This window comes from Sprattus sprattus (genome assembly GCF_963457725.1).
Source record: "Sprattus sprattus genome assembly, chromosome: 5".
NCBI classification, from domain to species: Eukaryota; Metazoa; Chordata; class Actinopteri; order Clupeiformes; family Clupeidae; genus Sprattus; species Sprattus sprattus.
The window spans coordinates 22,286,831-22,358,919 of record NC_137924.1 but is presented as its reverse complement, the minus strand read 5'-3'; the positions used below and the strand labels follow the sequence as shown (position 1 = coordinate 22,358,919).

Genomic DNA, 72,089 nt, shown 5'->3' with positions numbered 1-72,089 from the left:
TAAAGATACTAGAGAACACCCTGCTCACTGGCATAATGGATTCTATGGTAGGTAAATATCCGGAAATGAACCGGCTGCTTCCAGTTCAGCTACCTATGCTTCCATTTGGTTCGGTAGAGAGATAAAGAGATATTTTGTGGGTAAACTCTGAACTGTTAGTTTACTGTAAATAAACACACACACACACACACACACACACACACACACACACACACACACACACACACACACACACACACACACACACACACACACACACACACACAAACAAACAAAGGCCTACACAGCAAGAGATCAAAAGTGCTGATAAAAGTTGAACAGTTGGTTTAAACTCTCTATTTGTCAATTTTATTTTTCAGGCCAGGTCAGGTCCTCTCCATGGATCATAGTAGGAATAATAAGCACAACTGCTTTCGGGGAAAATCATTCTGAAGGAAATCTGGGCTTACAAACATAGTCCAAACCAGTGGTGACATAATTACTGTAATTATATGCAAGAAATGGTTCAGTCCTCTTATCTGCATTTGTAAATCAAAGGATAAAAGCACTAATCACCATGCTTAATAATGCTTATCCTTTTTCATGGGCTTGTTTCCAGTCGCAGATGAGAGGGAGTGAAAACTAGGTAAATGGAGTGTGTTGTTCTTGAAGAATTCAATTAACCCCATCTATCTATCTATCTATCTATCTATCTTTCTACATATATATATCTATGTATGTATCTATCTACTGTATGAGCATGTCAGCACAGTGTGATGTTACTTCATGTGGGTTTATTACAGACACTCCCCACAATCTGTCTGTCTGATTCCAGGCACTCTCTCCCTCTCTCTCCACTTCCACATGCAGACTTTTATCTATAAATATCCCTCCTCAGCTGGGGAAATATCTGGTGTGTGTGTGTGTGTGTGTGTAAGAGAGAGAGTCTGTTCTGTGTGGGCCTATGTCTGGGGGGTGGGGGGCTGTGGGTGGGTGTGAGAGAGACAGAAAGAAAGAGCAAGAAAGAGAATGAGTGGAGTTCTCTTCACACAGGTCAGTTATTTGAAATGAGCATTTATTGCCTAGGCACTTCTTATCCTTCTGATACATCCATGCCTTAATCACACAATCTTTTTGAATGTATACATTGGCTTCAGACATCAATAATTCTAACCTTGAATGCAAATATGGTAGAGCATTGTTATTCGTTTATTTAATTATTGCACGTCACTATGCAATCAAAGAAATTATAAATCAAAGATCAATATGCATCATAAACATAGAACATTTTAACAAAAACCCTAACGGTGAGTTTAAAAACAGATTTGAGGTACCCATTCCAATACTCTTGTCCCAGTTTTTGCCAAAATGAAAAGTTCAAAAGATACCACAAGTTTCATAGGGAAAGAGAGAATTTGCAGCCTTAGGTGCTAAAATATCAAGCAGCATGCTGTTATGACAGGGATATGAGAGTGATGGGCCAGTGGCCCATAGCTAGGATGGTGGGCTCTGTGATAACATTGATGGCAAACCTGAAGACCTCTGTCACGTGGATGTCCCTTATAGATGAGATGAGCTCAAATGACGCTGTAACTGTTCACCACCTGGCAAGGGCAGAGTGGCTGCGAGTGACCATGGCTTTACCATGGGGATGCTATCCACTGTGCTTCGCTAGAGGTTTGGATGCCATGTCAGATTTCCTGTGTCTCCAATGAGTACCAAAGTCTCTGTCAGACTTTGACAGAACACTGACGAATATCCCCCCACGCTTTCCACAGACACGTACACTGACAGACATGCCCTGGTTTATGTCCTAACATCTGTCATCCGTTTGATGGATTTGTCCACAGGCTGTGATCAGAACACCACACAGTGAGGCCTTCAGTGCTACGTTTCAGCTGGAAAAGGACCCAATTGCAGACCAGATGTAGACAAACTTCGGGCTTATTCTCAAGAAACACAGAAGATCAGGGCAAAAACTCAGGATTCCAAAAGCAGGCGGGGACTGAAGACTAACATTAAACTTACGAACTGACACAGGACAGACTGAACTTAAATAACAGAGGGGGAACTAGACAACGAGACACAGGTGAACTAAACAAGGGAAATTATCAAGACACAGGATAAACCAATCAGGGAAACAAACCGGGTGATTAACGAGTTAGGTGTGGTAGGTGATGGGAAAAGCCAAGACGTGTTGGAAGGCAGGTGGGGGCGGAGTTCAAAATTACAACAAAGGAGCACATGGAAATAATAAACAAACACGGGGGAAACACATGGCATAAAACACACACAAGAAGCACATGACAAAATAGACAAAAACAAAACGGACAGAGCAGGATCCTGACATTCAGCCTAATCCCTCTAAACGGATTCAAAGTTTGTGATGCTAGCCCCAGTTTCTGAGAGTAGTGTTTGGACCTGACTCATTTTAGCACGTTTTGGACCACAGATGTGGTTTGATTGCGTTGGAAGTGAGGTGTGAATATTGATTTAGGGTTAGGTTTAGGGCAAGGTGTAAGGGTGAATGCCAAAGGCCAGGGTAAGGTCAATGAGAGGCGAGGGTGAGATGACAGTTTGTTGATAGGAGGATGAAAGTTACGGCTCCTTATAATAATTCGTGTCCCATCCACAGTTTTACCCTTAGCTTGACACATTGCTTGGGAGTTGTGATGGTAATAAATGTGAAACTGTTTCCATAAAATATAATGTCATCCTTGTGGAAGTTTGCTTTTTAGTTTAATTGATTGACCCGTTTTGTTATGATGACTTAAAGGCACAATATGCAACAATTATGCTTCAGGATTAGGGTTAGGATAAGCAGTTTAACCTTAAAATAACAGCTTAAAAAAAATTGGGGCGCTTGACTTTGACTTTTAATATGGAGAATTGCGTCCGTGCCAATGGCATAGCAGGGTCGATAGGCATATAACTGCCTTCTGTAGTTTTGCCTGCCGATGCCTGCCGACCTGACTTTGATTACCTTCTGCCGATCTAGTAAGTAGCTTATTTGCCGTCTTGCTTAGTCTTGTGTTGCACATGATTGATGTTTGACTGTGTAAGGACAGTCGTTGAGTAATTAGTTTGTCATAATGTCAAAGTCAGCACATTTCAAGAGATTTCGTTAGTTTTAGCTGCTAGCATACCTTTAGCGAATAGCTATTAATCCTTAATGCACCTTTAATACAAATACTACGGATAAGGCATTTTTTTTTAAAGAAATGTAGCAACAATAATGAACAGTATTGCAACTGATATGACCGCAATAATGCTCAAACAAATAAGGGACATTGGTGGTTGTTTGGATGGATGGGCTGTTCCATATTTGTCTTTCATAGTACTCCTCCCCCTCACACAGCTGGTGGGCCCACTTATCCTGCTTTAGAACAGGATATCAGGGAGGATGTTTCTGACATCCGGGGGTTGGGTGTCGCATGGTGTCTGATATTGTGTGCTTTCATGTCTGACAGGGAGAGGGCAGACAGCTGGTCTGGCTGGTAGGGAGAAGTTGCTGTCACTGTAAGAGCTCATTTATTCATTTTAGTTCACTTCTTAGTACTGGATGCGGGTTGATGACCCAGCCAAAAGTATTGGACATTCACTCACAGTACTGTGGTCGGTCGTAGTTCACATTGTTAATCCTTTAAGTGAGCCTTGATGCACTTTAATACAAATGTCTGAATGCATTGTTTGCCTCATCATCCCCCGACCCATATGTAGCCAAAAGGGTTCTGATTTTATAAACCTCATGGTTGTCCTACAGGGTTTGGCTTGGGACAACATCTCCGTCCCATCTGACAGTGCAGAGTGATCTCATTTTTGACATATTTCTTAATATTTGTCAAGTGTTACAAAGGCACTTTTAGAGGGTGGAGTTTGTGTGCACTGACCAGTCAAAGCGGATACAGAGCATTTTTTCTGGTGAATTCAAATCATATGTATATAGTTTAACTTAAAGCGCTTTTCAAAGCACTCAGTGGATTACAAATGAGCGGTTAAAGGTCACACTGCGTTAGAACGCCCTAGGATATTATTGAACTGACAGCGTGAAGTTGAAGTTAAAAGACAAATATGGAGGAGATGACCTTCTGAAAGTGAGCAGGGCTGAATAGAGTGAATGTATAGTATATTATATGAGTGAGTGCCGCTTGCCTGAGGATTTTGTTGACTGGATATAGCTTTTGTGGGCACTGATCAAGAGACTGTCTTTGTTTTACCTCTAAAATGCAGCAAAGATGTGTTTGCATGCAATTCAGCCAAGGTATGTTGACAAACTAGAATATTAAGGATCTTATCTCACACTAACTGTTTTCCCAACAGATTAGAAGACGGCATTAACTGACACGCAGACAGGCCTGCATAGCCGTGACTGTAAACACAGGCATAGATGAATGTGGGGATGCGACCTTGATCGGGTTGCGAGGGAGCTTTAACAAGCCCCCGTCCTCAGACTGTGCTGCTGTTATGTACCCATCATCCACTTGGCCAGCTTCCTTTAGCAGCGACAGCCCTTAAGGGTCCATTATGGAACACAAGGGGGGGGGGGGGGGGACGGTCTGACGAGGTAGACTTGAAAGGGAGTGTATGTTCAGAGAGAGAGGGAGAGATAGAGGGAAGGGAGGAGTGTGTGTTCAGAGAGGGAGAGATAGAGAGAGAAGGGAAGAGAGTGTGTGTGTGTGTGTGTGTCTGTGTGTCTGTGATGTATGGGGGTGGGGGGGGGGCATTGCTGCCTCACTGACCCGTCTCTGTTGGAGGTGCTGAAGTGGTACGGTGCCATGAAAAGGGCCGGTGGTCCCTGAGATAACATTTATCTGGCCCTGACACGGCCTCTGCCCACTCAAGCCAGCACTACCCCGCTGAGGGGGGCCGAGTGTATGTGTGTGTGTGTGTGTGTGTGTGGGTGTGTGTGTGTGTGTGTGTGTGTGTGTGTGTGTGCGTGTGCGTGTGCGTGTGCGTGTGCGTGTGCGTGTGTGTGTGTGTGTGTGTGTGTGTGTGTGTGTGTGTGCGTGCGTGTGTGTGTGTGCGTGTGTGTGTGTGTGTGTATGCGCGAGTGTGTGTTTATGCCTGCGTGTGTTTATGCCTGTGTGTGTGTGTGTGTGTGTGTGTGCATGTGGTTGTGTATGCATGTGTGTGTGTGTGTGTCTGTGTGTCTGTGTGCCTGCGTGTGTGTGTGATGCTGGTAGGGAGCAGGGATGCAGGGGCAAATATGGAGAAGGATGAACTGAAGGACAGACTGGAGGAGAGGAGAGATACATTTTTTTTTAAGAGATAAAACAAATTAACTCTCTTAGTGAAGAGGATTCTTGGCAAAGCACTTGACCTTGTTATGACTTCTACATTGACTTTTATTTCCTGCTCCGTGCTGTTAAAAGTGTCTGGTAATTGTGAACCGTTTTTAGTCAATTTTAGCAGTTTTCAGTTTTGCATATTTGTTATTTGCTACTCTCTCTCTCACTCACAAACTCACAAACACATCTCCCTCTCTTCTCTCTTTCTCTTTCTTCTCTTCAGTAATGCTTTTTTGGTGGAAGTAACATGGGAATGCAGTTTCTCTCTCCTTGATGTGTGCTTTGAGGCTGTCAGCCCATCTCATCTGATAGAGTGTGAACCCAAGGGCAAGCAGCACTTCCCTCTTCTATACACTGCAGGAGGCCCTGCATCGTGCTTCTGTGCGGCACACACAACACACAGGTGCACGCAGGCACACACATACTGTACACACATATACACAAACACACAGACATGACAAACATACACACACACACACACACACAGGGAAACAAACACACAAACATACACGCAGAGACATCGCACAACAAACAGCAAAACAAAAAACAAAACAAATAGGCACGGTTTTCATTCTGAGATACCTGCAGAAAAGCACTGAGTAAACAAACACATCACTTTCTCATGGTAATGCACTTAAATGTTTGAGTTTCTCCGGCTGGCAGCTTCGTGGGGGGAAGGAGCCTGAGTGAGGGAGCGCTTTGGAACTAGGCCATTCATTAGAGACGGAAGGACTAGGCAGAGACGCTCATCCCATTTCTCCTCTCCTTTCTACCGCTCAGAGGAGAGCCCGATTAGAGATTGATGAAGATTCTGATTGATGGGTATGCACTATGCAGGAAGTAATATAAAGCCTCCTCACAATGACACAGAGATGCCATTTATAGTGCCAGCTCCTCAGCTGTAATGCTCGCTGTGGGAGAGCGCTGAGACGCTGTGATGGTCCATATAGGCATCCACAGGAGGTCAGCATGGCCTATTCTTGCAGACATTCATGTTAGATGCAGTTAATTTATTGGCTGCCCATGCGTAAACTTTCTTTCTGTCTTTCTCGCTGGTGCTCTCTTTCTTACTCGCTCCTTCTCTCTCTTTCTTTCTCTCTTTCTTTCTCTCTCTCTCTCTCTCTCTCTCTCTCTCTCTCGCTCTCTCTCACGCACACACTTAAATGTTCACAGCCAATGCAGTAATTAGGCACATAGCCCATGCTAAAAAAGAGCTTTCAATGGTTTTACTATTTTGGGTTACCACACTGGAAAAAAAACATAGGAGGAAAGTAGTTTCTGCATTAGAGTTCATATTCTGTAGTGCTTTACAAATGCCAGAATTCAAAAGATCTATTTGCCTGGCAGCATGAAATCATTTGATAGGGAAATCACCTTTAAAAAGGTATGAGGTCGCTCTCACAAACAAGATCATACACACACCTGTGTGTGTGCACATTAACAGAGGCATCGTGAAGTTAATGTTTTCCCAGTGCGGTTGATCGTGTCCTGGGAATATGACACCATGACCGAATAGACCATGAGTCATGAGTAGACACACAGCAGAGTACAACTTCCCCCTCAGACACATCTTTTACACAAACACAAAATTAGGGTTAGGATTAGCAATTTTACCTTAAAATAACAGCTCAAAAAATGTGGGACGCTACAATGACGTTTAATATGGAGAATGGCCTCTGTGCCATTGCCATACCAGAGTCCGTAGGCATATTACTTCACTATGTACGTTTCTGGAAGCCGCCCGAGTACTACTCTCTGCCCAACTAGTAAGTAACTTATTTGCCGTCTTGCCCCCTCACACACACACACACACACACTCTCTCTCTCTCTCTCTCTCTCACACACACTCTCTGTCTCTCTCTCTCTCTCTTTATCTATCTCTGTCTCTCTCTCTCTTTATCTATCTCTGTCTCTCTCTCTGTCTCTCTCTCCGTATCTCTCTCTCTTTATCTCTCGCTCTGTCTCTGTCTCTGTCTCTCACTCTCTATCTTTCTCTGTCACTCTCTCCGTCTCTCTCTCTGTCTCTCTCTCTGTCTCTCTCTCTGTTTCTATCGGAAAACACGCGATGTGATCGGATCACATTGACACATGTATAAGGGGCTCTGTCTCTCACTCTCTCTCTATCTTTCTCTGTCTTTATCTCTCTCTGTCTCTGTCTCTCTCTCTCTCACTCTCTCTCTAGCTCTCTCTCTCCTTCTCCTCGCCTGCTTCTATCCACAGTGGTGAATCTTGTGGATCAGCAGGTTAGAGTTGCTCTGCTGGCATTTGGTGCTGGAGGGTAGAGTCTCATATTTCGTCAGGCTTGCACATATGCCACATAATGTCTATCTCCACAAATGCCAAGCAAGTGATCAACAGATCAAAAAAAGCCTTGCCATTAAAAGAAAACAAATGTAGCCACTGAACAAGCTAAATGTAGTATTTGTCAAAACTGTGCACCGTGGGGTTGGTGTGTGTGTGGGTCAGGGGCATGCAAGGTTGGGCACCCCTGGTCAAAATATCTGTTACTGTAAATAGACAAGTGAGTAAAGGATTACTGATTTCCAAGAGGCAGGAGGTAAAGAATTACACATTTCTTCTTTCTAATATAAATTTTCTTTAAGATCCCTTTTTTATTTCTATCTTTTACAGTTTCAAAGCAACAAAACATGGAAGTTGCGGTGAGCAAATGTTTGGGCATTTGGCATGGTCAGTACAGTATTAACACCCCCTTTGGCCAGTATCTCAGTTTGTGAACACTTTTTTTGCCGGCTAAAAGCCAGTCTTTCAATTCTTGTTTTAGGGTATTTTAACCTATTCTTCTGTGCAAAAGGCTTCTAGTTCTTTTAGATTCCTGGGGCATTTTGCATGTACTTTTGAAGTATATCCACAGAGTTTCAATGTTTAAGTCGGGGGACTGTGAGGGTCATGGCAAAACCTTCAGCTTGCACCTCTTGAGGTTGTCAATTGTGGATTCGAGGTGTGTTTAGGATAATTCTCCTGTTGTATCTTGTTTATCATGTCTACTTCTAGAAGTTGCTGGCATTCAATTGAACGACATCTTTCCCTTTATCAGTGAAATGTTACCCGTGCCACTGACTGCAACACAAGCCCAAAGCATGATCGATCCACCCCTGTGTTGGACACCAGTTGGAGAGGTGTCCTTTTCATGAAATTCGGCACCCTTTTTTCTCTAAACATAACTTCTATTTTAATTTTATCAGACCACAGGACCCGCTTCCAAAAGGCATCGGGCTTTTGCAAACTTCTGATGCTCATTTTTTTTGTGAGGATGAAGGAAATGTTTTGTTCTTATGACTCTTCGGTGCAGGTGTTTCACTGCATAGTAGAACAGTGCACCACCACTCCAGAGTCTGTTAAATATCTTCCTAAAGGTATTTTGCAGTCAAACGGAGGCTTTGATTTGCCTTTCTTGCCTATCTCAAAAAGTTCTCTTTATCAATTTGACCTTCATCATTTCTTTTATTCCTTAATTACCTTACGAAATGAGGAAACGGTTACCTGAAAAACCTTTCCTATCTTCTTATAACTTTCGCTGGATTTGTGGGCATCAATTATTATTTTAATATTTTAATTGCCAGAGAGTTGGGGCTATTGCTTAGAGTAGCCCAAAGCTACTGAAAGTTGGGACAAGGTTTGTGGAGTCAGTGTATTTATAAAGCTTTGAAATGTGTACCTCCAAAGCTCTAACAAGCTCATTAAAATCTGAGACTGCAAGGCAGAATTCACTCTGAGAATGTCCATCTTCTGGATTGAATTATTCACAGTGTTGGGCCAGGGAGTCTAAAGGTACAAGGTAAGGTCCCATCACAGCTTCACATCCCGGACTGGTTTTTTTCACAGCATTGTTTGCTATCAGGCACCCCAGAGCCTGGTCTGCCACATGCTGCATTCCTTCATGATCTGGTTGATAGTTTCAGCCTTAACCCCCATTGTCACAGAGATAACCTCAAGAGGTTTTTGGATTTCCAAGTATGTGCAAATGTATGTGAATGTAACATATTCATGTTTGGTCTTGAATTGATCTTTGTGATGTGGAGAGTAGTCTGACCATGGTTTCCTTGCAATCTGAAACCTGCTTTGTAATTGATGAGCCCATTGTATCCTCTGCCTGGTCATGCCCAGATGACCAGGGGTTGGTGAGGGGAGAATGTTATCTGGCATTTCTGTCTGTCTCTCCCTCACCTTTTCTCTCACTCATTCATTTCAGGTTTGGTTATTAATCTCAGGTCGTGTTGTTTTATATCTCATGCATTCAGGTTTATTTGGTCATTTAAGGGAATGTGGTCATATTGGCATCCAACCTGTGTATTCATTTATAGTTGTATTCATTTGGGTTGTATTCAGTTTGACTGGCACTTTTAGCATTTGAGCTTACCGTTTATTGTATTAATAATCTGTGTATTCATTAACCATTCATACAACTCCGTGTGTGCCATGCCATTACATTAATTACGATCTCACAATTGGCCTTTATTCCTTTTGTTAATATTGTAGTTAATTTAATGTTAAATGATTAATTGTATTTTTCCACAATATTTATCACTCTGATGCTTAAGGTTCGGACATGTAAAAACCCTCCAGCCTGGTGTTTTTTCAGTCTGTAACAATTTGGCTGTCCTTACAAGACCTTTGGAAAGGTTATCTGAGAGCACACCTCTCTTAGGGTGCCCAAGCCTTTACATGGTGCTGCATTCCTTTTTCATTCACTCTAAAATTTTACAAAACAAAGAAAATAATACAATAACCTTGTTTGAAAGAATGATTCATATTTTACTTCTAGGCCTTTTGGAGATCAGTTAATTTTATATGCACTTAACCTTTGACAATAATAGAACTTTAACCAGGGGTACCCAAACTTTTGCATGCTATTGTATGTGCCTAGGTATGCGTAGGTTTGAGTCGTTCGCTAAGCTTATTGTTCACAAGACACTCTGTTGTGCCCTGTTTGTCACAGAAGTAAACAGTGTCTGAGTGTGTTCTGACCAGAATGTTACCGGATTGTTTCTACAGAAGGTCATTGGCATCTGGTTCCAACTTCCCCTTTATAAACACTGCTGCTATGTGCTTGGTTAATGTTGTGTAATTTCCACATTGTACTACTCTACTTTGTTTTGTTCCTTAAGATTCCAAGACTGTGCAGGAAGGTAGGTTTCACTAAACTGTAAATAAAAGTTCACCCTCAATTTGTTGGTTTTAAGAATGTTTTGTTTCTCAAATTTCTACTCACACAAAAAATAAACAAACAATGCGTCAAGGACATTTACCTTCCCTGAAAGATCTAAACACGGCTGGAAAATAACTCCTCACATGAACCTGTGGGGTCAGAGGTGAAAAGGCAAGGGTCGTAAATGAAAACACTGAATGTGGCAGAAGATGACAGACACTCTCGGTCTTTGATGGCAGCTGTGTGCACCTCAGGTCGGAGGTGTTTAGAAAACACTGGGGTTATTTGAGTTGCAAAGAACAAAGTGACAGAAAATAAAACATGGGCCTGAGCAAGTGTTTGTGTGTCTTTCTCTATCTCTCTCTCTCTCTTTCCCAATATCTCTCTCTCTCTGGGTGTGTGTATATGTTTGTATCTCTTTCTCTCTCTCTCTGTCTCTGGGAGAGTGTATGTGTTGGTGTCTGTATCTCTTTCTCTCTCTCTCTCTCTCTCTATCTCTTTCTCTCTCTCTCTATGTGTGTGTGTGTGTGTGCATGTATCTGTCCGATAATGGCCCCTCACCCCAACACCAGAGCCCATATTGGATGCTTTTAAACCCCTGCCAAGAGACACAGGCTGCTGGTAAGAGTATTTTCTGTGTCATCCTCTGAGGTCAATCAATCTGTGGAGCAAAAACACATGAGAGGGAAAAAAAGCCTGAAAAACATCTGGACTCCTGTCACCTCATCATCACGACGAGAGACCGAGCGAGGGAGAAAGTAGGGAGAAGGCTGAGAGGGGAGCGACCCCAATCCAGTGAAATCCAACCCCACACACTAAGCTCTCTGCTCTTAGGCCATGTAATCTCTAACCACAGCACACTCAGGACATCAGGCTCTTAGTGCTATCCTGTCTTCTCTAAACACATGATCACACATGTACTGTGTTAAATATCAGTCAGAAATCAGGCATTGCATTTCATAGGACAAGTTCAGTGATCGCGTCTAACAATGTTTGGCCTTAAGGCCCACTGCCTTTATTCTCTCTCTCTCTCTTTCTCTCTCTCGTTCGTCAAGTTTTTCACTTTTTAAAATCCAAACTCAAGATGTTTCCTTTTGTCACTGTTGTAAGTGTTATACCTCAGACCCTCTCATTTCATTCTCTATCTAACAGTAACACAAGCATAAAATACTCTCAACCATTTGACTGTAGCTTCTGCATGACACTGAGTCTATCAAAACAGTGTTTTCTCTCATTTCCCAGTAACCCTGCCTACACACTGTGTTATGTGTATGGATTTTACATCCATTTAGTAATAACAGTACAAGTGGTATTAGGTAAAATTACTATTGAGTATCTTCATTTTAAGTCATATTTTAATAAAACACCTTTAATCAGCTTACTGGACACTTGTATGGATGCATGGAACCAGGGTAGAAAAATAATAATTTCAGAGGTTCAAATTGGCCGCTGTGTATGTTTTCTTGTCTATTTCCCGAAACAATGCCACAGTGCAAAAATGCAGCAGCACCACACAATGTAGTACCTGCAAAAGCCCCTAACATTCTCAAAATCCTTAGTTTATGTCTCAAAAGTAAATATTTATGAACATGTTTATGCCATCAGCAGTCCTTGTGTCACTGTTTACGAACAAGATATTCACAATACTTTGCCATGCTGTCAATTTAACGATGCACTCTGTAAGTGTTTGATGTAAACTATGGCTAAGGTATTGATTAGAATGAAGGGAAATGCACAAGGTGCAACTTCCCTGTGTGGCATGTATCAATTTCAACAGTACAAAGTTACACATTACTGAATGTGGGAGATTGATTGCAAGTTATTGGACAGAATTCACATTTATGCTTTTACTGTTTGAACTGTAATTTGTTGACAGACCATGTCATTGTGATATAGAAAAAGAAAGGCAACACTGCATGCCACAAAGGAAAAAAAACCTAAATGAGATATGTAAACATAGGAAACAGTCATTAGGCAGAACTTTAAACACAGTGCTGTATAAACTCCCTGGCCTCTTCTGCCCCTTCCTTACTCTTCCTAACTCCTTTCGCTTCCTAACCCTTGCACCAGGCAGCCTTCCTCTTCCTCTTCTTCCTGCCTGTTGACCCTTTTAATGTCTTTGTTGTTTTTCCACTGTCAGAAACGGGAACGCTGTCTTATGCTCTGCATATGTACACTTTCCAATTTTAGAGCTAATTTAAAGAACTTGATCATTGGTTGATTTAACGCTTCACACATTCCCCTTCATGTAAGTCAACTGACAGCAATTCATCAATTGAGGAGGCATTTACCAAAATGGTAAAATAGAATTGTATAAAATGTGTTTGACAGAAAATGACAATTGGTTCAAAACTTTTGCATGTAATGACTTGTATATTATGCAAATAATGGCTTATTGTTTTGGGGGGCTAACACTATTTATAGGAACCATGGTAAATAATAAATGAATACATCTTGATCAACACAACATAAACTATTGATGAGTTGCAGTTGCCCATAACCATTTGCATGAATGTGCCAAAGCATTTGCTATTTGTTCAAAAGAATGAGACATTTCTTTTATGATGTGCACAAGTGACTAGATAATGTGGAGGCTGAACAAGTAGTTTTGAGATTTTCAATTCCGATCTGAGAAATGTACCAAACAAACTGCAATGGTCGGTCAAAAACTGTAATGATCTGTGAGTTTAAAATTGTAATTTCTGTGCATGTGGGTGAACAGGTGCTGTGTGTCTACTTTAATTACATGTGTCTGCGTGTTTGTGTGTGTGTCTTATTCACATGTACAGTATGTGTAAATGCATACATTCAGCTCGAGGCTGCCAGGTGAAACAGTTGCGTTGTTCAGCGTACAGCACAGTGTACAGCACACAGACCACTCTTGTATGCTTTGCATGCCAGGCACACACACCAGGGACCTCTGCTGAGGAACTCACTCTGCAAGTGTGCTTGAACATTCAACGTGTGTGAGTGTGTGTGTGTGTGTGTGTGTGTGTGTGTGTGTGTGTGTGTGTATGTGTGTGTGGTGTGTGTGTGTGTGCGCGTGGTTGTGTGTGTGTGTGTGTGTGTGTGTGTGTGTGTGTGTGTGTGTGTGTGTGTGTGTGTGTGTGTGTGTGTGTGTGTGTGTGTGTGTGTGTGTGTGTGTGTGTGTGTGTGTGTGTGTGTGTGTGTGTGTGTGTGTGTGTGTGTGTGTGTGTGTGTGTGTGTGTGTGTGTGTATTTGCATGTGTGTGAGTCTAGCAGTTGAAGAAATTGAGACAAGTAAGAGAAGAAGTTGGACTTGTTTGACCTGCATGGTCCTCTGTTTGTGTGGTGTGTTTGTGCATAGACATGTGTGTACGGGGTGGGGATGGGGTTGGACTGGACCTTTCCTGTAACTGAGATGTGGGTGCATCTGCCACTAGCTGCTTTGGCCAACCAGTTTCCTCTGTCCCTTTTCTCTTTCACTCTCACTCTCTCTCTCTCTCTCTTGGCCTGTCCACACGGAGCTGGGATGGGTCACCAAATCCAGAACTTTTTAAATCCAGGCTACAGGGGAGATCAGTTGACCAACAACTGCAATGGTCGCTGAGAGCTAGAGCTCCTCACCAACCTCCGTTTTTCAGTGAAACATCAGGTCTACTGTAACAAGCCACTCTCTCGTTATGCGGAAGTGGTTATCATACTTTCTGGATATAGTGATGCTCGAGCTATCCACAGCAAGGGTTAACAAAGCAAAACTCAGAACTGTGGAGATCTGTGGCAGCCCAAATCTCTAACATGCTGACCTCATCAGCACAGGAACTAGATAGTTCCCCAGTAGACAGTGACTAGGCAAGGTGTTTTTAATTTATTTTATTTACTTACTTACCTTTGTTTGCTTGTTTTATATTGATATATAATTTTTTCACCTTTTGTTTATGAGACCGCAGGGGGGTGGGGTGGGATTGTATGTTGTTAATCCTGTGGGCTGTGGGGGGCGGGGGGAAGGGGGGTTCAGTTCATTTAATGTAATTAATGTTCTGATATACTCGTGTCTTGTATGTCGTAACTGCATGAATGTCTTACCTGCATAAATGGTGTCAATACAATATTGATCACAAAAAAGAAAAATCCAGGCTACAGAGTGGATACATTTCGAAGCCAGCTGATCCGTGATCATGTGGATACCCGATCTGCACATTTTCTGACACGATAAAGTCATTACCCCACGTGAACGCCCCACCTTGCAACCTCAGCCTGAACCCTTAACCCTGCTGCGTCACTTCATAACAGCAACAACATAAACTAAATCGATGTGAACAAGCCAGTAGGAAAGGGATGACATTAACAAGCCAAACTTTAATCTATCACTGTTTAATTTATCTGCATCAGACCATTGTACAAAACCGGTTCGTAAAAGTGTCAGCAATAGCCTATATGAGCAAATCTGACATGAAAAGATTTTTATTAAAGACGGAAGTTTCAAAACGGTAACTTAACACAAACGAGAGTTATGGCGAAGTACGCGGTTCTTACTAATCCTGTTAGAGTGCTGTGGTAACAGTGATTCCAGGTGGTAGAGAAGTCGTTCAGCAATTGAAAGATTGCTAGTTGGATCTCGACTTCTGTCTTCTGTCACTTTATGCGCAGGCTCCATGACGTCTTTACAGCAGATTCAACCACTTCACTCCAGCGTTTCCGTGTGGGCGCAGACATTTCTTGACACGGCGTGGTGTGTACACGATTACAAAAAGGAACCGGATCTGAAAAAAAGACCGGATTCATTGAAACTTTGGATTCGTGTGGACGGGGCCTCAATCTCATCCCCTTTCTCTTTCTCTTTCTCTTTCTCACACTCTCACACACGCATGAGTTTGACATGTTATCACTCTTTCAAGTCAGAGAGGAGGAGAAGAAAGGTATGGACAGGAAAAGAAAGACATCAGATGGAGAGAGAGGACAAAGAGCAGAGGAAGCAAAGGGAAGAGAGGACAGGACACATAAGGACAGGGCAGCAAGAGAGGGAACAGATGCACAGAGAAAGAGGAGCAGTGGTGGTTACCTCCCTCTCTATCTCCCTCTCTTCACCTCTCACTCTCACACGCTTTGTCTCTGTATGCCTTTCTCTCCTTTTCTCCCTGAATCCCTTCATCTCTTCTTGACACTGTTCCCTCTCTCTCACAGCAGTAGATGACACACCAAGCCCCCATCGCCTCTCTCGTCTTTCTCAGCCTCTCATCTCTTCCAAACATTTTTGCATAACCATGACCTATTCCCTTTGCAGATGCAGGCAGTGACTGAAAAAAAGGACAGCCGACTGTTTCCCAGCCATGGGATGACTTGGCTTCTATGAAACAAAAAGGAACCATGCTGACACGACATGAATAGGCACTTCACAGCGCTCCCCATGCATGAGTCAGTCACAGATCTCCAAACTGAGTTTGTCAAGTTCAAGTTCACACATTTGCTCTTACCTGAAATGTAAAAAATGCTAATACCTTAATACTATTAATTAAGTTTACTTTAATACAATGAATCACAATTTAGTGAATATCCTGCATTAAGGTTTGTGGTTTGTTCTTGCAAGTATCATTATACGATCTGCATCAAAATGCCAGTGATAATATTGGGCTAAATGTGGAGTGTTGCCTCATGTTTGGGTGTGTGGTAATCAACCAACGGCAACTGGCAATTCATAGTAGCTCTTGTACCTCAAATTCTTGTGTCCTCAACATGTTACTCAATAGTGTTATTTCTTGAACACTTGTATGTCAACATCATAACTTCTCCCTACCACCTCTAGAAAAAAAAAGAGTCCCAAGTCATTTTTCACTTCACACTCTCACTCTCACATCAAACATCTTGATGTCACTCCACCAAAAAACATTTTTGATATTCTAGTCTCTCCACCTTAGCTGTTACCTTAGCTGCAATATTATTTCCCTCAGAATTGACATTCCCCCAAACTCCCTCAAGTCTCCGCTACTCTTTCCAGTTGCCCTGACCTCTTCCCAGACATGGTGATCAATATTCACATGCACTTTATGAGAAGACACCCATGACAACTATCGACCGCCTCCTTCCATTAATGAAAGCCAATAGAACCCCTTGATGGCATCTCGCTTACAGATCCATATCAGTTTCGCATGAGGCATGTGTGCATATCATGCAGCTTTGTGGTTTGGATTAGGATCCTTTGCCGACCATTTTTTGATCTGATGAGAGGAAAGAAGTTCTGACTTTATTGCAGCGCACACAGATGACAAATACAAGGCTCAGTCCCCCTATTCGGTAGCTATGCGGTAAGGGAATCAGCCGTGGGGAAATTGATCAAACAGGAATGCATTTTCTTTTCATGCTCATCAGTCAATAAAAAAGGACAACACTAAATAATTAAACAATAGAACCTGAGAGGGAGTGTGTCTTTAACAATGGTGGTGGCCAGGTGCCAAAGGCAGTGCTATGCAACACGTTGGCAGCCAACAGATGTACGACATTACATTAGAACAAAAACAGATCATTAGAAATACGGTTATATAAATTACACAAATACAGGAATTATATGAATAGGAAGTCAAATTAATATATTTGGGAATTAGGTTCCGTCTGCATTCAAAGAGACCAGTTTAATTTTGTTCAAAGCAACCATCTTGTAGGTTCCAGATTCTGTGAAAGGCCCAGATAGGCCTGCTGAAACCAAAAAGTCCAAAATTCAACACACAAAAGATCCAGGTAACTAAGAATGCCAAAAAGGGTCAAATACAAAAAATCCAACAAAGGCAGAGTAAAAGATCAAGCACAAAAATCTAAAACGTATCCCACACGGGCAAACGGTACAGATATTCACAGGCTTGGACAGGACTCAGAGTTTATAACCAGACTGAATGTTACAGTCCAACAGAGATCAATAGACAGACTGAACTGAAATAGTAGAGGAGAAACAGATAATTTGAGGGGAACAAACAAGAGGCAGGAGAAACTAATCAGGCTAACCAAGAGCAGGTGTGGTAGACTGCAGGTTGGGGCAGAGTCCAGGATGATCAAAGAAAGCACATGGCATTACCAAACAAACTAAGGAAGCACATGGTGGCCAGAGTCTCTTGGCTAGCAGAGGGGGTACTAACATGAATGTAGTTTGAAGGAGATTATAAACCTCAGTGCAGTTGCCTGCTAATGTGGCCTGGGAGAAACGTTAACCTTTTTTCGTGTGAAGCTGCAGTGTGCTGCATAAGCTGTTCAGAGATTTAAGACAGAGTGCTACATTATATGTCTCAAGGTCAAGAGGACCTAGTGTGTGTCCCTATAGTATGCTTTGATTTTCAAATAGTGCTGTTCAGGGGAGAAATTCACATATCAAGCTAGCCCACCAACTGGGATAACACAACTTCACTGGATACAAGCTGTCTGAGAATACAAATCATAATATAGATGGATTCGTTCAAGCATTTTCATCAGTACAATGTGTCTTTTCAGTTTTGCTTACTTATTCACGATTATTGGTTAAACATTTATAAAAATCCAACTGTATTGCAGCCTGGGTCATTTCAGCGATATCCAACATGATTATCATCAGAATATGTGTTGTCCATTTTAAAATGCAGGCTGTGATGTATCTTGATGAATCCATGATGGCCAAACAAAACAAATGTATAATGTTAATTATGACCATGGCCCTATGTTGGCACTGTTTTCTGTTTATTTTTGTTTATTTATTTAAGTTATGTGAATGTGTAATGTGAATGTGGGGGACTTGAATAACTTATTTTCACATTTACATTTTCATCATAACTATTCTGTGGGCCTGGGATTGGTGAGAGTGAGGAGAGTTCCTGAAGTACTGATGATGAGAGAGAGAGAGAGAGAGAGAGAGAGAGAGAGAGAAGAGAGAGAGAGAGAGAGAGAGAGAGAGAGAGAGAGAGAGCGTGAGAGAGTAGAGCAGGAGTGGGTCAGAGTGAGAGGTTGGAGAGGCGGCGTGGTGATATTTTTAACTTCCTGTAATCAAGGGGAGCACTCTCTCTCATCAGGCCTCTGAGATGCCTTGTGGGTGAAGAGGGAGAGTGAAAGAGAGCGCGGGAGAGAAGCACAAGGCACAGGGAGACAGGGAGAGTGAGGGATGAGAAGGGAATAAATGAGCAAGCAAGAGACATGGAGAATGAAAGATTGAGGTTGCCGTGGTACAACCTCAATCATGGTCCCTTTATGACCACTGCCCAGAGCAAAGGTCCTTTTATGACCTCTGCTATCTGGGGGCAGGGGAGGGGGCAGTTTTATCAGATCGAAGAGTTCTATATCAGGATGAGTGGTGGGTCTACAGGGAAGCAACGTGTTACACTTACAGCTCATGTCCTACCAACAACTCCCCCTAGGACCCACAGTAACACAAAGCAGAAGCAGGAACCATTACCAAGATAACACATTCCATACCACAACCCTGTCTGTGCTATTGATACTATAATTATTATTACTGCCACTGCTACTATTACTCCCGTTGCTACAACCACTGTTACTTTTGTCGCATTTATTACTAAAGTAATTATAATAATAAATAATGTAAGTAATGCTAAAAACATTGATAGCAATACGATCAACAGTATTGTGACTGCATGCAGACAAGTGGTGGTATTGGCCTTAAGTGACTACACACTACATGTTGGACCCATGCTGGTGATGGTCTGCCCCAGGCAGCTGTGTCTCTATGGACTTCCCTGACGGAGGCTGTTCTGTTATTAAATGTAAATATACGGCCCGGGATTCTGGAAATTACAAGCAGTCGACAAGCAGGCAGAAGTGAGAACTAAACCAGGCCCTATGTATTTCTGAACAGTTTAAATATAATCATATATAGTTTCCTGTTGCAGGCAAGGGCACCACTTTTAGCCTTTAGGTATGTGCATGTACACTGGAAAGCTTGTCTGTTGTCAAGCTTCCCAACTCCCATCTCTGGGGAGCCTTCAGCTGTTCTCTCAAATTATCCTCCCAGTATTGCTCCTTCACCGATGCCTTTACTGATCTCTAACAATTCTATATCCTTCCTGTACTGTACCGTAATGCTGTGCCAATAGCAGAACTTCTGCAAACTAAACCAAGCGACAGAAAGTGTTTGTGAGGTGAAAGGGGGTGTGTTGCGAGTGTGATGCGTGGCGGTGTGCAGTCATGTCAGTGTATGCTTTTAAAAAGGCCTTTTAAAAAGCTTTTAGACTTCATCTCCTCCTGAGCATCAGCAGGCTGTATCGTCTGCATCATGACAGGAATTCAATAACAGGCTTTTGTCCCACAAAGCTGTATTACTCCCTCTGAGACTCCCCAAATCTCCCTCTTTCTCTCTCTCTTTCCCCTCCTCTCATCTCATCTCATCTCATCTCATCTCATCTCATCTCATCTCATCTCATCTCATCTCATCTCCTCTCCTCTCCTCTCCTCTCCTCTCCTCTCCTCTCCTCTTCACTTTGAAATACTGTAGGTGAAATAACAACATATCAGGACTGTGTGTGGTGTTATCCACTGTCCACCAGCTCTATGAAGCTACTTAAGGGAAAACACTCAACATATCACACAGATGCAACACTAGTATTTTACCAACACTAAACATAAGGAGTGAAATCAGGGAAATCTCCCTGAGCAACACTTTTAATGAGACCTTGAACAACCAATGCTGAAAATATTTACATCATTATGTTCTCTAGCAATTATATAATTGAATCAATGTGCAAATGAGCAATGAATGAATAGCCCTAGAACAATATCAACACAATCAAACCTACTGCCTCCACTTGAGGAAAAGCGGAATAGATGATTATCCCGAAAACAGGCCGATTGTAATATCTTGTTCCTTCTGAGGTAATCACCTTCTTATCTTCACTAATAGCCACAGATGGGGGCACACCATATGATAAATGGTGCCACACTTAGCTATTCTCCAGAGGCTGCACTGAGAACATAAAGTGATGTACAGGAGGTCGATATGAACCACTAACCTAAAACATGCAGGTCCCTAGTGTATTTCGCCAGTATCTTATTCCCATCTTTTGATTTCTGGAATGTATAGATTATTTGTGTCATTCTTTGTTTTGACTATAAACAACGTCCTCAGAGGTTTAGGAGCACAGTCTTTGAGGATGTCTTTGTCTTTGAAAGGTCTGTATAGAAAATGTTGGATTTTTTTTTAAATCTGTGAGACTTGGTACCAGCTGTTGACAAAAGCTGTGTTTTGAAATAAAAAAAGCTGGTGGGGAATATGTTATACACACACACACACACACACACACACACACACACACACACACACACACACACACACACACACACACACACACACACACACACACACACACAGAGACTTACGCACACACATTTACAGTGAAAATGGAGGAATGGTTTAATTCATCTGAATGCTCCACATTGCAGCAGTCATTGTTGGAAAGGGAAGGTGTTTCCATGCCGGCACAAGATCGGAGCTCCAGCCAGAAGTTTCTTTGAGAATTGCCTTAACAGAGAACCCCTTTCACTCTTACTCTGTGCCCCTACAGAGAGAGAGGAGTGGGGGTGAAAGAGAGGGGGACTTTTGGACCAAATAAAAGAATACACATGCTGGAGCCAGCCCTAAGAGCTGCTCTCTTAAGAAAGCAAGGCTTTCCAAGCAGTATGCCCAGTCTGCCATCGCTCACACATTTAGAGGAAACCCTAGATTAAATATTTGTGATGGATCACTTACACCTCCAAATAGGGAAATAAATGATCATAATCACCCTCTTAACTGCAAAAACATTCACACTAACCAACAGAACTAGTCCCTAGAAGCGCTTGCCAATGCCACTGCTGGTTTCCCTCCCCTCCCCTCCCTTACACCCTATGGCATCATATTCATCATCCACCATTCTCAGGAACATTGCGCTTTCCTGTGGACCAGTAGAGCAATGACTGCCTTTCTCTCCCTCTCCCTCTCCCTCGCTCTCGCTCTCTCTCTCACTGTCTATCTATAGGGGCGAGTCTTGTGTAGGCCCTATGGCCGCCCTGTCTGTGGGAGTAGATGGCAGAGTGAGTGTCAGTGTGACACAGTCCATCTCTGCTGATGCTGGGCTGGTCTGTTGTTAGACGTGAAGCTGGACGTGGAGGTACCCACTTCCTCAGCCTGTCAGTGTTTGAGATCTTGACTCCCTGCCCCGACAGACTGCCAGAACAAACACTCCCTTCTGCCCCCCTTCCCTCCAGCCAACGCAAAGATGGCGGCTGGATGCATAGTGCATGTTACCTTATATAATTTAAAGGGGCATGCACTTTAAAACGTGCATCAGATATTCAAAGGCTGATGTACAACGTGAGTTATTACGAGGCACTTATAAATCTATTACTCAGGGGAATTTATGACGTACACATGGCAAATTAAAACAGAGAGCACACAAAGGGAGAACTTCCAGGCTTACTGTTCAAATAATGGGAAGAAAGGGCAGAGTATGAACTTCAATTTAGTTTACACTGAGGAAGCTCCTGAACAAAATTGAGTGTGACAGCTACTTCCTCCCACACACACACACACACACACACACACACACACACACACACACACACACACACACGTAGATACCATATGGGTGCATACACACTCATGCATAAAGTCTTCGTTTAAAGGGAGTTCCGCATATGGGACAGACTTGTCATCACAATATAGCCACAGGCATGATTGTGACCACAGCAGATGGGGTTGGAATAAAGGTAAGGGCATAACAGAGACACTGTTGAAGGATATGAACTAAGAATACAGCGTGTGATAAGGGGTACTACCTCACATAATGTATGACAGTTGATGGATGAAATGGAGAAGGATTTATTGAGAAAGCGGTGACTCATCCAACAGGTTTACAAACAGACACAGCAGCACTAAATTCCAACAAATCTCCAACTTCCTTGAAAAGTAATACGCTGAGAACAAATGTATTACTTCAGACAGAGAGTTTGTAGATGTCACCATGTCAAAGCACAGTGATAGCTATGACAAAGCACAGAGAGTTTAGATCTATGGATTAACTGATTCCAAAAACCTTCTGAGCCGTACACTAGCCAACGGAGCTTTGACTGCAAATTTTTTTTTTTTAAGTAATCAAACAGAGCCGAGAAACCTGAGAGAGAGAGAGCGAGAGAGAGATAAAGGGAAGATAGGGGGGAGAGTATTTTGCCACTTGCACAGATCTGAAGGTTCCCAGGAGGAAGTCTATCAGCCATTTCTCTCAGTTCTTTATCATCTGATGCAGGATGGTATTTTTGCCTTCCTTGGAACCTAAGAAAGGAGCTGTCACTCATGCTAATGCACCGTGCCCACGTTGCCACGGCAGCCAGCACTTCCAAACCAGTCTCTCTCAATTGGCACTGCCCCACAATACACATCCATGATGGATGAATAAGAGCACATTTAACCTTTTAACAAATTATGTTCTCTTGTCTCTGTGTTTACCTGGAATATTTGTGATGTCCTCCCCTTACAGTATCCAATAAATGGAAGTAATCCATTTTTTTTGTCTATTTGGCCATTTTACCTCATCAATGGCAAATAATCATCAAATGTGTTGTATGTCTGCCCATAGTTGATGCTCTCTTCCCTATACCTCTGTTAACACTGGTTTTCTATAGGTAAGGATTATGCATAACTTACTATCATTATACATACAATTATTCTTAATATATCTCTTCCACTTTTAATGTCTTTGTTTTTCATTTAAAGAATGTTGTTCCGTGTAGTCCTTACGGGGTTTGACTGCCCTCTGCTGTTTTAGTGGCGCTATTGGTATTTACTAGACTGGTTGAAATAAATCAAGCACGCAATAAGTCGTTAAATAAAACCAGATACAAATGAAATACGCATGTAAAAACACATGTTAAAATGATTTGCTGATTGTTACTGAACGACTTCGACTCGTTGTCTCACCTTCAACCTTGGTATGAGCAAGGTTTGAGCGTGTTTAAAATGTCATAACTATGCGACGGATATCATGCCTGTGAGCTGTTTACTACGTCCCCAGTGATGACGTATCTATAATTTTCGAAGTTGACAGCTTGGTAACAATGCTGGAGCGTAACATTTTCTTGGTCTTAGCAATATGCAGTTGATTCGGAGACACACATAACAAATATCATCTTATCCGTTAGAACTTTTTCATAGTCCATAAAACATGTCTTTCTTCGTAGATTCAGTGATCATGTTCACCTCCCAGGCAAGTACCCGGTTGATGTTGCGACTAAGCAATTAGCTTAGCTAGCTTACTTCATTATTTAGCGGTGTTCTTCACTGCTCCCCCATTCGTAAAATCAGTTTTGAAAAGCAGCATGTTTAACAACGGAGTATTTCATCTGTTTAGGTGTTTTTCTTTGGCTTCGGCTGGCTCTTCTTCATGCGACAATTATTCAAAGATTATGAGGTATGGTGCAGGTGCTTGTACTTGCTAGTATTCTCGTGTGATTTAATTTACAATCAAATTAAACTGCGGAGAGTGCCCTCTCTTCAGTTGTAGAACTTGTACAACACATTTGTATGGATTGGCTTTGATAGATCTTTTACAATATTGACATCTCATTTGGAACATTTGGAGTAACAGGTTAACATGCCATTTCCAGATCCGACAGTATGTCGTCCAGGTGGTGTTTTCCATCACCTTCGCCTTCTCTTGCACTATGTTTGAACTAATCATATTTGAAATCCTGGGAGCTCTAAGCAGCACGTAAGTGTCAAACAGCACGATAACAAATACAGGCTATGTTTGTATACCGCGTAGTTCCTTAGCGTGTCATTCAATTGTTTTTCTGACCTCACCTGCAGGTCAAGATATTTCCACTGGAAATTGAACCTTTATGTGATTTTACTGGTTCTCATTTTTGTGGTGCCTTTCTACATTGGCTACTTTGTTGTCAGCAACATACGACTTCGTAAGTATACAAAAAAAAACAGACTTTTGTTAAACACCCTCCACATTCACAAATACAGCCGCGGAAAAAATTAAGAGACCACTTCAAAATTATCAGTTTCTCTGGTTTTACTATTTATTGGTATGTGTTAAAGTAAAATGTACATTTTAGTTTTATTCTATAACCTACTGGCAACATTCCTACCAAATTTCAAATAAAAATATTGTCATTTAGATCATTTATTTGCAGAAAAATGACAATTGGTCAAAATAGCAAAAAAGATGCAGTGTCTTCAGATCTCGAATAATGCAAAGAAAACAAGCTCATATTCATTTTTAAACTACACAATACTAATGCTTTAACTTAGGAAGAGTTCAGAAATCAATATTTGGTGGAATAACCTTGATTTAAAATCACAACTTTCATGTGTCTTGGCATGCTCTCCACCAGTCTTTCACATTGCCGTTGGGTGACTTTATGCTACTCCTGGCGCAAGAGTTCAAGCAGCTCGGCTTCTTTTCATGGCTTGTGACCATCCATCTTCCTCTTGATCACATTTCAGAGTTTTTTTTATGGGATTCAGGTCTCGAAATTGGGCTGGCCATGACAGGGTCCTGATCTGGTGATACTCCATCCACACCTTTACTGGCCTGGCTGTGTGGCATGGAGCATTGCCCTGCTGGAAAAAACACTTCTCAGAGTTGGGGAACATTGTCAGAGCAAAAGGAAGCAAGTTTTTCTTCCGGGACAACGTTGTACTTTGCCTGGCTGAGGTTTGTAAAAGACCATAAGGATTGAACCAAAGCCGACTGGAGGGTCTCCTAGTTCGTCTTCTCTGATGAGTCCAATTTCACAGTAGGTGCAAGACTCTGTGGCTTGTAGGCCTCTCCAGGTCTCCGTCTAACCATCAGACGACCATGTGTTGGGCAAAGCTGAAAATTGGACTCATCAGAGAAGACGAACTAGGAGACCCTCCAGTCCGCTTTGGTTCAATCCTTATGGTCTTTTACAAACCTCAGCCAGGCAAAGTACAACGTTGTCCCGGAAGAAAAACTTGCTTCCTTTTGCTCTGACAATGTTCCCCAACTCTGAGAAGTGTTTTTTCCAGCAGGGCAATGCTCCATGCCACACAGCCAGGCCAGTAAAGGTGTGGATGGAGTATCACCAGATCAGGACCCTGTCATGTCCAGCCCAATTTCGAGACCTGAATCCCATAAAAAAAACTTTGAAATGTGATCAAGAGGAAGATGGATGGTCACAAGCCATGAAAAGAAGCCGAGCTGCTTGAATTCTTGCGCCAGGAGTAGCATAAAGTCACCCAACGGCAATGTGAAAGACTGGTGGAGAGCATGCCAAGACACATGAAAGTTGTGATTTTAAATCAAGGTTATTCCACCGAATATTGATTTCTGAACTCTTCCTAAGTTAAAGCATTAGTATTGTGTAGTTTAAAAATGAATATGAGCTTGTTTTCTTTGCATTATTCGAGATCTGAAGACACTGCATCTTTTTTTGCTATTTTGACCAATTGTCATTTTTCTGCAAATAAATGATCTAAATGACAATATTTTTATTTGAAATTTGGTAGGAATGTTGCCAGTAGGTTATAGAATAAAACTAAAATGTACATTTTACTTTAACACATACCAATAAATAGTAAAACCAGAGAAACTGATAATTTTGAAGTGGTCTCTTAATTTTTTCCGCGGCTGTATATCAAGAAACTAATACCCCCCTCCCCTCCTCCTCACCAATTCATAGACACACACACACACACACACACACACAAATTAACATTCAAATGGATTTGCAATTTGAGCATACGATTTACACATACAGATTACTTATTGTGCTTCTTTTCCAGTGCAGAGACAGAAGCTTCTCTTTGCTTGTATGGTATGGTTCACATTCATGTATTTCTTCTGGAAACTGGGGGATCCCTTTCCTATCCTCAGCCCTAAACATGGTAAACTCTTATGTTGCAGCGCAGATTATTACAGTTTGAAATGGCCTGTCCATCTATCCATCTTCTTAATGAATTTGTGAAAAAAGGAATTTGTCTGTCCTATATGACCTGTGTAGGATAAGTGGTGATCTGCAATCTAAGACGGATTGTGTGTGTGTGCGCACTTTTTAATCATTCAGGGATCCTATCTATTGAGCAGCTTATCAGTCGAGTTGGGGTGATTGGTGTCACACTTATGGCTCTGCTATCTGGTTTTGGTGCGGTCAACTGCCCTTACACCTACATGTCTTACTTTCTGCGGTGAGTGCCCACCCATATATGCACTGACACACACATTGTATCTACACAAGCATGTGTGCTATATGTATGTGCTCTCTCTCTATATATATATATATATATACATATATATATATACATTTTTGTTCACTGTTGTTGTGGAGGTGTATGTGACTTAGCTGTATGAAATGTCTGTCTTCATATGCAGTAATGTGACAGAGAGTGACATCTTAGCCCTGGAGAGAAGATTGCTTCAGACCATGGACATGATTGTCAGTAAAAAGAAACGGTAAGAATGAGTGAGAGAAATGCAATTCACATACTCTTCCAGCAGTTAAAGGACACCGAGAGAGACTGATTTGGTGCTATGGTCTAGGATTGCTATGACGAGGCGCCAGATATTCCAGCGTGGGGAGGACCAAAACAAACAGACTGGATTCTGGGGGATGATCAAGAGTGTAACGTCTTCTCCAACAGGCAGTGAGAGTATCCTGACACGGACTGTGTGTGTGTGTGTGTGGGTGTGTGTGTGGGTGTGGGTGTGTGTTTGTGTAGGTGGGGTGGGGGGGTTCTGTGAATATACAGCCGCGGAAAAAATTAAGAGACCACTTCAAAATTATCAGTTTCTCTGGTTTTACTATTTATTGGTATGTGTTAAAGTAAAATGTACATTTTTGTTTTATTCTATAACCTACTGGCAACATTCCTACCAAATTTCAAATAAAAATATTGTCATTTAGATCATTTATTTGCAGAAAAATGACAATTGGTCAAAATAGCAAAAAAGATGCAGTGTCTTCAGATCTCGAATAATGCAAAGAAAACAATCTCATATTCATTTTTAAACTACACAATACTAATGCTTACACTTAGGAAGAGTTCAGAAATCAATATTTGGTGGAATAACCTTGATTTAAAATCACAACTTTCACTTGTCTTGGCATGCTCTCCACCAGTCTTTCACATTGCCGTTGGGTGACTTTATGCTACTCCTGGCGCAAGAATTCAAGCAGCTCGGCTTCTTTTCATGGCTTGTGACCATCCATCTTCCTCTTGATCACATTTCAGAGGTTTTTTATGGGATTCAGGTCTCGAAATTGGGCTGGCCATGACAGGGTCCTGATCTGGTGGTACTCCATCCACACCTTTACTGGCCTGGCTGTGTGGCATGGAGCATTGCCCTGCTGGAAAAAACATTTCTCAGTGTTGGGGAACATTGTCAGAGCAAAAGGAATCAAGTTTTTTTTCCGGGACAACGTTGTACTTTGCCTGGCTGAGGTTTGTAAAAGACCATAAGGATTGAAAAAAGCGGACTGGAGGGTCTTCTAGTTCGTCTTCTCTGATGAGTCCAATTTTCAGCTTTGCCCAACACATGGTCGTCTGATGGTTAGACGGAGACCTGGAGAGGCCTACAAGCCAGAGAGTCTTGCACCTACTGTGAAATCAGACTCATCAGAGAAGACGAACTTAGAAGAACCTCCAGTCCGCTTTTTCAATCCTTATGGTCTTTTACAAACCTCAGCCAGGCAAAGTACAACGTTGTCCCGGAAGAAAAACTTGCTTCCTTCTGCTCTGACAATGTTCCCCAACTCTGAGAAGTGTTTTTTCCAGCAGGGCAATGCTCCATGCCACACAGCCAGGCCAGTAAAGGTGTGGATGGAGTACCACCAGATCAGGACCCTGTCATGGCCAGCCCAATTTCGAGACCTGAATCCCATAAAAAACCTCTGAAATGTGATCAAGAGGAAGATGGATGGTCACAAGCCATGAAAAGAAGCCGAGCTGCTTGAATTCTTGCGCCAGGAGTAGCATAAAGTCACCCAACGGCAATGTGAAAGACTGGTGGAGAGCATGCCAAGACAAGTGAAAGTTGTGATTTTAAATCAAGGTTATTCCACCAAATATTGATTTCTGAACTCTTCCTAAGTGTAAGCATTAGTATTGTGTAGTTTAAAAATGAATATGAGATTGTTTTCTTTGCATTATTCGAGATCTGAAGACACTGCATCTTTTTTGCTATTTTGACCAATTGTCATTTTTCTGCAAATAAATGATCTAAATGACAATATTTTTATTTGAAATTTGGTAGGAATGTTGCCAGTAGGTTATAGAATAAAACTAAAATGTACATTTTACTTTAAAACATACCAATAAATAGTGAAACCAAAGAAACTGATAATTTTGAAGTGGTCTCTTAATTTTTTCCGCGGCTGTATGCAAGTGTGTTTTTACCAGATGTGTGAATCTCCATGCTTATGATCTTTCATAAAATGAATAGATGTGAATGTAGCTTGTATGTTTTATATTTCTTTAACTGGAGGTCTTCAGATCTGTCTCAGATTCAGCAGGAAGTGGATGCTTTAGAGGAGCTCAGCCGGCAGCTCTTCCTCGAGACAGTAGATCTTCAGGCCACCAAGGTCTTACACACTCACACACACATTCTGACACATACATGCACATTCTCACACACACACACACACACACACACACACACACACACACACACACACACACACACAATAAAATGTTTACCACACACAGAAAGCAAGCCCAGCAGAACTTTTATTGTCTCTATTAAATCTCTCCACACGTGTGACAGTGAGAAATGTGCAGTACTTTGAATTCAATCTTTTACAGTCACACATGTTGTGGACCATTTCAATCTGTTAAAAGCACTGATTCAGCATGGCTTTGGGCTTTTACTTTGGAAAGAAGATTAAGGCAACACTAGGAATGACATAATGATTTTGTCTTCCCCTTTTTCTTCTTTCTCCTTCATTAGGAGCGGATAGAATATTCCACAACGTTTCAGGGAAAGTACTTCAACTTTTTGGGCTACTTTTTCTCCATCTATTGTGTTTGGAAGATATTTATGGTAAGAAGTTTGGTTCAGTCATTGTTAAGTGTTGATGTAAAAAAAACATTATTTGTAACAGTGTTGTGAATTAGCATGCCCTTTGCTGTTTGTCTTTTCCAGGCCACCATCAATATAGTCTTTGACCGTGTGGGCAAAACTGATCCAGTAACTAGAGGCATTGAAATTACTGTGAACTACCTGGGTATTCAATTTGACGTAAGCGCAAACACACACACACACACACACACACACACACACAACTACACAAACACACACAAACACACAGAGAGACACTGTTGAATCAAGGTTGAAGTATAATTAATCATTCTTCCAGCCATTTTGTACACACGGAAGACGTTTCAGAATCATAATATTCATAATATTTCCCCCCCAAAAAGCTCATGACCCTGGGGGTTGGGGGTTTATCACTCTTGTGTCTTACTCTTTACCCTTCCTCCCTCCATTCCCCAGGTGAAGTTTTGGTCCCAGCATATCTCCTTCATCCTGGTGGGGATCATCATCGTCACCTCCATACGAGGCCTGCTGATCACGCTCACTAAGGTGGGCCTCGCTGCGTAATGTGACTGGTCGTGTACCACCTACATGTGCTTTGTTGCTTTGTGTCAATTTTAAGTTTCAGACTGGTAGAATAAAGGAATTGCAAATAGCTGATAGGACGTACAGAGATAGAGCTATGGCATGGCAGGTGCACTGACTTGTTCTCGTGTTTCACTCCGCAGTTCTTCTATGCTATCTCAAGTAGCAAGTCCTCAAATGTAATAGTGCTCGTTCTGGCTCAAATCATGGTAAGACTTTGCTTATTCAAAGGCTACAGTTGATGATAACGTTGCTTAAACAAAAACTTTGGTCCATATATATTTTTTTTAATTTCTATTATAATGATATTGATATTTAATTGCGTGGGTTTACTCCGGGTACTCCGGTTTCCCCCACCATCATAAAGATATGCATCACAATGTGGACCCCCTCGAAAACGAGATGGTACATCTCAAGGGGTTTATCCAGAATTTCCCAAAAATTCTCTCCCCATCCTTATTCCTCTCGTAGGGCATGTACTTCGTGTCTTCGGTGTTGCTCATGCGCATGAGTATGCCTCTGGAGTATCGCACCATCGTCACAGAGGTCCTGGGGGAGCTGCAGTTTAACTTCTACCACCGCTGGTTCGACGTCATCTTCCTGGTCAGCGCTCTCTCCAGCATCCTCTTCCTCTACCTTGCCCACAAGCAAGCACCTGAGAAGCACATGGGGCTGTGATTTATTTTTTTGCCACGTGACAGAGCTGTGTTTATCTTTTTTCATCAAGCTTTTTTTTTTTTTTTAATTCAGTTTGTTTTCGTGTATATGGCAGTATGGGGTTCAATGGAAAGACCCTCTTGTGATGTATGTTGTGATCGAAAAGCCCACACACAGCGGATTGCAACGATTGGCTCTGTGCTAAACTTTGTTTGGATTGGACAGGGATTAAGAGGCTTTACAAAAATAATTCATTTGATTGGGAAAGCAGGTGAAGATTTGAAAATAGATGCTTTCTTTTTCTGTGGGGTGATATCTACTGATCTGCGGATGGAGGCCAGGCTTTGCACATGTACTACTGGGCATCAATAGCTCCAAGCCTTAACTCATTACTTAACTATGACATTGCTCCCGCCCTCACAGTAAACACCAAAAATCCACTCTGACATTTTTTTTTATTAACGCAGCTATCATGGCCTCAGCATAGACTACTGATCCCAGTGTTATCTCTAGGTTCATTGCACTAGGAACATAAAAGTTCCTACAATGTCTTCTGTAAGGTCAGGAGACGTTTTGAAGAAAGCCGTTCAGATTTTATTGGACAGGTTTGCAAGGACCATTATCTGGAGAAAACTGCAGTTTGATTGGATAAACTGGCCCAGTAAGTGTTCTTTAAAAATATATATATATTTCTGCCTTTAAACTGCAACGAGGAACTCTGCTTAGTTTCAGAATTCATAACATTGGCTCTGTATCAGTAGCCAGTTACTCTGTAATTGTATATTTTGTTTTTCAAATGCAGTCCACGTAGATAAACCACAATTTTTAGACGTCAGCGATCACTAAGACACAAGACGTTGTTGCAGTTGTTGCTTCTTTTTATAAGTTGTCACCTCTGAGACAAATAAATATGTCTTTGTTAAAAATCTGTGTCGAGTCTGTCAGTGCCACTTTCAGAACACTCTCCTGGATGTAACCAAAAAATGACACTTATACAAAGCATTTTAGCAGGAATGCAGTTTATTTCACCATCACAGCATTCATCACGACAACAGAACATCTACAGAGGTCATTCGACATCCCACAAGACTGTGTTGACACACTTTCCTTATGGATCTTAACATCATAATATCTTAACACTTGTTTATCTCAGAGTAGTTTTGTAGTCATCATCCATTGGCTTCATAGGGTTGTATTGCCATAGTAATTGCCGGTTCAAATAATACAACAAACTGATTACTTTTGAGACGGAAAGTTGATGGTTAGAATTGCACACCTTAGTGATCTCTCTCTATGTGTGATTGAAACGCTGAAAATAGTGACTGTCAATACACAGAAAACCGAACAGAAATTTGGTGTAAATGTAGATAGGCAGATGCCATTTACTAAAATGTACTACAGGGTTAAGTGCAGCAATGTCAAGTGCACTTGTGTTTATTGATAATGTTGATAGACAGGGTTTGACAGATCAGATTACATGTCTATAAGTGAACACTTCACGTTTGACATCTGTCTTGCGTCTGATACAGAGTTAAAGCTTAGTAGTGGTCAGATATAGTAGATAAGAACATTAATTAGTACCACCTATCCAAGTTTAAAGTTAAAGCTCGACATTATGTCATGATTTCTGTTATCAACCAAAAGGGGCAAACCTGTCGCACAGGACTTCCATATAATACTTGACGTCAGAAAAGGACCTGGTAGTTAATTGTTCTAATGAAGAAATAACATACAAAGAAAAATTAACCCATAATAACATCTATAACATTACGATGACTTAAACTTTTTAGAGTTGTTCATCCAAACTTTTGTTGGAAGATGAAGATGATACCGATGGTGTCTGGAAAAGAAACAAGAATAAAATCAAGGTGGCGAAGATGAAAGAAATATAATCAGACGGCACCATCTGCCAACAGAACCCAAAACACTGCAGAAGGAAATACTTCAGTAACGTTGATTAGACTTTGGTTAACATCAACTGAAATCTGTGATCTTCAGTTGAAACCAGTAGAGTTCTTCTGCTGATCAAATGGGTAACTGCACTGTTCTGTTATAAAGACTGATAACCATCATTGCTAAAACAATATAATGTAACAACGTACTTGCAGAAGAATGATAATGAATACAGTTTAAAATATTGTGAGGTTAACAGACACATGAGAGAGCAGTGTGGTCTTTAGGGTTTGAGGACCCACATGAGAGAGCTGTTCTGAGAGCTGTGTGGTTATTTAGGGTTTGAGGACCCACATGAGAGAGCTGTTCTGAGAGCTGTGTGGTTATTTAGGGTTTGAGGACCCACATGAGAGAGCTATTCTGAGAGCTGTGTGGTTATTTAGGGTTTGAGGACCCACATGAGAGAGCTGTTCTGAGAGCTGTGTTGTTATTTAGGGTTTGAGGACCCACATGAGAGAGCTGTTCTGAGAGCTGTGTGGTTATTTAGGGTTTGAGGACCCACATGAGAGAGCTGTTCTGAGAGCTGTGTGGTTATTTAGGGTTTGAGGACCCACATGAGAGAGCTATTCTGAGAGCTGTGTGGTTATTTAGGGTTTGAGGACCTACATGAGAGAGCTGTTCTGAGAGCTGTGTGGTTATTTAGGGTTTGAGGACCCACATGAGAGAGCTGTTCTGAGAGCTGTGTGGTTATTTAGGGTTTAAGGACCTATGTGAGAAGAGCTGTTATGAGAGCTGTTATTTAGGGGTTTGAGGACCCACATGTTGTGTGAACATACACTCACCCTAGCACGGGGTTGGCTTGGAGGTGTGGCAGGCCTGGCAGCCTCCTCCTTAGCCTTTTCTTCTTTCTTGTCCTCCTTTTCTTCTGTCCTGACCTCTTCCGCCGTCTTCTTCTCCTCCTTTTCTTCTTTCTTGTCCTCCTTTTCTTCTGTCCTGACCGCTTCCGCAGCTTTCTTCTCCTCCTTTTCTTCTTTCTTGTCCTCCTTTTCTTCTGTCCTGACCTCTTCCGCCATTTTTTTCTCCTCCTTTTCTTCTTTCTTGTCCTCCTTTTCTTCTGTCCTGACCGCTTCCGCCGCTTTCTTCTCCTCCTTTTCTTCTTTCTTGTCCTCCTTTACTTCTGTCCTGACCTCTTCTGTCTTCTTCTTCTCCTCCTTCTCCTCCTCCTTTCTCCCTTCTGGGATCTTTGGGCTGGGTGGGCTGCGTGGGCTGGGAGGCCTGGTCGCCTCCTGACCCAGCAGCGCGGGGGTGATGGCCACTCCCGTGGCTTTCAGGTGGTCGTAGGCTGTCCTCGCCGCCACCAGGAGGATCAGCGTGTCCCCCGTCTTGCGAATCAGGTCCACCACCATCTCGTGGGTGCCACTCTCCATGTTCACGCCGTTCACCTCCACCAAGACGTCATCGTCCTCCAGACCGGCCTTGTCTGCGGCACCACCCTTGACCACCTGTGAAGGGATGTAGGCTACGTTAGCAGACGTGAACAGATGCACAGAGTTGAGCAGGGCATCTGTGGAGAGTTGAGTGTGGTGAGTAATCTTCGCTGATGATTAGTGACAAGTTATTAAAAAGCCAAGCATACTGCCATGAGGAACAGACTGATGTTGCTTGATGAGCTTACTCGCTTTAAATATTTTGAAAACTCAGAATATGTTTTGCTTTAATGATCCATATGGTGGAAAATCACTCTTGGTAAACCAAAACCATTAACAAATGCGCTCAGAGTTGAACAAATGTTTTCTGAAATGACACACATTGGAGGAACGCACATAAAACTAGAGATGAAACAGACGGAATATTATGTCAGACTGTTCGGTGAGACAGACCGTGTCTTTTTATACGATTGGCATCAGCATGCAACTGTGTGTAAGAAAATACAACACATGCTTCTCTTTGCACCTCTTTGATATACTGCCCGGGCACACCCTGGATGCCGTTGAGATGGAAGCCAAACCCTGAAGCAGTTTTCACCAGCCGGCATAGTTTAGGTTTATAGTCCTCTGTGGGCGCTGGTGCTTGCACTGGTGTGGGTGCAGGTATGGCAGCGGGTATGGGAGTGGGTGGGGGCGTATCAGGTCGGGGCTCTGGTTTCTTGGCTGGCTCAGGCTGGCTGGCTGGGGATGCTCGAGTTTCCTCCCAGAAAAGGAGCGGGGAGGCCCTACCCTGCAGAGAGAGAAACACCATAAGAGGGATGATAGCCAGGACACTGCATATGGTGTTTGCTCCCATACTGCAGTGCATGGAATGATGATGAAAAAGTTATTCAGTTTAGTGATTATGTTCAATACAGTGCTGTTAAATACTGTGCTTAATACACTTATGAAAGGTATTTACCCAATGGGATTTGTTGTTTAAGAATTTAGTTTGTTTATCCGCAGAGGATTATATGTGTTATCCCAGGACTATCCTGCATTATTCCCAGTTCATTATTCTGTGGTACACCCTGCAATCTTTCATCCTAAATCCTGATCTACTCACCAGTTTATACATCTTGTCTGTCACGGCATCCACCACCAGGAGGCAGCATTTGTTTCCAGCCTGCCTAATCTTGTCCACCACCTGGTCGTGCGTGCACTGATCAACTTCCTCCCCAGCCAAGGCCACTAGCCGGTCCATCTCTTTCAGGCCGGCTTTCTCTGCGGGGCTACCACGGTCTATGTCCTTTATGTAGTGTCCTGAAAGGACAGAGAGGGTTGAACCCTGTGGCCCACAGCTCAATGGAAAACTAAATTTAAAAACGTCGATGTGATTAACCTCCATTGCAACCTTTGGTGTGCTGTGCGCTCAAGGGATAAATAGAGTGTCAAGCTATCAATAAACAGTTCAATGTGAACTGTTCACTTACATAAGAACATCTGGGTATAAACAACACCCAATGCAATGGAAATGTGACGACCAATTAATCAAACTCTTAGTTGCTACTAAAGGGGGGTTATTGATGATAGATTACTGATACCAAACTCAACCAGTTAAACTTCCTCGTTGTGTAATATTCATTTTCTCCACACCTCAGCGAAGGCTTTGACACATCTGCAGTCAGGCTCACCTTCCATTTTAGGTTCTTTTCTGAGGAAGAAGCCATAGCCATCAGAGCCTTTGGCCAGCTCAACGACACGGGGCTTGTGGGGGAGAAGCTTGACTGTGGCGAGGCTTGTTCCCAGGCGAATGTTTTTGTTTTTGTAGAATCTGTCCCCGTCTTCATCCACCAGCAGAAACATGACACTGCTGCCAGAGGCCTTCACCTGCCAACAACAAGCAAGCACTTAAGGACTTTTATCTTGCAATTGTTACCAACCTAAACATGTGTTGGTCTTTCTGTTGAAACATGCTTGAAACGTCATGTTAACCATAATTTCTATGTTCTTCATGAAAATGGTATGGAAAAGTTATGGAGACCTTCAGTAATGACACGCTTAAGACCATGTTTGTTGTCATGTACCTTCTCTACGACTTGCTCGTGGTTTGCTTCCTCCACATTCTCCCCATTGATCTCCACAAGGCGGTCATTCTCCTTGACCCCTGCAGTATCGGCAGAGCCTCCAGAGGTCACGTCCATCATGAACACACCCTTCTCCCCTGCCAATCAAGAGGGACACTCATTAATTTACGCTCGAAGCCTCACAAATATCTCAAAGGGCTTAATGAAATTAATTAAATGGACAATGTAGTTGACACCAGTAAATTACTGTGTTTAAGATATTTTAATTTTACTTATTTAGTGAGTCACAAAGTATCAGCGGAGGTGATGGGGTTTGGCCCAAACCATTCTGAACTCCATAGAATCACAGTACACCATCATCTAAGCCCTTCTTTCACTTGCCTTTCACACTCCTAAGTGAGAAGCCATAGCCCGCAGTGGACTTGAGAAGGTAGCAAAGTTTGGGCTTAGTGTTTGAGCCGGCGACCCCGTTCATGGTACTCTGGCGTGGAATCTCAGCCAGGTCCCACCCCTCCTCTTTGGCCTGTTTGTAATCGGCCTCGCTGAGGACGTGGAACGTCACCGTCATCCCACTCTTCCTAACCAGATCGGCTACCTTAAACAGAAACACCAGCCAGCAGCAATGAATGACTTCCACCTCCGCAGAGCACTTTGTAGACTTTGTATAATTCCATTTGTTGAACATTGTTGAACTTTTGTCCCCTAGAGAAACTCTCCTCAGAGAGAGACCAAGGAAGAAAAGGCAGCGGGTGTCGGAGGCTGATAGAACACAGAGCTTTATACAAACTCTGGACACACTGTTGACTTAAGACAAGCCCTCAACCATGTTGTGTGTTAATAGCAACAGTGCATGACATTACTTAGACTACCTGAAGTCTACCTACTCCTGTTAACAGAGGCGGGTACTTCAAGAGTCAGACATTAAAATCTCTCTTAACGGCTACCTGAGCATGCTCCATGCTGTTGACGAACACGCCATTGACTCTGATGATGCGTTCTCCGTCCTTGAGGCCCGCCAGTTCTGCCGGCCCGCCCATGTCCAGGCTACGGATCAGGTGGCCCTCCTCATCTCGCTCCACGCGCAGGAAGAAGCCGAAGGTCTGGCCCTCGTGCTTGCTCAGGACTATCACCCGGGGTCTGATGCCAGCCATTTCTTCTTACCAGGCTGAAAATCACAGCACTTCACTTTAATTCACTGTACACAATGTTTCTTCCAGTCAATTTATATTATATTATATTACAATATGTCTTCTATCTGTCTCCCCATCTCTTTATCATATTTAAACTGTTCAATCGTACTGCTCGTTTTCTCTTTGTTGGAGTCTATTTCTCCTTATATTAGGTAAGGCACTCTTATCACATAAGCTCCTATCAGATCATGATCGTTAAATTATTTTACAGTACATGCTATCGACAAAGTTTCATTGGCCTACATGGGCAATATACTTCAGGGCTCAACAGGTCACATGAGGAACCAAATACATGAAACGTAAGAGATACACAGGGCACTGCACTGATTCAACATGGCTGGAATCATAATTCATTAGTCTTTCTTTGTCAGAATAAACAGAATGGCATCAATTGTGACAGAGAGAAGTTAGCACAAACTGGAATTTCTTGAAATAAAACCTGCTAATATGTTCTTGAATGATATTAATCTAGCCTTGACTATTCTTTGTCTTTGTCTCAACCATAACATCAGAGATGGTGGAAACCCAAACTGGGAAGGCGATACACAAGAACAATCCTGGGAGGGAACCCTTGTTATGTGTCCTTTATGAGGCTGTGGCCTTGGAGCAGGCCTGTGCTTGGTGGGTCCCTCAGATTGTTATCAGCCTCGCCACTATACACATTAGCAATGAGAGGCTGGGTTGGCCATCTCAGGGCTAACAGGTTTAATTAGGGTACAACCTGCTGACATTCAGAGAAAAGGCTTAACTCCCCACTCGTTAATTGTTAACAGTGCTGCTGCTGCTGCTGCTGCTGCTGCTGCTGCTGGCTCTCTCTGAGGTGCTATGCCAAAGTGCAACACAGGCTACAATGAATGCACTTTGGCTCCACAATAACAAATGCCAGCGTTCTGTCACATCACTGCCTGATAGGAGTTTTGTGTAATAGTCATCGCCACTTTGCTGTCTCTTCTGTGACCGATAAAAGTCTGTCTTATCTATAACTTAGCTCATCTATAGAACCAGAACACATTGGTTTATAAGTTAGTATGTATTACATAGTATGAGTATTTATTTGTTTAGTTTAAAGTCATAACATATGTTCGTCTGGTTTGTTACAACAGTCCACCACTATAGTATTTACTCTTTATACTCTGAAATAAGATTATTGCACTCAGAAAAATAAACTTAACCTGTAGTCCATGCACCTTAACTTAATGTGAAGTGTACAGATATATCTCTGCGGTCCATAAATATAAAGCATTTACATGTTTATATTATATTCAAATGTAATGGCAAAGCACTGGAAATACAAAATGTTCCAACACACCGCTGTGCTACTAAATCCATTGGCACACGGATAACATTAACATGACATAAAATTCACATTCTCGCAGTGCATCTTTTTCCACATCTCCCAGACTAAATACATTTCCCCCCATTCATGAGACTTCCTTGATATATCACCATGAAATTCATCACATCTGACACAAAATAGAAAACATCATTCTCTCTCAACCATTATTTACAGTGCAGGCCATGTCCAAAGAAAAGCACTCACCAGCTCCTGCTCTGACTGTCTCCGGGACTGAAGGAGGTCCTCACCTGTCCCAGCACAGGTGTTATCTGCATGTGTGAGACCGTACACGGGGGACTTTGACAGGCCAAAGGTGGAGTTAAAGGCTTAGTTATTCAACCGCTTTTGTTCCTGCAGGCCACAGTGTGACTGTGTGGGCAGTGTCTCTGGGCAGTTTGTGAGGACAGAATCATAAGCCCACGCTGCCGCAGGTTTGGGGCAAAGGTGAGCGACTCGAGCGTCTCCGTCAGCTGGGTTGGACATCACTGACATAAGGCACTCACTCGCCACAAGCCGTGTGCTGTTATCCCATGCAAATGAAGTGCGTCAGCACCCTAGATAGAAGACCAACATGGTCTGCTAAATTCTGAAAAAGTTAATGTTTTGTTTAAAGTACCATTACGTTCCAATGTGCCATATACCATTATTTTTTTACGGATTATTTACTGTTTTTCAACAAAAATGTGTGCCTCTGTAAGAGCTGGGAACAATGTGTTAATTAATTAACAATTAATCCTAAATACACTGTGTATACCTCACAGCCAATGTAAAAAGTAAACGTAAGCCGTGTGAAAACAGTGACAACATTGTTCTCCCTTGCAGTAGGGGGTGTGGAGTTACCTTTATTTGTAATCATTCTATCTCTTGGCCTCTATCTCAACTTCCCTTGGCCCGAAAGATAGAAGGTCAAAGCTAGTCTTTGGTGGATCACACTTGTTCCACCTGCTATCCTGTTCTGTTCCACCTGCTATCCTGTCCAATGAGGCTGAGGATGTGTCCTCTGACATGGACCAGTCATCAGGCAAACTTTAATAGAGCACATCATAGCGCATTCCAATTATTTCTTCCTTCATGTATATTTAGAGATGTTATATTTGTAACAAGATTTTTCTTAGGATTGAAGTGATAAACACTTGTTGGTTGATTAGCTTATAATAGCCTTCCCTTCATAAATAAGTCATAAATATTCTTCATTTTATATCAAGACCCAATACTAATCATGAGGCAAATGTGGCCTTTAAAGATAGATGGCAAAAAAATAAGTAGACTACTATTTGACAAACTCTGTCTTTGTGTGTGTGTGTGTGTGTGTGTGTGTGTGTGTGTGTGTGTGTGTGTGTGTGTGTGTGTGTGTGTGTGTGTGTGTGTGTGTGTGTGTGTGTGTGTGTGTGTGTGTGTGTGAGTGTGTGTGTGTGTGCGTGCGTGCGTGCGTGCGTGCGTGTGTGCGTGCGTGTGTTTTTTTTTTGCTCATCCAGGTGTGAGACTACTGGAGACTGTATGTCTGAACTGAGCCTTCATGTGGGCACTGAGGTGATGAGCAAAGACAGGCAGTGCCAGCGAGCAGAAGCCTTAAGGAGTCTGTGTTTAGACAGTCACTTCTCAGTCCATTGCCAGTGGAGACCGCTACCTAACCAAACACTTTTAAAGGCACACTGACTCCTCCTGCATTCATCTATGTAGATAAACACACACACACACACACACACACACACACACACACAAATACAAACAGAGAGGGATAAATACATAGAGATAGGGACAGCGAGGATATGTTTCTATGTGTACCACAGAAATAGAAAGATAAAGAAAGAGAGAGAGAGTGAAACATAACAGGCATAGAGGCCTCAGCAAGAACTACACAGAAATGTTTATTTTGTTATAAACGGGAAAATAAGTTAAATTCCTCGTGCTTTTGGTTGGGGATTTTCCACAGCAACGGCCAAACTTCTCACTGTAACTCAGCCTATTATAGGCTTCATCCCATCAAACCATGTGGAAATGAAATGACGGGTGCATATGTCGTTTCATTTAAGCACTTTGAGCTGCATAGTTTGCATGAAAGGTGCTACTCAAATAAAGTTATTATTATTCTTATTATTATATGATCAACATGGCCAGTGAATGAATATGAATTGGAATGAGGAATTGGGTAAAGTTAAAGGGAAAAAGAATGTAGGGTCTGCATTGCAAGCCCTGTTTGCTATATAAATTAGAGTAGTCACTGTGTCTCCCCATCCTATTATATGAGGTATGAGTTGTTAAGACGACTGTTTTGTTTCACCACTTTCCCTTGATCTGAGCATCTAAACAGTAAGATGCAGAATGAGGCAAGTAGGCAATTATTCGGTGAATCACTGCAGAATTAAGCCATGCACCTGAATGGTTGGCTAACAGCTGTCCACACAAATCGAAAAACCATGCTCAAATGGAAACATCCCCAAACAAGTTACTAGCCCACAGATGAATTTGGAAGTAGAATTTGTCTCAACAATATGCTGTTTATGACCTAAACTCTCATTTGCTTTTCACACACACAGAAACACACACACTATCCACTTGTATTGATGTGCTTAACGTATTTTAGCAGACTAGCTGTGTAATGCAATGAACTGCCAAATCTCACATATTCACTAATACCAAAGAGGACATAAGGTTTTTTACGGAGAACGTTTGTAATTTTCTGTAAGATTACATTTGTGTTCCTGTATGAGATGTTTAAAGGAGCTGCATTATTTTTGACGTTTCCATTTTCATCCGCTAGAGGGCGTTACTATAACGCATCTCACATTTACCATTCATAACTTTTTCTTTTACTATGGGAAATGGGTAGGGGTGTCCACCTGACTCATATTCTTCACTTGGAAAAGTCGTCCCTCCCTCTTCAGAGCATCTCAGCAGACCCTCCAATCCACACCCTCCTGCCTCTCAGTCCTCCCATATAGTAGGCTGTCTCCACAGTCCCCGGCTCCTAACTCTAGGCGCGTAAAAATCCTAGGTCTCTTGGTTCGAGTGGGAGAACTGTCTGTCTTATTTTAGTGACATGTTTTAGTCTTTTAGCACTTGCAACCAATTAGTCTTGAATATTCATCCTGGTCTTTAGAAAAACTACATGTGTTTCTGCACTGGGGGATTTGATGGTGCAATTTAAGCAGCTGTGAAATTGAAGAGGAGAACCAAATGGGATGCATTTATCCGGACCCGTTTCATTAATTTTTTGGGGGTATTTATATTGTTCTATTAATGTTACAAACTAGTCACGGCGAAATGGACTCACCCAAACAAAACGAGACTTTGGCACTCTTTGGATGTTTGACGGAGCAAAACGACAAGTCTCTAAACTGGACAGCAAACGTCAGTCTGGATGTCAACAGCAATATGACCACCTGTGGGGACGCTTCCTTGGCACCCAAAGCAGCACCGCCGCGTCAAAAAGGTATAATCACATATTTAGTATACCATACCACAAGTATGCGTTACCTTGATTCATTTGACTTTATTCTTTACAAAAAATGTAGGAAAGTTGACACATTCGCGTTCTCCAGGAGTCCCACCGCGCGCGGCTAAGTGAGGCATTATCCTGTGTGGTTTGTTTATAAGTGTTAAATGTGAACGCATGCTCTGCAGCTCTCATCTCTATTACTGAGTCTTCTCACTGAGGTCGATTTAACTCGAGAAATGTTGTAGGTAATGTTGACAAGGAACTACTGGATTTACATGTTATGATATTTCTGTGGGCCAACACACATTGACAGTCAGACAGTATTAATAATGAGTTTTCTCAGTCATCCCTATATTAATGTACAGCCCACCGTGAACCCCGAACAGACACAACATGTAGGCCTACCTATAGAGGAATGGAGACCCTCTGATGTTGGATGTTGGATGTGGATTGCTGAGCTTTGATTATTCTGTGTTAAATGTTGGCTTGTGTGTAGGAATACATCTTACTCATAACTGTTAAGGGTTATCAAACCTGGCTCCTCAGTTGCAGATTTTATTCTATGTTTTCATTCAGATTGCAAATGTATTGTTCAGCCTGCCTTAGTCTAGTTCTTGTCTGTCTAGCCCTCTCTCTCTCTCTCTCTCTCTTACACACACCGCTCACAATAAAGCAAGAGAAATCTTGTACCGTGGGAAACTATAGCAATATTTCTGTAGAATAGACTTCTTTACTTGACAAAAAATAAATTAACATTGATCTATTTGATCTATATGAAAACATCATTATCCATTCTCCGGTTGAAAATAAGCGAATCACTTAAAGCCTAAATCCAGTTTACTCAATTTGCTGTCAATTAGGAGAGCACAGATGGCAAGTTATTGTGCTATATGGTTCTATTACTGCGCACCTCCGCCTTGCTAATACATATCAGTGACCCAGCACCATGCACTGCACTGTTACAGAATGCTCCCTAATGATGGTGAGAATGAATATATAGACCTATATTCTGAAGAAAAAAAGCATTTAGCCCTGCTCTTTGTTGTGAGAAGGAGTGTGACCACCCAATTATTTTGACCCTCGCAAGAAAGCTTGGATGCGTGTGTTCATTCTTTGGAAAGCCCATTAAATGTGACAGAGAGGATTCCCTCATAGCTATTTGTGCCATACACAAATTGTTGAAAATGCCTCCAAATATTACTGGAAAGGCACAAATACCATTTAAGGTGAGTCAACAAAATAATGTTTACCTCACTGGTGGTATTCGAGGCCAAATGCATTAATGCATGGAGACTACATGGAACATCAGCTCTGAGCCATGCAGGCCATGGACCATGTTATTTTAAGTCATTATCCCCTGGCACTATCATTCATCGGAGTACAGTCACTGAACTGGACAAAGCACAAAGGTCCGGAAGGCCTAGTCTATATATAGTAATGAATGTGTGAGATTGTGTATGTGTGTGTGTGTGTGTGTGTGTGTGTGTGTGTGTGTGTGTGTGTGTGTGTGTGTGTGTGTGTGACTGCAAGAATGGTATTCTCTGTGTGCAAGTGTGTACAAACGGTTAAGGTGTTTGTCACTGCGTGTGGTGCATGCATATGTGTCATTGCACACGCTACAGACAGTCTTATCACATGGAAGAAAAACATTCTCCTCCCTGCTTCCTTCTGTCCTACTCGCCTCCTCCTCCTCCTCTTCCTCCTCGCCTCTGTCCTTCTCGTTGGTCATTGAGAATCAGTAGCGCTCCATTCAGTATGATTGTTTGATGTCCGAGGGAAAAAATGGGCATTATTCACTTTTATTCACTGTTATCACAATTAGTGTTGTTTCACACCATCACTTCACTTTCCCTACGTGACATCAGCTGTAATTCTCTGCCTCTTTTCAAGCATGCAGCAGCATTAACTCTATCTCTCTCTCTCTCTCTCTCTCTCCATTATCATACATCCTAGGCACTTTGTTTACTTAAGATCACTTAACATGGTTTGTATTGGTGCCTGTGATTATCCACTAATGTTGTGTGAGCTTTAACGGACTGCAGCTTTCTTAGTGCAGCAGGTAGTGAGTCAATTTTCGTTCTAAAAGCTAATAGTTCCATCCTCCCACAGAGCACTCTCTGTGTTCTCCCCCTTTTATGTCTAGTAGAGGAAGGTGTTAGGCAAGATCAAGGTCATGACATGGATCCCATGAATCATACATGTTGATAAAAGTGTGTGTCTTCTCTGTAGTGTCAACGTGGATAAATTGGTGAACCCCTTAGCCCTGAAGGGAATTGCTAAAATATTCCAGTCGTAGCGTATTTGCATAAATGAAGCAGAACGTTGTTTTTTGACCTTGCCCACCTATAGGCATAGTCTAATTCCCTCGGGTACGCCTTCGTCATCAAAACCCAATATCATCACAAGTCATGCACAAGCCTTTCCTCAGGTTGTCAGATTAGCATTTAAGAGTAGACTTGTCCATCGATTTGCCATTCACAGGCCATCTCCCTACCTCCGAGGCCGGCGGGGGCTCCATCATGCTCCATTAAGCGAAGACACTCAGGCCCTGACGGCCGTCGAGGAGCTGTCAGTCACTGGCCATCTCTGCTTCAGCAACGGCCATCAGACCGGCGAGGCCTTGGAGAGATGGAGGGCTCTGAGTGAAATCACAGCACTGAGTGAGCACTGGCTGAAAATGTTTCTGACAAGAAACAGAAAAAAACAAAAAAAAGAACATTTCAATATGTAGGTGTGTTCCCATCCTCCAACACAGAATTTCAACCCCCCCGCTCCCCCTTCCTATCCTCATTAGCCAACAGTAAACATGGCGACACTTCTATGGTCTCCAAATGGCTGAACATAAATATCAGTGAGCTGAAACCAGTTAATGGATTGAGTGGCTATCAGACTATACATTTTTTCAACTCTTATCTGGTTTGCCAGACAGTGGCTTTTCAGTGATTAAGTCCCTCTTATTGTCACTGTTGTTCGGCTTCTGCTGTTGTGACAGTAGAGATCACTTGCTGTTCTTCTTTTCTTTTTCTCTCGTCATGCACTGCTGCATGAGTGAACACAGAGTTTGCCCAGAACAGAACCATAGAGCCAAGACTAACCTTAGCCCAATGGAACCAGATTGCCAACACATGGTATTTTTTTCCGACAAAAGCGACAGCAACAGAACTAGAGAGTGATTTGGATCTCCAGACATCAACCTTTCTCTCTCTCTCTCTCTCTCTCCCTCCCTCTCATAGAAAAAACAAATATGCAGTATGCTTAATGCTGGAGGCATGGGAGCTGTTGCCCAAGAAGGCATCTGAAGCTGCCCTTACTCAGGGTTGAGCCCACTGAGGTTTATTAGTAGAATCATCTAGTTGTAATCCTACATTTTATGTGCAGTGTCTTACTGACAATACAATCAATGCACTCATGTACACTCATGCAAATCTAAGAGATTATAAAACTATCCATCCACCCTGAACCTTCTATTGTGAATGTTCTATACATTCTTTAAGAGCATGTTTCATTTGTACTTTCACCAATGCTGTGTTGAGATAGTGTTAGGGTTAGGATCAGGGAATGTTAATGAGGCACTTTTGCACCCTTTTTAGTCAGAAGATCAGCTTCACATAGGGATTTGTTGGACTTAGGGATACAGGGTATAATTTTAACATCCCATGATCCTTGTCCTCACTCGGAGGATTTGGATTTCAGCCAAACTCACTACAGCTAGTAGTGCAATACTATAGTGAATCACTCTTTAAATTAGGTTACTATGTACCTAATTCAATGTAATCTTATATTACTACGTGCTACTAACATGTACAAATAATGTATTTTTAATTATGAGCTAAAAATGTGTGATGTATGTTTACTTCACTAGACTAGACCAGGACTTCCAAGCAAACGGTATGGGCAACTGGTAACGAACAAAGCAACAAGCACAGTTTATGTTAACTTTATTAACAAAAGCTAATTTAATAACTTGGCAAAATCATTTTTTTTTATTCTAATTAAATACCATGAGCAAGATAGTAAGTGCAAAAATGGGCAGGTCAGCACAACGCTCCCACATACCACACAACAGCTTTAGTTCATGTGTGACGGACATTGCTCGTTGCTCGCTGCTTTGCTGGCTGTCCATTAAATTAGGGCCCTATGCCATCCCCGGCACACATACTCATTCACCTGACACATCCTCTGTGTAGCTGAACGTATACAAGTACATATATCCTCCGTCGTGATCGTCTAGTTATTCGGAAGCCAATCGAATAAAACAGTCATTGATTTCAGATCAGAGGAACTTCCAAACAAAATCAATTTTTCTCACCTCAAGTGTTATTTACTTATTAATGATTCACATTTAATGTATGCTGTCTGGAAAATCAATTGATTGATTGCACCTCCATCTCCTTAATTACACTATAATATGTTTACAAAGCAGCCGCGCACAATTATTTATTTAATTGTCGCACATCTAATTGTTAGGTTATTTATTTGAGTATTTCCATGGCCTCTCAGCTCAGCTTAATAACTCCAGTTAGGAATGAGTGGGCTTAACATCTTCATTTGTTTCCTCTTGTCACATTGATTAGAAGTTAATTGAGAGAAGACATGACACCGCATAGCCCATATGAACTATGAAGAAAGGGGAGATAATACATAGGCCACATACACTCCAATAATCATGAAGCCTGAGGATACTGAGAGATGGCACAGACCTCTTGTTACTTGGAATCCAGGTCTTTTAAATAAAAACACATACATTCCTACAAACATCATAACACAAAGATCTGTGTATGGATTCTTTAAGGAAAACTAACATATTCCTTGTTTAAAATCATAGTTGGTTACTATCACAGAATCTAAAGCCTCCATTAGCATATCCTTAAGTAGTAAACACAAGGAAACAACTGACATTTGAATCCCAATTTGGTGTGAAGAAACAACAGGACTACAGATCCCAGTCTCTAATGTGTTTTAAGCTGTGACTGTCACATTAGTATCAGCACTTAAGGAAATGCACATTTGCACATGCACACTTTCCCTTCATAGAGCATCCTGAGCTGTTCTGGAAATACATCACATTCATAACACTCTCTATGCCAAGACTAACACACTCTCCCTCTCTCAAGTACTGAAATAAAGGTATATCGGTTAAACACTGACTCTTAAAAGGGAGACATCACACATTGCTACAGGCAGGGGTGGATTGGTCATTGGGACGACCGGGAGATTTTGGGAGATTTCCCGGTCGGCCGGCAGGCCAAAGAGCTCTCGAGAAGCAGCCTGCAGACTGCCCTGCGCAGCCGTGTGAAGTTCATGAGCAGTCCATGGAGTTAAAGCTAATAATATCAGGTCATGTCCCCGTGAAAATCTCCAAGTTCTCCGCTAGATTTAAAAAGCAGTGTATAGCACTTGTTGTCTCTCTACATCTCATTTATGGTGTATGTCGAACTCACTCTCATTAATCCAGCCTACTGATTTTTGCTTAGACTCCTATCTTGATCTAATTCTTTTTATTCAGACATTACATAACTTTCATGACCAAAAATATCAATTGGCCAGCGATTTAATTTGTTTTTTTTTGTTAAATTAATGTAGAATGGTCTGAGCAAAGCCTTATGGGAAATGCCTTTATCCAGTGAACGTAGGGAGATGAATAAGCGTTGTAAGAGAGAGAGAGCAGGTGAAGCGGACCTGATGGAGGGAAAGAAGAGAAAGGAGAAAGGAGGGGCCGAAAAGGCCAGAATGAAGAAGAGGCGGATGCTGGAGGAGAGTGCATCAAAATGGTCAAGAATTATGGATTTATTCCGAAACAACCAGCCGGCATCAACTAGTGATGTGAGTGAGTTGACAGGACACATTGTTGCGAATTAGCATAACATTTGAGCAAATAAGAGGAGGCAGGGGAGGCAGAGCCTCACCTGTCATTTTGAAAAGTAAAATTAAAAAAAAAAAAATTATGTATTTATAAAATAATATAAAATAAATATTCATATTTCTCTACTAATCTGTGGTATGGGAGTAATTTCTGCCTGATTCCGATCATTTTGAGCATTTTTATTATCAAAATCGCTGAATTTGCGCATTTCCGGTTCCAGAAAGTTGATATATGGGAGGTGGAGGGGATGGTTTGGGCCAGTTTTGGGCACGTTGTGGGCCGGTGGTGGGCAGGTGCAGTCAGATTTGTCCCGGTGGATTTTTGTGTCCCACTCCGCCCCTGGCTACAGGTATGCTAAGCGCTCTCTAGTTTTATGGCTTGAAAAGAAAAACAAACACAGCGCTAAATGTGAAACATAAACACTTCCCCTCGGAGCCTGATGCGAGCAGCTTGCGTCTCCGATGATAAACACTTCCGAGACGATCTGCGCAAGGGAAAATCACAGAGCGCCTCTCAACAAACATATTTTTCTCCAATGCCGAGATAGGGCCACACACATGTTTGGCACAGCTGATTAGGGATGACAGTGACTGTCAGGGTGCAGGAGGACACGCTGGCTCGGCTCACCCACCCAAAAGCAAACAGCCGTAACAAATGCCAAGAGTGCAGTGCGAAATATGGTCGGGGAGATTTGTGTCCACTCGGGGAGCGGGAGCCGAGAAAAGAAACTAATTGGCTTCGATCAGGCACAAATCGCTGTGTAACATATTTCATTAAGCAAAATGAAACAGCGGGCTATCTTCTTCCTCTCTCTCTCTCTCTCTCTCTCTCTCTCTGTCTCTCACTACCTTGGTAATTGTTTTTTTCCTGTTGTGTTTTTATTGATGATGTAATTTGGCTCACCAGCCCATACTGGTAAAAGCTTTGATAAAACTTGAATTTGCTGGTATGTTAAAACACGTTTCATCAGTGAGATTTAATTGGTTTTCGGATACAGACCTAATACACCTAAGCTTCAAGGTCTCTAGTGAACGTTCTTGAATTTTCGCTTTGTGGTCTACAACATTTCGTAATGACCAGTATTAACAGAAGATGGGGTATATGATAGGGCTTGCACTAAAATGCAGCCGTTCAGTTAGTTTTCATTGATTCGGTACAATCTAATTCACATGCAAGACTGATCTTGGTGTTGCACTCTATTGCAGTTTTGCAAAAGGTTTGCTGTTCTGAGAGAGTATTTTGTCTGTTTTCCTCAAGGAAATCGACTGGATGCCATATTGCATTTCTCTTCACTGCCAATACCCAGTAAGGCACTGCCAACATCCAGTTCAGAGGCTCTCTCTTGAAAGCCTCCGTGTGTCCGGTGGAGATGGCCAGATTGGCTGGTTGGTTGGCAATGGCATGTGCCTGTTTGGCACAGTCTACTGCATCCACAAACAGAGCAGAGTGGTAGACCCAGGAGATCCTCCTTGGACCACTGGCTACCTTTGCCAAGATTCACATGCCTTCCCTTCATCATATTGTTCCATTGATGTATATTGTGGGATTTGGCCATTACACCTCCACACTAAATCTGTTGAGTAATTTCAATGAGACTTTAAAATATTAAATCAAACATGCTTCTACAATGCCAGCTTGAACATTTTACACAAGGCTGAGAGCGATTAGTACTAAGACATGCACTGATTTTTCTTTGCAGCCTTATGATATGATGGCTTCATGGGAATAATGAAGCTGTCGTCTAATAAGCCCTTCGTCAACGCCCCTGTCAACCAGAGGAAAGATCACTAAGCCGGGGTCCTCACCATGACTCTCACGGCTCAGAGACCCGTCACACTGTCTCACGCAGTGACGGGCGACAACCTTTCCCTGATTGCTGCCTCGAAATGTCAGGTGCCTAATTTTCAACTAGTAGGGTTCGATCACGTGAGCGCAAATTAACGCTCTGTCTGTCTTTCGAGCAGATTGTTGAATGATGATGTTGGATGGCGGCCACTGATCGCGACACAATCTGTCCAGATGATGAGGTGGGCCTTAAGAGATTTGGAAAGTTATGATGAAGCGCTGAGTTTTCCATCAGCATGCAGATGCTAGGCTGAGAGTGGATGATCCCTTGGGTGCACTGTCCAGCAGACCGTGCTTATCGATTCGGTGTAAAGCGAGGGAGAGGAGTGAGGTAGAGGTATTGACCTGTATGTAGAGCAGAGCAGAGCTGACCGACACCACACCACACCGCGGCCTAATTGACTGATTTCCCTAAACAGCATCATCAGCAGTGTGAAACCTGATGAGCTCTCAGGTTGATCAACTCAGGTGTACGTCAGGTGGATCATGATTGCATAGTTCTGCTGAGACTTCTACCAGTTCTTCCATTCACAGATTTCTTTTATCTCTTTTATGTCTTTTATCTCTCTCACACTACATTCTAACTTTGTATTCTTGTGTACGGGTGGTATATACTAATATGTCTGGCATTGATCTTTAATGTTTTGTTCTGGTCAACAATAAACAATGTAAAACTTTGAAATAAAAAAATATTTTCTTTTATGTTAAACTCATGATGATTAATGACATCCTTCACTCTGCCTTCTTCAGTGGATAAAATAAATGATCATAAGACGTTTTTTTCCCCCAATAATTTTATTATTTTACATTTGTTGTGTCTTCAGTTAAAAATTATCGGATGTCCATCAGTAACACTGAATACATACATGAGTTTATGATTAAAATTGAATGGTAAAGTTGAAAGATGTCACATTGAATGCCATCACTTTCATAATAAATCACAGGGGTCTCTTTTGACTGTTCCAGACTTTATGATGTATATTTTGTGCATGTTTTTAAATGTATGTTATAAATTCTTAAATACAATGTTAAATACACAAAATACTAATAATCCTGAGATTTAGATTTGCACTAAATGGATACAACCGAAATATTATATAATTGTTTAAAATACTGTTATGAAGAGATTTACTTGCATCTTTAGATGTTTAAATCAAAACAGATCAAACTCAAATGTTAACTATAAGCATTTATTTCAGGCTGGTTAGCTCTGACCAGAACTGTAACTATGTAGGCATGAGGGTTTAAAGTTTTCTTTCTTTCTTGTCTCTCTCTACCTGTTTGTCTTTCTTTCTTCTCTCTCTCTCTCTACCTGTCTGTCTTCTCTGCTTTCATTCCCCCCATCAACCTCTCTGACCGTCCTCTCTCTTTTTCCTCTCCCTTAGAGATAGAGTCCGTGCGAATCCTGCTCTATAGCCTCATCTTCCTGGTGAGCGTGTTTGGCAACCTGCTCATCATCGTGGTGCTGATGGTGAACAAGCGCATGCGTACCGTCACCAACTCCTTCCTGCTCTCCCTGGCCGTCAGCGACCTCATGATGGCCATCTTCTGCATGCCCTTCACCTTCATCCCCACCCTGCTCAGGGACTTCATCTTCGGGGCGGCCATGTGCAAAATCGTCAGCTACCTCATGGGTAAGACTATTGGTTTCAGCCCTGGCAGGCCTTCTTCTGTAATCACACACGTCTCAGTGAATCTCATTCTCATCTGAGAATTCTGATTCTAATTTGGATGTCTTAATTAGTGTTCTGTGGTGGTTTATTGGTAAAGGCATCCTAGTTGTGTTTGGAGTTTCCTCGTGCCTATGGCTGAGACACATCCTCTACTGACCTCCCTCTCAGTCGTGTGATAGTGCTTCAGTATAAAAATCCTCTTCCCTTACATTGTAAGTGATTTAAATGTTTTCATCCATTGACTGAGTGTATAAAATCACTTGACGGCTGGGGATAGTGAGGAAGGGAGGAGGAAGAGAAAGGGAAGATTGGTCAAAGCACAAATTTTTTACTACCTGCGCTTTTATTTATCTGAGACGCGCCTCCAAGACATGATATCCTGTTTGTATCTTGTCATGGAAATCGGATAATCTGGTTATGGCGTAATGTTTGTTAATTTGCCCTTTTCTGTAGACATTTCCTGAGAAAGGACTGAAAACAGAGACTAAATCCTCCAGCCGTATCTTACAGGGATCACATTATTGAAGAATAACACAAACAAGCATATTTTGCACGCTGCTGTTCACATTACACAGTTTTGTCCAAACATTTTCCCCCAAAAGAGAAAGGAACCAATCCATTTCTAAACTGCTCACAGCTATGCGTCAAACAGACATTTTGTGGTTAATGATTGCGGTCCTGTTTAGATGAAACACAAAGATAATCCCAACAGTCTAATTATGCTAGTATAAAGAAAGTGTGGAACCAGGCGCATAATGGAAGAGGAGAAAGAGAGAATCAATGGATTTATTCATGAAGAAAGCAATGGCAAAGCTGAATCAATAGCCCAAGGTGTCTCTTTTGGGTGAGGTGAGATAAGGAATGTGGTGCGGGAGGCACTAGGACCCACAGGCAAGGAGAGAAACAGAATATGATGGTGTTCCTTCAGGTGACAGGGATTAAAGCCTGCGGATTTCGTTGTTTGCTTGTGCCAGTTATTGGCCTGTGTCATTCCCCCGGTGAAACATCTCATTTTGACAGAACACTGAGAACATGGGATGTGTGTCTGAACTGCTTGCCTACCACGGGAAGGAAAGAGGAATGTGTGTTTTAAAATGATCTACGCATTGACATTTTGATTTTTTGTGCGTGTACCTGTGTACACATTTACACCAACCATTCCTGAAATCATAAATTCAGGAATGCCTAGAATCAGACTTAATGACAACCATTAAACCCACAATCCATTAGCCAGGTTTCATTCAGATACTAGCTCTCGAAAGAAGTGGTTTAAATTATGCTTTGACATAATTTTGTAATTTCCTAAAAGGTCCCCCCTATTTGCGCACTCTTTCGGTACACAGAGCACTTAACTAAAATGTCAAAAGAAAGAACGTAACCACAACTCGACGGCGCTCCTCTGACATTTGTTTTAAACGCTCCACAGGCGTCTCCGTCAGCCTCTCCACCTTCAGCCTGGTCGCCATAGCGATCGAGAGGTACAACGCCATCTGCAACCCGCTCCAGTCACGGGCATGGCAGACGCGCTCGCACGCCTACAAGGTGATCGCCGCCACCTGGGTCGTGTCCTTCATCATCATGACCCCGTACCCAATCTTCAGCACACTGCTGGAGATCACCAAGCCGGACAACAGCACCACGCACAGGTGCCGCCACAAGTGGCCCAAGAGCGGGGGGGAGCAGACCTGGTGAGGACCTTGCCACCGATGCCTCACGCACCGAACCTTCACCGCCGCTTTACCCTGCCTCGTTTACTTTCACATTAATATGTATTTTCACATCAGAAATCCCATGAGCCTCTGCTTCACATTGTTTGTGTGTGTGTAACAATGGCGTTTTTGGCACTATTCACACATCTCCCTGTTGAACGTGGAGGCTTTTTTTTTTGTCAGTTTCATCGCTATTGTTCTCATAAGCATGAGACAAGGCAAGTTTTTTTGTGTTTTGTTTGTTTTGTGCTGACTCCGAGCATCTGCCAGATCTCTCAGCCACAAGCTGAGCAGCACGTGCTGAGTGTAGATGAGCTCACACACTCATGGCAGAAAAGATTCCCCAGAAACACCAGGAGGATCTGAGTGTGAAGCCACATGTGGCTTTGTGTGTGTGTGTGTGTGTGTGTGTGTGTGTGTGTGTGTGTGTGCGTGTGTGTGTGTGTGTGTGTGTGTGTGTGTGAGTTGTATTGCAACTACTTGTGTGTGTGTGTGTGTGTGTGTGTGTGTGTGTGTGTGTGTGTGTGTGTGTGTGTGTGTGTGTGTGTATGTGTGTGTGTATGAATGAGTAAGAGAGCGAGAAAGACAAAAAGAAAAAAAGGGAAAGAAAATGTATCTGTTCTATTCTCCCTGCCTAATGGAACCCAGGTGTCCTCACTCAACAACAGTGGTTGAGATTTCCCCTTGTGTTTTCCCAATGCATTCTCCATCTGTGTCTTTGGAGTCTAAAGGACTTGTTCTCCAGTGGCACAGCGATGCACGAGTCGTATCAACTGTATCCCTTAGCAGATTCTGGAACATTCCGTGCATCCTCCCGATGACAAGAGGAGGGAGACAGTAAAGCAATATACTGTAACTGTTAAGAGGTCAGCAGTATTACTACTAGTTAGGATATTTAATATATGCAATATAGCACTCGTGGGAGTGGGGTAGGTAAGGGATATTCCCACGGGTGGTGTTCGGCCGTAGCCACCGAGGCCGGAGGTCGAGTGGCGTAGGCAACAACACACGTGGGAATATCCCTTACCTACCCCACTATTGCTTTTATAAAACAATTCTATAGTCAACCAATTAACATTTCAACACGAAATTATTGATTACATTTTTTTTTATTTCGCCATTGTTTATCAAAAAATAGTTCCATTGTCAACGTCTTGGTTTGAAATTATAAGAACTATGAATTAACGGTTCATCAATGCGCTATAGAATGTTTCATGATTGATTTATTATTAGCTGTGAAAAGTCCCGTTGGATTGTTCTGGGATAATCCAACGCATGGAACGTCTCTGGTCCAATCAGAAACAGCTAAATAAAGCGATAGAACCCAATTCTTTTATAATACTTTTCTATTTTTTGTATATCCCAGGGTAGGTTTACTGAGCAGTCTGTGCTCTCTCTTTCCCTCAACACTGACACACACACAAACACACAAACACACACACACACACACACACACACACACACACACACACACACACACACACACACACACACACACACACACACACACACACACAAAAAACAACTACCCATTACAACCACAACCTTCCTCTGAAGGTCACCAGGAAGAGGCACTGGAGAGTGGAGCAATGAAAGCTTAAATGTATTGCTCATTAGATGTCCACAATGGAGGATATAAGAGGAGATGGTTTTCTATAGACCTAGGGATTAGAAACCCAACAACCTTTCAATCCTTGACTCGCTCCTCTTAGGTGTGTAGCCACCACTCTCACTGTAGTGAGATAAAGCTAAGTCTAGTTTATTGCAACTTCATTTCCTACTGTATAAACCGCTCCAGCATATGCGCAAGTCCCTGTTTGTCTTTGGGCCTTTTTACAGATACCCCATTCTTTTGCTATTGTCGTGAAGGGGGAATGCAGTCACCCCACCCAGCCTTGAACCCAGGTCTCTGGGGTATTAAGCATGCACTCTGACCCCATCACCAAAGAGCTCGGCTCATTGGTATGGCAGACTGAGCACATCACTAAAGCACAGTGTTGGTCTTTGTCACAAATCCTCCGAGATATCTGAGTGCTGCTCTTGCGGAGATCCGCTTGAGTTTATATTCCATAGTATGCATAGTTGTCAGTGTCCTCCCCACTCTAACTCACTGTCATCCCTAATTGATCCTGTACTCTGTTCTGTGTATTAGGTACACCCTCCTGCTCTTTGTCCTGTTCTTCATCCCAGGAGTGGTCATGAGCGTTGCGTACGGCTTAATTTCCCGAGAGCTCTTCCGCGGCATGCAGTTCGAGCTGGAACAGAAGATAGGCCAGTGTGGTAAGCTCGCTCTCTCTCTCTCTCTCTCTCTCGCTCTCTCTCAATCTCTCTCTCTCCCTCTCTCTTTGTGGCTGTGCCATTTAGTGCAGACTGTGGCATCCACTCAGTTTTTTAATGACACAAGGTCAAAACGATCTAACCCCCTTTGGCTAGCTTTAAGGATGCAATGAGCTAATCCTCCGACACAGCATTTCCTGATGTTCAAGTTAATGACAGAATTAGAGCATATTTGTATTTATAGACAGATGGGCCATCTGTTATAAAATATCTGAAATTCAGAGAGAGATGAGGAGTGAGTGAGAGAGAGAGAGTGGGACCAGACATCATACAACTGTTGCTGTATTTTTTTTACTGAAGTATCCTCCTGAGTCTTCCAGGAAAAATTAAATTGCCATTTTAATCACTAATGGTTTACTATTGTTGGTAGGTTAAAATTCCATTCCTGCCGTAAGGGCCATCATGAGACTATTAAATATCCGCTCGTCTGTAAGAACTTCTTCCACGTTGAAATTGCCTGATATCTTGGAGCTGCCAGGGATGGGTCTGTATTTTAAAACGATCTAGGCATTAGCTGAGTCACACAGTAACCATTAAGTCTCATTTGCCTTTTCAATATTGGGGACATTTTGAGAAAAACAATTTCCGTTGATGTGTTTATGGAAACATATTTAAAAGGTAGGCAGTTGCTGAATCTACGTAAACAGACATCTACATCCAGATGAGACTCCGGTAAGACGGAAAAAAGACCCGTGCACATTTCCTGGCATATGCTTAGGTTTAACCTGCTAAACATTTGAGCTAATAGAAGCGTAGCTCAAATATAACTCACCTATAATGCTCTCATCTATGAGGGAAGCAACAAAAGACGCTCAAGTAGCAGAGATAAAAAGTAGAGATATGTTCAAAGCTGACAGACAATCTTCTTGAGAAGTTCAGTAATGAATAAGCATTAATTTGTTACTGTCCTTTGAGTTCATTACTCAATTCAATCAAATGGAAATATCACACAATTCCCAATTTGTTCTTTTTCTGTTTATAGGCATTAAAAATGGCGTAAGTACCACTGCCACCACCACCACCACCACCACCACCCCCACTGGCAATGATGACGGTGATGGCTGCTACATCCAGGTTTCCAAGCGGCCCAACTCCATGGAGATGTCTGCCCTGACTCCGGCCTCCGGTTCGGCCAAGGTGGAGCGGCCGCGCAGCAACACGTCAGAGGCCAACCTGCTGGCCAAGAAGCGCGTCATCCGCATGCTCATCGTCATCGTGGCCATGTTCTTCGTCTGCTGGATGCCCCTGTACACCGTCAACACGTGGAAGGCCTTTGACCAGCTCTCGGCGCAGCACGCCCTCTCCGGCGCGCCCATCTCCTACATCCACCTGCTCTCCTACACCTCGGCCTGCGTCAACCCCGTCATCTACTGCTTCATGAACAAGCGCTTCCGCAAGGCCCTGCTGGCCACCTTCTCCTGCTGCTGCCGGCCCTGCCGCCGACACAGGGCCCGGAGGGCGGGCGCCGGGGGCCTCGGGGAGGAGGACGGCACCGCCACGGGGGTGTCCATGTCCAAGTTTACCTACTCCACCGTCAGCAGCATGGGGCCATGCTGAATGGCAACTTCACAGCCTCTTACCCCCCCCACATGTATACACACAGGGCTGCAACATCAGGCTATAAATCATGGGTGGGCTGGATCAGTTGGATATGGTGGATGGTGAGCGGTGAATGGGAGACTGAGTTTGTAGGGACTGGACTGGGGGTGACATCTTGGGTTTGATGTAGTTATCATAAGGCTGGTTGAGTTAGGAATACAAATGTATGTGGTGTAAATTAACCTTATTCCAAGTCCTCCTTTTTTGTGTGCATTTTTACAGGAACAGGTATCATCACAACCATGGGGAATGGAACTTCATTGGCACATTTTGATGGGTAACTGTGTCTTTGAAAAAAACAAAAGAGGAGGACTGGTTAAAGGGTACAGTACAAGCATCTGTCTTATTTTGTACAGTGTGATATATGTCTTCAAATAGACCTACTGGGGAATCATTTTGCTCATTTGGTGAATAATGTCGTAGCAGCGTTTGAAAAAGCTATGGCTACCCGTACTGTATGTTTTGATTGTTACCTGCTACTTGTGGCGATGTAATATAGCATCTGCTTTTTAAGTGCTGAAAGCATTTCTGTGACGTGGCCTCCAAGTGCTTGCTATGAACTCTTCTTTTGTTACTGATCTGTGGCATTAGACTCTTTGAGCCAGTGGAATGTACTGCCTGTCTGTGTCGGTGTCAATAAGAATCATATGGATCTACTATCACCCATGACTCTGCATTTCTTGAGGGGTCCATACTCTGAGATGCAAAGCACCATTGTTTCTCAGTATGTCTTTCTCAGCCAAAATGAAGTTGCATGAATTTTGATATTTGAATTGTGCAAAGGCGTCAAATGTAATACAAATGTCTTTTGTTACCAAGTAATAATGGTTTGATATGGCTGCTTTCTCACACTATTAATGAGAAACGAAGGGATGGACCAGACACTGTCTCACCCAGCTCTCCCTTCTCTCTTTCATTCTAATTTAGACATTTCACAGAATCCGAGACAGTCACATTTTTTTTTTCTGCATCTGAAAGCGTTATTGTAGTCGTCCTTCATGCCTGATTCCTCTGGTGCGTTCGCCTCTCAGGGCAGTGATTGCACGTGACCCTATGCGCCAGACAGGCCAATGAGGAGGCAGATAGTGGGGGCTGTGCGTCAGTCCTGTGTGAGGTGCGCCCTACTCTGGAGAGCTGTCATATACTCCAGGGGCTGATTTATGTCTGCTATTGTGCCGCAGCTCCCAGAGCCGCCCAGGCAACCACTTCTTACACAACTTAATTTAAAACTCTCAAAGAAAAATAAAAGCTACCGCGGAGAAGAATGATAAAAGATATATTCATTTGTTGCTTTTGTGGTCCTTCATTCTGTCATTTTCGAGTCAGTCAAAAATAAATGGCATAGATAAAGTTAGGCAGAAGGTACAATGGGCCAGAAACTAGATAGAGAACAGAAGATAGATGTCTCCTTTCCTTCTTAAGTATCAATTATTGTGCACAGGAGTATCAATCTCAGTAATATTATAAAAATCTAAACGCAATCTTACAGAACCATTTGGTCTCCTATGTTATTTTATTTCTACTAGGTGCTTTGACAATGCTTGCAGCATACCACAGTTTCTGTGAAAGGGTCATACAGAGTGTATTTTTTTTTCTCAGGACGGGGCAGTGTAGAGGTCAGAGGATGTAGTTCATCCTATAATGCCGTTCCTATCTGAGTATAGAGAAATACAAACATGTCAGAGACACTGATAGTAAATCATGTGCTTAATGGACCGTGATGGAGATGTGTGCGTCCACTCCAAACCAGACAAAGAGCAATACAATACTGAAAGGCACAATCATCTACTTCCATGTGATACTGTATCTCCCCCTCTTTGCATATTAATATCTCATCCATTCTTTTTCTCGCAGCACTCCTCTCCACTCTTCCTCTCTTCCGATCCTCATGTTTGGATTTTCGCTCATCCTTAAGATAAACTGCCTTATCAATCAAAGACTTAACGATCCCCCTTGTACCTCTCACTGGCTGAGGGCCATGTTTCCAAATAACTCTCTCTCTCCCTCTCTCCGCACTGGAAATGTGTTTTGATGAGGCCTCTTCAAGCAGCACTGGAGACAAGAGCGCTAATGTAAACGTAGCATAGTTTCCATCATGGCTTGTTTGACACAGTACGGGGCGAACTTCACAGCTTCCCACTTAGAGAGGCGGCGCCTGCACATCGCACAGCCGAGGTGTGTGTCACAGCCTCACATCCAAAGATTAGTACCGGCTGATAAATAGAGAGGGGGGATTACTGATTATATCCTGTTTGACATTTCTCTAACATCTCGTGGTGTTAGCAATCGTGGCTGCAATCCTGGAAAGAAAGTATGGCATAATCTCTCCATTTGCTTCAGTCAGTTCCGTTCCTATATATTACACAGGCTGAGCTTAGGCGATGGGGTCATTGTGTAATTCATATTCTTCTTAACGACTTCAGACAGAGCACATATTTCATAATAATTCATAGGTAACTATTTACCGCATTGCCTCGGATGATACTGGGTTTATACTAGCATTCTTCTATCGCAGATAAAAAGGAAAAAAAAGCAACTTATTTTTAAAAGAATCTCCTTAATTGCTATTGCTTGCACCTAATTTGCTAAACGAGGGGCAGTTTATGCTGTGGTGACCCATCCTGTAAAGACACATTGGATTGGTAAATAAAACAGGCGGCTTGCTTGCTTGCTCCTCACCCTGCCGTTCATCACAATTAGGGCGGGCTTTTCAGCCGACCTGGCATTAATGTCCCTTCTCCCTGTGACGAGCTATGCCCTAATGGTAACATTAAGACACACACACACACACACACACACACACACACACACACACACACACACACACACACACACACACACAGAGCCATAAACACCTGTTCCCCCCTCGCACGGTGACAGAGTTGGGGAACACACCTCTGGCTCTGCAAACAGTTTTGCTTAAATGAGACAGGAGACAGATTTGTGCGTTGGACGTCACAGTGTCTGCCTCTGGTCAGCCACACTCACCCAGCTGGTAATTGGAAAGGGTATTTGCCAAGGGAAATCAACCTCGTAACCCCTAACAATATGCCCGAGAGGCTTTCAATGCCCCAAGGGTGTCTGTTGGTATGTTTTGGGTGCATTGCGATGCAGAGTCTCAGGACAGGCTGGGACAATGGCAGTCTGTGATTAATGAAATTGGACAGTGGGGAGAAGTTGACCGCAGGCAGCTGAAACATTACCCGGCACCCACCCCCACCCTCACCCTCAATGTCCACGCTGCACTCTGTTTCTCTGTTACATAAGGAGGCTTTGTAATCGCCCAAGCTATTTCGTTCACTGGGTCCTCATCCCAAAGCTCTTTAGCGCAAATTGGTCAGGATCTCCCAACGTCAAAAATGTAATATTCATGTCAAAAAACAATAAAATATTGTCCGTATAATATGTTCACTTTTTGTTGACTTAAAACATCTTCATGAAGTTTGGACGCTGACAGAAGGTCAAAAGACAATGGAATAATTCCTCCCCGCAGTAGTAGATGTGATGGTAAAACTCATCCCAAATCAATAAGAAAACTAATGATTAATGGTATGGAGCAGCTTGACCTACTCCCTCTTCAAAATGAATGAATCCACTCGTCCTCCATTGACACCCCCCTATTCATCTAGGAGATAAATAGTTTCAGTCACATCCTAAAGCCTCACCAGTTAAATTACTGCTCTTCACACTTCTGTGAACAATCATTACCTCTTTTCTAAATGGAAAAAAAATGATCTCATTTATTTCCTCAGTCATGGACCCCTTTAATTTGTTTGTAATTCCTAGCATTAATCACATTCTTGCCTAAATGTCACTGGAAAGCGACAGAAGCGCCCCGTCTCTCAGCCAGAGGAGTAATTCATTACTGTGTGGAATTACTTTGTGGAAAGAGCAAGAGACCGGCCTGTTGCCTCCTGTCCTTTTGCACACTGCGGTTGAGGATTAGGGCAGACACCCAGAGTTAATCTCTGGCCACCCCCAGTGATGCCAGGAGTGGAGGCCTTCAGTTGCCACCAAATGTGCGTGGCAACCTTTCAGTGCCACGGTTGCTTGGAGAGGCGATGCTGTTCGTCGCATAATGGAGTAGTGTTCATAAACATGATGTGTGGCTTGTCAGATTAGAATTCACATCATTCTTTGTAAAAAAATAAAAACACAACGGACCTCACCGTGGTATAAGATTTCAAATCATCCATATGGTTTAAATACATAGATATGTATATACATATATCTCAACAGGGCACATCCTTGTTGTTTTGAAGAAATGTAATTAATGGCATATTACGTAGTGCGTATTGAATCTGTTTGACATTGTTGTGTCACATGAGTAAAAACATGGTTCACATAATTGTTTACATCATATACTCATTAATAGAGTGGTACCAGTGAAGAATTTAACCCCTTTTTGTGGTGTAGCGTCGGTTCAATATGCTTACTGAGTGTCTATTGGGTCAGTGGACCCTCCTTTCGGCTCCAGGGTGTTCAAATATTTCTTACGACTCCAAATGTTTTTTTTACAAAAACAATTTGATGGAATGATATAAAAATGCTGTGCTCAGCACAGAGATGGTATGTATTTGTAAATAACATAAATCAAAGATGGTAAATGATTTTTCTTTAATTAAATTCCTGCTTTAAACGAAATCAAGAAACTGCCTAAAGGGTAAAATTGTATTGGAGACAAAGCAAAAGGATGTAATAATGTCAAGTGTCAGCAGTATTGTGGAACAGTGAGGGGAGAAGAAAAATAGTTTGAGCAAGACATGAATGAGGGGACAAGAAAGACTGAGAACATGTAATACTTAAATGGAACATTATAGTCTCCAGGCCACCATTGCCTTAATGCTCTCTTTTTGTATGTGCATATGTGTGTGTGTGTGTGTGTGTGTGTGTGTGTGTGTGTGTGTGTGTGTGTGTGTGTGTGTGTGTGTGTGTGTGTGTGTGTGTGTGTGTGTGTGTGTGTCTTAGTCTGTTTACTTGATGACTAAACTACTGGGCTTCTGGCAACTGTGCAGATGGGGGAAGATTCTCAATCTGTTGTCTGTGTTTGTTTATGTGTGTGCTTATTTGTGTGTGTGTGTGCGTACACACACACACACATAGGGCATGTGTGCTGGATTCTATACGTAGGCATTCAAATGCTTGAAAAATACTTATTTTGTGTATGTTTATATGTGTTTATAAAATGCTTGTCTTTCTTTATTAAGCAAATATTGCAATTTTAAACCCTGAGAGGACACAATGTTTTGATTTTCACATTTTTGTATGTGTGGCTTAGTTTTGACCCGTGCCGGCCCTGCCAAAACTAGGACATCCTGCGACAGTACTGACCACAGCACGGTTTGTAATCTCATCCATATATACACATTCGACATTAGAAAATAATAAGCTTGAGTTGATTCAATTTTGCCTTTTGTTAGAGGACTATATGCCTGTCAGTTCAGTTATTGTAAGTCAAGTTCTTACAAGCTCAATTCTCATCCACATATACACATTCGACGTTTCAAAATAACAAGCTTGAGTTCATGCAAATTTGCCTTTTGTAAGAAGAAATTATGCCTGTCAGTTCAGTTATTGTAAGTCAAGTTCTTACAAGCTGTTGTGATGCGATTAATCTCAGTCTCCAGAGTGTTGGTGCCAATGGAATGATTTATGACTTGTTTGAGTATTTCATACCTGGCATCCACAGGTGGAGATGACTAAGCTTGGAACATTCTGGCCTGTAGTAGAGTAGTAGAGTGGGGAGAGAGAGTGTGGGCTGGAGATGGCCTGAGGGAAGAGAGCAGGGAATGGGAGTGGGAGGCAGTGTAAACAACTCCCTGCCTGTCAACACACACACACACACACGCACACACACACATGCACACACACACACACACAGACACACACACACACACACACACACACACACACACACACACACACACACACACACACACAAACACACAGAGACCTACTAACATACATACACATAAAATACACACACACAGAATGGTCACACACTCTCTCTCTCTCTCTCACTCACTCTGTCTGTCTCCCTCACTGCTGACCACTCTTGAGACTTTAGAGACTGTGCTTCAGCCAGCGGCCTTTAAAGTTTTTCTTTTATTTTCACTTTTTATCTATGTGTACCGCAGTCATGTTGTTAAATAATTATTTGGTAAAGTGAAATAAAAATCATTTAAAAAAATCTAAGCAAATGTTCTAATAATAGCCTATTATTGATGAACATTTGAATTTAGCGTAATATAATCAAGGTAATGATCCCTGTCATTATTGTTGAGTATTTAATTGTGTTGGTGATGAAAGTGCCAGCCAATTCCTGATTGGGAATTAGTATTTTCCGTTGTCATGGAGTATATCACATGCCACAGATATATACAACTATGCTGAAGTCACAGTGCACTGCCTCAAAGAATGTCTCTCAATGAGACCTTGTAACAATCAATATTCAAATGAATGTCATAGGCCACACAGTGACAACGTTAGTTTGCTCTCAGCTCATCAATAAAACTGTTCACTGTTCACCCCCCCACCCCCCATCATCTACTGAGAATTCTCCAGGCAGGGAGGCTGGCCTTCCAGTGACTCAAATGCCTGGAGAGGGGCTGTGTGTGGAGGCAAAATCCCTGCTTCAGCCATCTGACAGAACCCTGCCTTCCATAACCAGTCCAAATTCAAATGTATTGTAGTACACTGACATGCCACAGTAATACATTGAAGCACAACCACAATAAACCAAAGTGGGCCTCTTGATCACAGGCAACAAATCTGCAATGCCCTGTGGACACATCACTGCCATCTCAGCATATCTCAGCATAATACAATATTGGGATGGGGCCTCAGGCGAGTCAGAGACGTACATTAGTCAGAGAGAGGAGCATCTCAAAGAGGCTGCTTCTCTATTGACTCCATTGATCGGCCTTGTCTGGCTGTCAGACATCTCTGTCCACTTCTCTGGTACTAAGCTACCTGCCATCTCAGCGCAATGCCCTGAGTGCCGCTGCTGCTGTTGCTGCTGCTGCAGCCATGGCCAGATGGGTTGGAGGAGGCAGCTCTCTATGGTTCCCAGCTAGCAGAGGGAAAGGGAGGGTCTCCTTGAGAAGATGAAGTTCCTCTCCACGTCAGAAGTGGGAAGTCGGGCCGGATTATGGGTTCCAGATAAACACTTTTCGCAGATGTGGGCAGGAAGAGCATATAAAATAATTTAAACAAGATTTTACAGCCCAGCTGTGGATCTGATTATGGCTCAGGTGTATTATACAATCTATAAACACCATAAACTGTGTGTTTGCGTCGTACTGAACCTACTGCCATGATCTACCTACATCAGCTCGGTGTGCAATCTAATGCATTTAAATCTCTCCAAACTCTCATAGGAACATAAGTACACCGGACCACATATATTGGTAAACTATAGACAGCTGCTTGGGAGGTTTTATAATATTTATTTAACAACCTGGCCCTATTTGAGGTTATATGTAATCAGAGTTCCTTCTAAATTAAAGTTTGTGTTGTTAACATCCCTCAGATTCTACTAAATACAATGGAATCAAGGGAGGCTGAATGCAGAAAGGTCAAGTATGAAATTTCAAGTGTGAAACACAATAATGTGTTTATTCACTGGAAAACAAGAACATAATGTAGGAGAATGTGAAATAGTAGTTCACAAACGACTACTGAAATATACTGAGTAAGACACTCGGAAATACCATTAGCATTTCCAAGCATGGCAAACTACCTCTACCTTTGCAGCACCAGGCAACGCCAAATGCATCTCCTAATCCACACGACAGTATCTTAAGCCACCAAATTCCTGGATAAATAAACAAACGAATCACTATAAACCACCAAGTAGAAAAGTTCATGTTTCTAGTGATTTTAGTGTTTTGCCATTTCTGTTCTTTTTCACGTTTAACTCATTATTGGCAGGTATGTAGAACAGCTGCTGTGAGTTAACTCTGAATTAAAAGTAAATTAACTAGCCTGCTTGAAGAATCACAACACGAAGACACATCTCAACACAAATGTTCTCCTCTTTGAGGACCTGAAATGAAAAGAATTTCATCAGCTAAGTTAACTCAAAGAGAAACCTGAAGTTTGAAATCACATGGATGTAGCACACAGAATATTGGCAAGGCCAAAGAAAAGAGGAAAGGCTCCGTCTGATGTTTGTAATGGGGCTGGTCACAGATGTCAGGGGGGACAGGAGATGCCTGGTAATGACCGACTCCAGCGTTTGAAGAGGCGCTGTATCCCGCCAGGCCTCCTAACCTGTCCCGCTATGGCCCCAACAGCACTGAGCAACCGTTACGTCAGGATGGAATTTTTCTGTCCGAGTCCGGCCTGCGTCCAAAAGAGTAGTGCCCGTGCCGGTCCTGAGCTCGAGAGCCATTAAAATATTTTGTCCGAACCCGACCCGAGCCTGACTGAGTCAATGTCTCAACTGTTCATACTAATAACACCTAACACTAATACTAATAACACCATCTACCTATGTTTTTAATGAATACTCAACAGATAAATGCACTCACTCGCACAAACAAGCGCTGTTAAACGCACCCGGCGCATGAGAGGGCCGATAAGCATATTGGATATTGAAACTCGAGTTTTATGCGACACCAGAAGAGGCACAACAAACAAGTCTTACCATTGAAGATCTTTTTTTTTTCAACCATCAATGATCAAGGTTTAATCCATGTTGTTGTGGAGAAAGAGGATGGCATCAATCATATTTCATTAAAACTTCACACTTTTGTACATTGGACATAGTATCCAACATCGCATCAATTACTAAGCAGAAACATCTCAATACAGTAGATTTCCCTTTGTTAAGTATCGTTTTAAACTCTCCAGATGACAGTTTCTTTTTAACTTCCTCCATGATGCCAGTTTGCCGCCTGTAATCGCGTTGTCACAGCTAGGACATAAACAACTTCCTGCCACAGGAAGAAGGCTGTTATCCTAAATGTGATACATTTTATTCTCGAAAACGAGCATCATGGGAAGCAGACACGTTGACTTCACTACTTATTAAGTTATTTGAAATATGGATTGTTCAATGCCTTAACGCGCTGATGTGTCCGAGCCCGACCCGAGCCTGAGTATAATTTCTAAATATTTGGCCGAACCCGGCCCGGGTCGGGTATCCAACCTCTAGTTCCTGTGTATTTAATGCATTAATTGCACCTTTTACTTCCTGAAAGCAAAAACTACACACTGTACATTAAAATACAGTCAGAGAGGGCCATAAATCATTAACAAATAGATCTAGCAACCTTGGCATTAACAGAGGAAATGTGATACATTTCCAGATCATGGCATCGGATAACAGTTTTTTGGGAACACAGCCCATTATCACAACCCATCCGTCAGCACAGCCAATGCTGATGCACATGAATCTGGGCTTCCTGGAAGACATCAACTATAGCTTCAAACCCTGGCAGTGCACAGTGTTTTACATTCCCGCTGGGGAGTGAGGAGAGGAGAGGAGAGGAGAGGAGAGGAGAGGAGAGCAGAGGACTGCCATCATATCATATTAGGGTGTGGAGTGTGGGTGATTCATAATGCTCTCCTCTCTCTAGGCTAGATATTTATCTCCTGTCTGTGTCACAAGTTCAGGATTGGACCTCAGCGTTTCCAGACCATTTGGGACTTCATCATCCCTCCATCTCCCACTCTGTAGCCATTTATTTCCCACCCCTGGCGGTACTGGAGGAGAGGAGTGGGGGGATACGCCACTGGCGATGCTGCTGGAGAGAACGTATCTACTGCCACAGCTCACCCATGTTCTAATGGTCCCATTAAACAGATCCCGAGTCCCTTATGTTGTCTCTGTCCTTCCCATGCTCCATCTCCATCCTATCAGCACCCCCCTCTCTCTATATCTCTCTCTTGTCACTCTTCTTCTCTCTGCCTCTTTCTGTCACACTCATAGGTGATAGATGTTCTTCTCTCTATCAGACACTGCATGTGTACATAGGTTTCTGTCCATCAAATGCACTGCACATGACGAAGAGTCCCCCTCCCGCCACCCGCACAGCTTTATTGCTCCTGAAACAATGGCTGCCGAGGAGTAGGAGGAGTGGGAGGTGTAAGGGGCGGGAAAGGCAAATACTTTGAATTACCAATAAATAATAGTGAAAGTAGCTGACTGCACCAGCCCAGAAGGGCAGTAATTAAAATGCATTCAATTAGCACAGGTTCATTCAAGCTTGTGGCTGGTTAAAACACACACAATAGGCAAGAGTATAATAAATTGCAAATTAATGTCACAGTAGTAAAAGCAGATACAAAAATACCAACAAGGGACAGTAGTCCACTAGCCCTGAATAAATAGGTACAGACAATAAATAGTATAAATGACAGCAGTTGTTCTAAATAGCAGCTAAAACACAATGTCTGGCAACCATTAATACTGTCAATGTGACTAACGAGGATCGGTCACAAACCTGGCAACCACACAGGCTACTCACGGAAACCGGCAGCGTCAATGACGTCAAATTAACAATAGCTAGGCCGGTTCCGATGCCCAGTTATATATACAGAGTGTAGCAATACCTCCGGAGGTCAAAAATCCGAAACAGGTGAGGAAGCACAGGAACCTTGCGTGCCTGACGGAGAAACTTAGCCTGGTGACACCAGCCTACGTATTTCCGCCTGATTTGATTTCAAGCTCATACGTAGTCTGGCCCAGCTCCGCCTAACATCGTTTCCAGGCTTCAGTCTACAACCGCACCAATCAGCGAACAGTTCAGAGCTGTGACGCAAAACTCGCCTTGCCGAGGTGCATGTAGTCCAGCGGAGTTTGTAGTTTACCAGCATTGTCTCAACTCTCAAGAACATCAGAAAATTAAAAGGAGAACATGAGGATTGTCTTGTAAGTTTTATGATTGGAAAGGACGTCGTAGCTCTTCTCCCAACTGGCTTTGGGAAGAGTTTAATCTACCAGATGGCCCCGTTAGTAATGGAGAGACTGGGGGAGACCGAATGCTTACCAAACGTTGCTGATTGGTTAAGGGAACTCCAATGATTTTAAACCTCAAGCTAAGCACCCGCCCATCTCGGGAACGGAAATGCATGTGGTTTTGCCAGACTGACTGACGGAAAGAAATGGAGTCACAGGCTGGTAATGGCCAGGATAGGAGAAACTCACCATTCAGAAACATGCCTGTGCAGAGCTGGCTTGGATGGCTCAATAGCCACGGAGGACAACGCTCCTTTATACCAACATCAAAAGACGTAGCTACTCAAATGCAACCAGGCTGCTCGTGGATTCCGATGCTCCCTACAAAAGACCCTCTCTGGATAAGTTCCATTCTGCATTAAATACTGCGTTCAATCACTTCTGAAGCTCACGGATTGGTGGAGCTAAAACGGAGGGAGAGGACAGCAATCAGTGGACAGCAGACCGAGAGAGAGAAAACAAGGCAATGGGGCAGTCCTAATACACGTCACATTAAACACCTGTGAAACACGGTAACACTACAGCTCATTGTTTATGTTTGTACACACAATCACAACACTCTTTTATTATACCACTACAAAACCATTTCCATCAATACCACTCCTGATTAGTGCACACGATAAAGTTTACAAGGGCTACCTATTACAGGAGGAGTAGGAAGAGTAGCAGGGGTAAGGAGGAGGAGGAGGAGGAGAAGTAGGGAGAGAAGTAGGGGTAAGGAGGAGTAGGAGGTGTAGGAGGAGGAGGACTTTGTATGTGGGGAGGATGAGAAGTGGGAGAGAGGAAAGCGGCTTAGCCAGCAAAGATATATCCTCACCTCTGCTGTGCCTGTCACCACATGCCCTGATCCGTCATCACGACCCTAGTTAGGAGGACAGGTGTTAAGATAACATCTCAAATTTCCAACACACAGGCACACACTCACACTCACTCTTTCTCTCTCTCTCTCTCTCTCTCTCTCTCTTTGTGTCATGTCAAGCACAAACATAAATGAGATGAGACGTGCATGCCTTTCTAAACCCAATGTGTTGGCAGCATGGACAAAAGGTTCAACCTTCCATTTAAGCAATTACAGCCAGGATCCGGTGTACATACATAAAAAAAGACCTGCATCTTAAATCAAACCTTCCCCAAACATGTTCATTTGCCATGGGATGCCAGCCAATAAGAGGACATTTGAGACCCCATCGTTGTGTGTTTGGCACAGAGGAACCTAATTTGCTCCTTCATCCCATAAATATTACCAAGATATATTTCACTGAGAATTGATTCGATTTTTTTTACATCTAATTCCTTCATGTACATTATGTTGACACTTAAAATTAATAACTCACTACTAAAGTATGGATGTAAACGTTTTTGTGCACATGAACATATTGTTACTACCTAAAGACAGCATAGAATGTTGCAATCATCTGCACTTTTGTCATCATTATTTCCCTGAATGTGTTTGTGTCAGCGGCCACGCTGATACTGCCCAGCTGGAACGCTTACAGAGAATCTGATTTAAACACTTAACCTCAACTTCACACGTCTGGTGGACACCAAGGTCATAAGGGAGTAAGAACAGTGAGTGAAATTCCGCCGCCGTGCTTCCTGAAAGGAGAAGGAACAAATCACCGTGACGAGCCTGAGACTGTTTGTTTTTCTCTTTCGTCCCGGTCCCTCTCCTCAGTGTTCAGTCTGAACGTGTGTCATTTATTAAAATAATAAGCATGCCCTCTGAATGGCTCCTGGCAACGGCGCCTCATTGGACTTGCATGGAAACATATCCCCTAAGCGACTGCACCGCAGCCCTGCATTGACTCCTAACGGGTTTGGACGCGTTTCTCCAGGAACCTGCGCAGTGGGGTGAGTTAGGAGAAGCATCAATCCATTGCAATACAAGTTTGTTTGGCATTTGTGTTTGTGACCATTTGGGTTTGCCAGAGAACCAGAGAACAAAGCTGTATGAAATAATCATAAGCACATGAACACGTTGGGAGATGAGAGTCTGCTTCGAATAACAATCGAGTGGAAGCAATTAAACAGCCAAAGGTCGAGATGAATACCCTTCGTTAGGTCCTTCTCAGTTCCCAGTATCACTGGAAGAAGATGTTTCTGATTTTACAGTCTTTATTTGACATCTATCTAATATGCAGTGGCCCGCCCTGTCTCTGCGATGGTTTAACACTTCCCCTTGAAACAGTTGCTTAAGTGCTCCACAAAGATCTTACTTAGAGTGAATGGGCCACAGATCATCTGTGCAAATTAATGATGGTAACCCTCATTTGATTCCATTAATTTGTCTTAATGTACTGTGACGGTCAGTGCGCCTCTAATATCTTTCCTGCTGCAGGCTGCTCCTAGTGTCTTGCAGGTGAATGTGAATACATGTGTAAAAAGAGGCTCAGAGAAGTATGGGAATGATCTGGATTACGTAATGTAATACCTATATGCATTGGGCTTCTTTAACCACAACCATTTGCATGTCTTTTGTTTGACACTTTTTGCCTAAATTCATTATTCATTCCTTATCAGCATTGTGTCCTTCAGAGTAATATGTCAGTGGTGTGATCTGTTACAATGTATACCAACTTCCTGTGAGGTATTAGCACGGTGACGGGGATCTGAACCGAAACCTTCTCTTTTTTTCACAGCCACAATCATTTCAATTACGAGAAAATATTTCATTTAAAACATGAAGGAAATAATAAAAAGGTCACGTGGTCTGGCATTACAAGATCAAGATTGACTATTTTGTGCTGCTGCATTGCGAATTCACCGCCCCTTCTATTCCCTTTTATTCATATCATGAATTGAGAATTAAATTAGCATAGAAATAGGAAAGTCAAGAAGAACGTAGAATAACTAGGCCTGGAAAATTGGGTGTTCTTTTTCATCCATGAGATTTGTAGAAGGTAAGGAATAAAGGACATGCCTTGTGTTTTACAAGAGGACTGGCATGAGTCAAATGAAACAGTCAAAAACAATATTTCCCCAGAGGACAATGTTGCAATAAAGGATTAAAGGTAATGCTTTGCTTGAGCCCTGCATCGTGAGATGAAACATACCATGCCAAACCATGTCATAACTCATGGCAAATACGTATGACATGTCATACATACGTGTCCAGAGATCTGACAGTGTCATGTCATCATATTTAGCAATTCCCATGACAGTAAAGCGCCGTGACAGCTTAATAACATCTGAAAGTTGTCATGACAGTTACAGATAACGGAAACACAACACTATCAGATCATTGGATGTTAACTGTCATAATGACGAATGACACTGTATGACATCCGCCGTAACATGTTTATGACATGGTTATGTCTGTCTTATGACACAGGGTTCAAGTAAAGGTTTACATTTTTTTCTGAATTCAACTATTACAAATATGCAATAACACCACCAATTTAAAAAGGCTATTACAGAATCATTATTGATAAGGGTTGAAGTAACCTCCTAAAAATATACAAATAGTTAAACTCTTCAATCTGCATACTTATATGGTACTGCCCTTGGCACGTTCAACTTTATTTTACTCTATTCTATCCGCCCCTGTCATTAGTGTGACCACAAGCTCTCCGTTACTGTAGCAACACAGCAATGGATGTCCAAATGTGTGTGGGTGAGTATGTGTGCATGAGTTTGTCTGTGTGTGTGTGTGTGTGTCTGTGTGTGCGTGTGCGTGCGCGTGCGTGTGTCTGTGTGTGATGGAAGAAGTGGTAGGGCTTGTTATGGTACTTCACCATAATGCTTCTTGTAAAAAAAGTACACATTTAGAAAAAAAAACTAAAAAGCAGCTTCATTAATCTTCCAGGCAATGCATACAGCCTTGACACTACTCAAATACAAGCCCTCTCTCCCAGTCTCTCGGTCTGTCTCTCATACTGTTTGCTCTCTCTTGCTCCCATCAGCCTCTTCTATCTCCTTATACATTTACACATTACTGTTAGCATCAGTAAAAAACAAACAAATAAAAAGCAAATGAAAATAAAAGAAAAATAAATGAAAAGAAAAGAAAAAGAAACTCAACCATCATTTCAAACCCACCATGAACTCAAGCAGCCGCTGCTATATGTGCAGCAACAGTGACTGAGAGCTATGGACCTTATCACCAGAGA

The 72,089-nt window shown here is 42.5% G+C and overlaps 3 protein-coding genes across 3 annotated transcripts; 2 read left to right on the top strand and 1 right to left on the bottom strand.

Moving 5' to 3' along the window:
• Positions 1 to 23,428: 23,428 nt before the first annotated feature.
• On the top strand, positions 23,429 to 31,485 carry LOC308365136 (Golgi pH regulator). Its single transcript, XM_080838478.1, has 14 exons — positions 23,429 to 23,596; positions 23,741 to 23,800; positions 23,997 to 24,100; positions 24,199 to 24,305; positions 26,149 to 26,250; positions 26,430 to 26,550; positions 26,735 to 26,815; positions 26,903 to 27,012; positions 28,855 to 28,943; positions 29,309 to 29,401; positions 29,504 to 29,599; positions 29,855 to 29,944; positions 30,124 to 30,189; positions 30,452 to 31,485. Exons 1-14 carry the CDS (start codon positions 23,555 to 23,557, stop codon positions 30,656 to 30,658), a joined length of 1,368 nt encoding a protein of 455 aa, XP_080694604.1. The 5' UTR covers positions 23,429 to 23,554; the 3' UTR covers positions 30,659 to 31,485.
• Positions 31,486 to 32,423: 938 nt separating this feature from the next.
• Positions 32,424 to 37,174, bottom strand: pdzk1 (PDZ domain containing 1; the record flags this gene model as incomplete). Its single annotated transcript, XM_080839708.1, has 8 exons — positions 32,424 to 32,477; positions 33,373 to 34,032; positions 34,484 to 34,747; positions 35,063 to 35,259; positions 35,631 to 35,826; positions 36,024 to 36,160; positions 36,405 to 36,618; positions 36,968 to 37,174. 8 exons carry the CDS (start codon positions 37,172 to 37,174, stop codon positions 32,424 to 32,426), a joined length of 1,929 nt encoding a protein of 642 aa, XP_080695834.1.
• An 11,257-nt stretch (positions 37,175 to 48,431) lies between these two features.
• cckbrb (cholecystokinin B receptor b) lies at positions 48,432 to 56,972 on the top strand (the record flags this gene model as incomplete). The annotated part of the gene is made up of 5 exons (XM_080839707.1): positions 48,432 to 48,498; positions 51,082 to 51,330; positions 52,796 to 53,057; positions 55,231 to 55,358; positions 56,398 to 56,972. The coding sequence occupies 5 exons, from the start codon at positions 48,432 to 48,434 to the stop codon at positions 56,970 to 56,972; spliced, it is 1,281 nt and encodes a 426-aa protein (XP_080695833.1).
• Positions 56,973 to 72,089: the final 15,117 nt, after the last annotated feature.

Excerpts from the sequence above, each read along its gene's own strand:
- LOC308365136 (XM_080838478.1), top strand. The coding sequence starts at position 23,555 with ATGTCTTTCTTCGTAGATTCAGTGATCATGTTCACCTCCCAG. Across the intron at positions 24,101-24,198 it reads CTGGGAGCTCTAAGCAGCAC|GTCAAGATATTTCCACTGGA; the intron begins GTAAGTGTCAAA and ends CCTCACCTGCAG. Across the intron at positions 28,944-29,308 it reads TAGATCTTCAGGCCACCAAG|GAGCGGATAGAATATTCCAC; the intron begins GTCTTACACACT and ends CTCCTTCATTAG.